Below are 72,089 nucleotides of genomic sequence, written 5' to 3'. Positions count from 1 at the left end.
GCCATCCAGCCATCTCATCCTCTGTCGTCCCCTTCTCCTCCTGCCCCCAATCCCTCCCAGCATCAGAGTCTTTTCCAATGAGTCAACTCTTTGCATGAGGTGGACAAAGCACTGGAGTTTCAGCTTTAGCATCATTCCTTCCAAAGAAATCCCAGGGCTGATCTCCTTCAGAATGGACTGGCTAGATCTCCTTGCAGTCCAAGGGACTCTCAAGAGTCTTCTCCAACACCACAGTTCAAAAGCATCAATTCTTCGGTGCTCAGCTTTCTTCACAATCCAACTCTCACATCCATACATGACCACTGGAAAAACCCTAGCCTTGACTAGACAGACCTTTGTTGGCAAAGTAATGTCTCTGATTTTCAATATACTATATTTGTTGGTCATAACTTTTCTCCCCAGAGTCATAGTAGCAGATAAAATGCACATGAGGAAAAGTGGTTTCATAGAAGAAGGTCCATCAGAAAGTATTTCCACATTTCTATCCACATTGCCCCTAGCAATATGCTGTTACTGAAGACTTCAAGAGATTCCTTTACCTCACTTGGTAAAAATCTACAAGATATTTAACCTGTGTTTATCCCCCTTTCCTCTCCATTCTTTCTCAGTCCTGGACCCCTACTTTCACTGTGAAATAAATAGTGCTTAAAAATGTCAACAAAGGTGGAAGCGTTACTTCTCATCTAGGATTTCTGACAACCTGTTGGATGGCATGAGACGAGAGAATGCTGAAGGCTCTGATACTGAAAGGTTCATGTTCCACAAATAGAGGATCACACAACTTCCTTTACATGTGTGACATCCTGAGGTCTGATGGTCCTTCTGTGGGAGTGTGTGTGTTGGGGAGGCGGGGGCGGGGGTGGGAATTGCAACACGAGGCTGCCTGATGGAGTTATATTCTGCAGAGGAGCATGGTAGCTTCACTATTGAGGACTTGCTTCCCTGGTGGCTCAGCTGGTAAAGAATCTGCTGGCAGTGCAGGAGACCTGGGTTCAATCCCTGGGTCAGGAAGATCCCCTGGAGAAGGAAATGGCAACCCTCTCTTGTATCCTTGCCTGGAGAATTCCATGGACAGAGGAGCCTGGCAGACTACAGTCCACGGGGTCACAGAGTCAGACACGACTGAGTGAATAACGTCCAACACACTTACAAGGAGCGATGCTTGGAAGGAGGCTCAGAAGACCTCAGAAGACCCCCAGCCCTCAGCTGACAGAGTCCCGCAGGCTCACTGGAGACACTGAGCCCAGCATACCCCATGCCCCCTGCACACGGGCCCCCACTGGAGCTGCAGCTGCCACCTCTGCCACCTCTGCCACCTAAGTCTCCAGCCCCAGGCATCTGAAGGTCTTGGCCACACATCATTGGGCTTTGGACATCTCCGAGGTTTTTAGAGAAGGTGTTGCTCCTGAGACTCCTCTTAGAAGAATGAGCCTGGCTTGCTTGGCCGAGGCCAGCACCCCCTCCCAGAGAAGGCCTCTCCAACCCTTGGTCACTAATCTTTCTCTCCATCCATTCACTCCACCTGAGTTTCTACTTTGCAAAAGTTTTCAAGTCTGCAAAAGCTTTTAATGCTTTGTTGTCTGAAGCCTATTCTCAAAAAGTTCTGGCAGGAAGAAAGATGCCTTCCAGCTTTGAGACCTGTGTATAAACAGAGAATTTCAAAACAATTTTTTGTTAAATACACCCCCCCCAACCATGGTTGGCAAGGTGTGTTTCTTGTGTACAAATTATTTTATTTATGACTCTCTTGGTTAAGCCGCCTGGTTCTTCTAGGAACCAGTAATGAAGTAGAGTTTTGCACTACATCTCTTCCCATGTCGTGCCTGATATATGTTGTTCAGTCGTTAATTTGTGTCCAACTCTTCACGACCACATGGACTGCAACACGCCAGGCCTCCCTGTCCCTCACCATCCCCCAAAGTTTGCCCAAGTTCATGTCCATTGAGTTGGTGATGCCATCCAGCCATCTTGTCCTCTGTTGTCCCCTTCTCCTCCTGCCCTCAATCTTTCCCAGCATCAGGGTCTTTTCAAATGAGTCAGCTCTTCACATCAGGTGGCCAAAGTAGTGGAGTTTTAGCTTCAGCATCAATCCTTCCAATGAATATTCAGGACTGATTTCCTTTAAGATTGACTGGTCTGATCTCCTTGCAGTCAAGAAACTCTGAAGAGTCTTCTCCAACACCACAGTTTAGAGGCATCAATTCTTCTCCTCAGGTCTACATCCTTGAAAATAGAAAATCCAACTATTGCTGACCAATGCAAGCTGATCTTACAGAGAGAACAGAAGTGAGGTTTTCACCTCACACAGTGTAGAATTTTACCACCCAGATCCCCACTCCCCGCCCCTTCCTCCAGGACCCCACACCCCCCTGGACTGCGGTCCCCTGTCCCTGCAGCCTCCCTCGGGCCTCACTTTCTCCTCGATTTCTAATCGAGAACAATCTAGTGCCATCTTCCCTCCTCCTCCTCATAATACATACACGTGCATGCCCGTATGTGCATGCACACACAATGCATTGTGAACCTGTGTGCACCTCGGCACACACACACATATCCATGTCTCAATGCTGCACTGCACTTAAGCACACAAAAGGTCGGCAGAGGGGAGCTCCTCCAGTTCAAGAGCCATGCTCCATAAAAGTGGCGGTGAAAGTCAAAGTGCAGTCGCTCAGTCACGTCTGACTCTTTGTGACCCCGTGGACTGTATCTACCAGGCTCCTCCGTTCATGGGATTTTCCAGGCAAGAATACTGGAGTGGGTTGCCATTTCCTTCTCCAGGGGATCTTCCTGACCCAGGGATTAATTCCGGGTCTCCTGCATTGTGGGCAGACGCTTTACCATCTAAAAGTGGAAGAAGAATCACAAATATTTATTTTTCTTATGACATTACTTCTAATTATTTTACTGTATATGTATTATCTATCATGCTGTCAATGTGTGAGTGAGTGAAAGTCACTCAGTCATGTTCAACTCTATGTGACCCCATGGACTGTACAGTGTATGGAATTCTCCAGGCCAGAATACTGGAGTTGGTAGCCTTTCCCTTCTCCAGGGGATCTTTCCAACCCAGGGATCGAACCCAGGTCTCCCGTATTGCAGGCGGATTCTTTACCAGCTGAGCCACAGGGGAAGCCCATGCTGTCAATACAATAAAGTAAAATGAATGCCTTTTTTCCAAATGGGGGCGGGGGGGACTCAGGCACTAGAAATATTCAGTACATCCGATTTCCCACAGCAACGGTGGCAAAAAAGGATGTAAACGCAAGCTTTGTGGTCACGCCTCCACAGCATCCTGTGTGAGGATGGTGGCCTGGGGGCTGTCCTGCGACGCTGTCAACCCCTAGCCCCAACCCTGCCTTTTCTCCAAACTGCCGAGGTCTGTTTGAACTTGCGGTCTTCTATGCACCAAGAACAGGACTCGCTGGGGCGGGCTGCCAGCCTCCAGGGCAGGGGAGGTGGTACAGAATTTGAGAACATGCAGTGGGCCAGGCTTGGCCATTGCAGAGCCTGGCTCAGAGCAGAGATGCAACTAGAGCTCACATAGATATTGCTGAATAAATGACTGAATAAATGTATTTTAAAGTCAAATGCAATGAAACGAGTTCTAGGGAGAGACGTGGGGGACAGTTACACAACCATGTGGGTAGGCCTGATACCACTGAACTGTCAACAGTGATTAAAACGATACATTTCATGTGGATTTTATCACATTTTTTTTAATGTCAGATGTGCATTCTTTTCCATTTCCCACTGTTGCGTCATTCACTTTTCCCTTCTCAGTGGAAAACAGACACAAGACAGAACAGACACGGACAGTCTCACTTGAAAGGCCTTTAGGGCCTTAAACAAGACCGGGTCACCAGCATGAGTGGAATTTAAGGGCAGCAAATGTTGTGTTTAATCGTAATGGGTTCTGGAATTAGATTCTCTCGATTCAGAGCCTGGCTTTTGAACTCAGCAGCGTGAACTAGGGCAAGTTATTTAATCTCTTTAAATCTCCTTTCCCTCATCTGTAAATTGAGGATTATAATACTAGCTCTCACATGAGATTTTTGAAAGCTAATCTGTGTAAAAGAAATACTATCATGCTTAGAAAACAATCAAAAATATCAGTAACAACTAGTAAGATGTTATAGACCCCAAAAATGACTAAAAATGAATTGTTTCCAGTATTAGTCCAACTCACACCAGCCTGCGGCTCGCAGACAGCATGAATGATTCGGTTCATCATCTTCCCTTTCTTCCTCCCAGGGATCAGGACACCATCTGTGCTGCATTCTTGGACCATCCCCCCGAGAATTCTCGTGTGCCCTGATCATTCTGTGAAGTAATACTAGACAAACAAAGAACACGCTTTTTTGCCTTTGTTTCCAGGTCTAAAGAGCCCTTGCGTGCATGCTAAGTCACTTCAGTTGTGTCCGACTCGTTTCCACCCTATGGACTTTAGCCCACCAGGCTCCTCTGTCCATGGGTTTCTCCAGGAAAGAATACTAGCATGGGTTGCCATGCCCTCCTCCAGGGGATCTTCCTGACCCAGGGATCGAACCCGGGCCTTCTGCTTGGCAGGCGGATTCTTTACTGGTGAGCCACCAGGGAAGCGCATTGTGCAACCAGAAAAGGAGATAATGAATCCATTTCAGATGGACTTTTTTAGTTGTTTTACTTACCGACCACTCTGGAGCAGATTAACTACTACCAAGAGCACTTTCTTAGCTTATCTTAGCCTGCTATGATCTAAAAATAGAAATGCCAGCTTTGAGGTAAGAGGTATTTCCTATGCATCACGATGATTCATAGGGTTTTATAGAAACAAATGAAAAATAAAGTTTAGAGCAGGACGTAGAGCCTTTAGAGTCCAACTGAGAGATGCTGTTCAGGCTCTGTGACCTTGAACGAGTTGCTCAGTGACTCAAACCTGTTACTTCAAGTGTAGAATGATGATCACATGTATCAGGAGGTTGATGTCAGAAGTAAATGGAGTTTGTAAGAAGAGCAGGAGCATAGCCTGGCTTGTGGGGAGTGCTCAAGAGAGAGCCACTCTTACATGAATGCTCAATATGAGATCTGTTTCCCAGCAGACAAAACTAAGGCCATCTCTTTATTGAGGGTCCCGTCAGCCTCTGTTGCTTGAGGTAACACTGAGGGGAAAAGCATGAGGGCCTGGCTGCTCGGGGTGAACACAGGCTCTGCTATCACTCACCAGCAGATGAAAGGTCAGGTGTTTAATTCCTCAGAGCTCCATTTTCCTCACCTGTCCATGCAGAGAGCAAGCCTACCTACTTATTACTTAGAGATAATCTAGGTAAAACTCTAATCACCATCCCTTGCTGATGGCAAGTGCTCCATACATATTAGCCATGGTTAGTAAAAATTCATTGACTCAGCCACACAGATATCCATTGGATTTTTTTTTCCAGGCTTCTGGAAATGCATCACCATAGAGGTGACTACATGCTGTTCCAACAACCATGTTGGGGCTTTTCGTTTCAGAACACACGCGGATCATGCTGTGAGCTCCATGCAGCGTCTGAGTTTCCTGAGTGTGATGCGTGAAACACCCACCTCAACATCTCAAACAGTGGTGGCCATCCACAGATAAATGGTCCATTAACTGTGGAATAAAAGCGCATATATATTCTATAAAGAAAGCCGAGAGCCAAAGAATGGGTGCTTTTGAACTGTGTTGTTAGACAACACTCTTGAGAGTCCCTTGGACTGCAAGGAGATCCAACCAGTTCATCCTAAAGGAGATCAGTCCTGGGTGTTCATTGGAAGGACTGATGTTGAAGCTGAAACTCCAATACTTTGGCCACCTCATGCGAAGAGCTGACTCATTTGAAAAGACCCTGATGCTAGGAAAGATTGAGGGCAGGAGGAGAAGGGGACGACAGAGGATGAGATGGTTGGATGGCATCATCGACTCAATGAACATGAGCTTGAGTAAACTCTGGGAGTTGGTGATGGACAGGAAGGCCTGGCATGCTGCAGTCCATGAGGTCGCAGAATTGGACAACATGACTGAGTGACTGGACTGAACTGTGGAATGGACTAAGGGTGTGAAGTCACAGTATCTGGTGCCTCCCTTGGTGCAGACATAGAGCTGTCAGAGCTGACAGGCTCTTCTGTTTATTTTTTCAGCTGATCTTGTGGTGTTTAAGAAACAATTCTTCAGGCCACCCCCAAGCATTTTCACAGCCCTTTCCACTGTGCCAGTGAGCAAACCTTCCTGTTTTTGCCAAGTTTTCATTTACCTGTTTTTCACATAAATTTACTGAGTAATTACAAAATAGTTTTATAACCATAAGGTTACCATATGTATTTTGTAAAAAATGCCATTGTCCTTGAAATAATTTTGTATGTTATAAAAGACAGTAAATTGACTTTAAAGGTATACCAATAAGATTGCTATATCCAGATTTGCATGTGAGTCGGGAAACATTTATAATAATGTTTAAATCTTTGACGCTCTGATCTTACCTGATAGACTTGCAGAAGGTTTTATCTGTGTTGATAGATTCTTTCTTTCCAGATATTTCTTCAGATCATCTGTATTCTTCAGATGCCTACATTTATTCAAAAATTACTCCTTGGGCATTGCTTGCTGACAGGGCAGAAAATCCGACATTCCTTGTGGGCAAATTCCAAAGGTGACCCACCTCTGAAGTTTCTGCTTCTGTGTCTTTCCAGCGCTCCGGCTCCCAGAGAGGAACGGGGAGACCTGCCGTGGGAGCCGGGTTGGGGACCCCGCTTCCCTGGGGGACTGTCAGCTGGCCAGGCCTTTCGGCTTGAGCCCTGATGGTCCCCTGGTCTTAGTGCAGACCTCCTTCAACTCACATGGATGGTGATGCTCTTGGGAAAAAGGGGCATTAACCTTACTCCGGGCTGCCCCTCCTACTACAGAACTCTCTGTCTTCCCCCGCAACACTCCTCACATGTCTGTCTCCAAGAGGCTTCTGCAGCACCGGGCTGTTCGACCTTCGTGCTCTGGGCAGCCCAGGGCCCAGACTTCATCGGCCTTGCCCTGGTAGCGTTATCACTTCCATGGCCCATTCCGGTTTTAGTCACGTGTACACAGTTGGCTCAGGCGGTAATGCGTCTGCCTACAATGCGGGAGACGTGGGTTCGATCCCTGGGTCGGGAAGATCCTCTGGAGAAGGAAATGGCAACCCACTCTGGTATTCTTGCCTGGAAAATCCCATGGACGGAGGAGCCTGGTAAGCTACAGTCCATGGGGTCGCAAAGAGTTGGACACGACTGAGCGACTTCGCCTTATCTTACACAGTTTGCAGGTTTTTATCAACTTGAATCCCAAAGAGGTCAGTGTTCCCACGTCCTTTTCAAGGGCAGATTTTCAGCTCTTACGCACATTAACTCATCTCAGTGGGCATTCGGGGTGCTGTCCAGCTCTGCTCCTCCAGAGCTGCAAGCCCAGCCCTCCGACACACCCGGTGAATGAAGGGGACTCCTAAAGCAGTTTTCCAGCTCTGTTCGTTTGCTGGGGCTTCTGTTAACTCAGTCCCCATAAACTGAGTGGCTTCAGTAGCACTTGATTGTCTCACAGAGTCTTAGAGGCTGGAAGGCCCAAGGTCAGGGCCTCTGAAAGCACGAGGGGAAGATCTGTCCCACGTGCCTCTTGAAGCTGCTGGTGGTTCCTCGACCAGCGGCAGCTTAACTCTAACCCTGCTAGAGTTCCCCTGTGTGTCTGTGCCCAAGTTTCCCCTTTAAATAAGGGCGCCAGTCATGTTGGATTAGGGGCCCACCCTACTCCATTATGGGCTTCCCTGGTGGCTTAGCGGTAAAGAATCTGCCTGCAGTGCAGGAGATGCTGGTTGAATCCCTAGGTCAGGAAGATCCCTGGAGGAGGGAACAGCAATCCACTCCAGTATTCTTGCCTGGAGACTCCCATGCACAGAGCAGTCTGGCGGGCTGCAGTCCCTGGGGTCGCAGAGAGTGGGACTCAACTGAAGTGACTGGCAGGCACGCACTACCCCGTATGGCCTCATCTTAACCAGTCATGTCTGTAAACCACCTGATTTCCAAGGTCACATTCCGCGGCACTAGGGTTACGACTCTAGTATTTCTTTCTGAGGAGGCGGAGAGACACAATTTAACCCCTAAAACTACCAAATGTCCTTTTAAATAATATCTGTGTCAAATGACAAAAGTGAAACTATATTTTTCATAAATTTCTAAATATCTCGTAATTGGATGTACACTTCTTTATGTTACTTCTTTCTAAAGGAGTTACTGTAATATACATCACAAGTTTTAATCCCTGAAACAGAAATTTTCAAAAAATTAAAAAGAAGAGAGGAAAAAAGAAAGCACAATTTAGAGTTTCCACGTGTTTATACTGTATGTAAACTTTCCTCTTTCACAAGAGCCAGAGCTTTTTAAAGAATATTTGCTTATGTGCCAAAGTGAAAAAAATATAAACACTTATCAAGCTACACTCACGTCCCTAATGCCTTCAAATGCACTTTGTTAGAAACCTTCATTTTCTCAGGAAGCAGGTTATCTCTTGCCCATATTGTGTGTTTCACCAGCATCTTTGTTATTCCAGAGTTTTAGTTATAAAACATGTTCTTTTACAACTGGGGCAAAGCTATTTCTATATACATCAGAATACCACCTACTGCTACCAGTGTATTAAATTTCTGCACTCTTAGGTAAAATAAAGCTCTAATAGCTTTGTTAGTTGAAAAGATGCTTTTTGTATAAAGTAAGTAGTGCATGAATTTGATTTTGTGTCAACTCATTGAATCTTTAAGGAGAAACAATTCATTTTCAAACTTCTTTGTTAAGTGTCGAAACTTCGGGCACATCTAGATTTCAGATAAGATGCTTTTTAAAAAGACTTCTGAATCAATACTTCATATAATTTCCTTTGCTCTCCCAGGACAGGAAGCAAAACCTTAGACTTGTATTGAAATGACCTGGGCAGAAAATTAGCCAAACTCCATCCTGTTCTCACAAATTAAAGCAGATTATTAGGTGAAAGGTCACAGGAACATCACTCCTTTTTTTTTTTTTTTTTTAATACTTCCGTTAACTTCAAGGATGCCACGCTCACAGTTTTCCTCTAAGAGTACCTCCTGTCCCGTGTTAGCCTCAGCTGCTGGCTCTTTTCTTTCCCAGGCCGTACAAGGATGGAGTCCTCTGCAAATATCCTCTTGGTCCATTTTCCCTCTAGCTACACTTTCTAGTTTATTTCCTCCAGGATTTCAGCTTTAATGGCCACCTGCATATTGAAGATGCTCAATTTTTATTCCCCACTTGAGGCCTCTCCCCAGGACCACAGCCTTTCCTGCTCAGCCATCTTTGCAGCTTTGCCACGTGGATGTCTACTAGGCCCCTAAAACTTGAGTGTGATCAGAACGACCTGTCAGGCTCTGCAGGCCTCTCTATCGTTGACTTTCCCTGGCTCAGCAGACAGCATCGCCTCCTACCCAACCACTCACACCAAGGACTGAGACCTCACACCCGATTCTTCTTTCTCTAACACGTTTTCCGTACAACCCTGTCCAAGTCATCGGCATGTCGCCCCTGAACGACCACAGTAACATCTCAACATACCTTTCTGCCTCTGTTCTGGCCACTCTGCTCTTTGCTGTTCACACAGATGCCAGCCCTGTAGACCTAAAGCATAGATTAGATCATACTGCTCTCGTCCATGAAGCCCTCCCTCAGCACCGACAAGCAAACCCAGACCTGCCCTCAAGGCCCTACTCTCTTTGGCTTCAGCCCTCGCCTTTGAACTTGCTACCCTCTTTTCTGGTTTCACTGCATTCTGGTATTCGCCTATTTTTGGTGCCTCAAGGGCTTTGCACATTTTGCTTCTTCTTCTTGGAATGCTTTTCTCTGAGATTTTCAAATGGCCTTTTTCTCTCATTTGAGGTCTCAACTGAGACGATGCCGCCTTAAAAAGCCCTCACCTTGCTCTTGCAGTCCAAACAGCCCCACAGGGCCATATCTCTGTCACTTACAAATGTATCCCTTTGTTTTATTCTCTGCAAAGCACCTCCTCCTGTTTGAAAAAAATCTTATATAAGTTTTGGCTTCTGGTGTTTCTCTGGTCTAGAATGTGAGATCTTTTTGTGTCAGTAGCACCGAGCTCAGTGCCCAGCACACAGCAAGGACTTCTTCAATTAATTGTCAGCTTGGGGGCTAGAAACTTTAATTTCTCTGTTAGCTTGGGACAGAAACAAGAAATATTTTAGGATTGTTTATAAACTGCTCAGCTGGACTTGCAGAGAAGAGTTTAGTAAATGTTAGCCTTGTTTCTACAATATAATTTTGGCGGGTGCTGTGCTGCATGGCTTGTGGGACCTTAGTTCCCTGACCAAGGGTGGAACCTTGGCCCTTGGCAGTGAAGATGCGGAGTCCTAGCCACTGCACAGCCACGGAATTCCTTAAAATATCACTTTTGGTCTAGAAAATTTGCTATGTGTTAGCTATTACTCATGCTGAATAGATGTGTTAAAACAGACATTCTCAGACATTGAAACCTCTTTGAGACTTACTGGAGCAAGACCTCCAACAGTTATGGTCATACCCTTTGATTCATAATATCCAAAGAAAATTATATCTATATTTTCATAAAGTAAATTTAATTTAAAAATGGATCTACCATTGTTTGTAACAGTATGAATCTAGAAGCAACCTCAATAAGGTAATACTTAAATACAATATGGTTATAAAATTTATACAGTGAAATGGGAATTTTAATTTTTCATGTTCTTAAATTAAAAACTTACTCAAAGTTGTACTATGGTGAGTCTCCCCCTCAAATAAAAATCCATTGAAAAATGGATATGAAAATATATAAGCAGTGATTTTTCTCTAATTTCCAACTTTATTTCAATTTTTATTATGAGCATCTGATAAGTAAACAAAAGCACTTTCATAATAATTCTGATTAAAGCTGCATTTTTAGCACAACCTTATGTATTTAATAATCTAGCCTTCATTTGTCAATTACTTTTTAAATAGTGAAAAAATATAAAATACCAAAAATATTAAATGTCCATACTCTAATCATTGTCTAACAACTGTTAATATTTCATTGTTTTTGCTTTGTCTTTTCTCCTCAGTAACTAATTTAAAACATTATATGACAAATGTTTGCAAATACACAAGTCATATTTCTTTGTTGATATTGGAGAAAAGCAGAGAACTAGCTCTAGAAGGAATGAAGAGGCTGAGCCAAGGTGGAAACAACACCCCGTGGTGGATGTGCCTGGTGATGGAAGTAAAGTCCGATGCTGTAAAGAGCAACATTGCACAGGAACCTGGAATGTCAGGTCCATGAATCAAGGTAAACTGGAAGTGGTCAAACAGGAGATGGTAAGAGTGAATATCAACATTTTAGGAATCAGTGAACTAAAATGGACTGGAGTTGGTGAATTCAATTCAGATGACCAACGTATCTACTACTGTGGGCATCCTTTAGAAGAAATGGAGTTGCCCTCATAGTCAACAAAAGAGTCTGAAATGCAGTATTTGGGTGCAATCTCAAAAACAACAGAATGGTCTCTGTTCATTTCCAAGGCAAACCATTCAATATCACAGTAATCCAAGTCTATGCTCCAAACACTAACGCTGAAGAAGTTGAAGTTGAACGGTTCTATGAGGACCTACAAGACCTTCTAGAACTAACACCCAAAAAAGATGTCCTTTTCATTATAGGGGACTGGAATGCATAAGTAGGAAGTCAAGAGATACCTGGAGTAACAGGCAAGTTTGATCTTTGAGTACAAAATGAAGCAGTGCAAAGGCTAATGGAGTTTTGCCAAGAGAAGGCATTGGTCATAGCAAACACCCTCTTCCAACAACACAAGAGAAGACTCTACACATGGACATCACCAGATGGTCAGTACCGAAATCAGATTGATTATAATCTTTGCAGCCAAAGATGGAGAAGCTCTATACAGTCAGCAAAAACAAGACTGGGAGCTGCCTGGCTCAGATCATAAACTCCTTATTGCCAAATTCAGACTTAAATTGAAGAAAGTAGGGAAAACCACTAGGCAATTCAGGTATGACCTAAATCAAATCCCTTACAATTCATGCAGTGGAAGTGACAAATAGATTCAAGGAATTAGTTGTGATAGACAGAGTGCCTGAAAAACTACGGATGGAGGTTCATGACATTGTACAGGAGGCAGGGATCAAAACCATCTCCAAGAGAAAGGAATGAAAAAAGGCAAAATGGTTGCCTGAGGAGGACTTGCAAATAGCTGAGAAAAGAAGAAAAGTGAAAGGCAAAGGAGAAAAGGAAAGATATACCCATCTGATGGCAGAGTTCAAAAGAATAGCAAGGAGAGATAAGAAAGGCAGTGCCGAAGAACATTCAAATTACTGCAAATGCAAGGTGAATGCTTAGTCACTCAGCCATGTCCAACTCTTTGTGACCCCATGGACTGTAGCCCACCAGGCTCCTCTTTCCATGGGGATTCCTCAGGCAAGAATACTAGAGTGGATTGCCATGCCCTCCTTCAGGGGATCTTCCCAACCCAGGGATTGAACCCAGGTCTCCTGCATTGCAGGCAGACTTTTTATCATCTGAGCCAAAAGGGAAGCCCAATAATACTGAAGTGGGTAGTCTGTCCCTCCTTCAGGGAATCTTCTTGGCCCAGGAATTGAATCAGGGTTTCCTGCATTGCAGGTGGATTCTTTACCAGCTAAGCTACCAAGGAGGTCCTAACTACTGCACAATTGCACTCATTTCACACCCTAGCAAAGTAAAGCTCAAAATTCTCCAAACCAGGCTTCAACAGTGCATGAACCAAGAATTTCTGGATGTTCAAGTTGGATTTAGAAAAGGCAGAGGAACCAGAGATCAAATTGCCAACATCCACTGGATCAAAGAAAATGCAAGAGAATTCCAGAAAAACTTCTGCTTCATTGACTACACTAAAGCCTTTGACTGTGTGGATCACAATAAACTATGGAAAATTCTTTAAGAGTTGGGAATACCAGACAATCTCACCTGCCTGCTGAGAAACCTGTATGCAGGCCAAGAAACAACAGTTAGAACCAGACATGGAACAATGGACAGGTTCCAAATCAAGAAAGGAATACATCAAGGCTGTATATTGTCACCCTGCTTGTTTAACTTATATGCAGAGTACATCATGCAAAATGCAGGACTGGATGAAACACAAGCTGGAATCAAGATTGCCAGGAGAAATATCAATAACCTCAGAAATGCAGATGACACCACTCTTAAGGTATAAAACAAAGAGGAATCAAGAGTCTCTTGATGAAGGTGAAAGAGGAGAGTGAAAAAGCTGGCTTAAAACTCAGCATTCAAAAAGCTAAGATCACGGCATCTGGTCCCATCACTTCATGGCAAATAGATGGAGAAACAGTGGAAACAGTGACAGACTTTATTTTCTTGGGCTTCAAAATCACTGTAGATGGTGACTTCAGCCATGAAACTAGAAGATGCTTGCTCCTTGGAAGAAAAGCTATGACCAACCTAGACAGCATATTAAAAAGCAGAGACATTACTTTGCCAACAAAGATCCATATATTGCTATAGTCAAAGCTGTGGTTTTTCCAGTAGTCATGTATGGATGTGAGAGTTTGACCATAAAGAAGGCTGAGGACCAAAGAATTGATGCTTTTGAACTGAGTGTTGGAGAAGACTCTTGAGAATTCCTTGGACTGCAGGGAGATCCAACCAGTCCATCCTAAAGGAAATCAGTCCTGAATATTCATTGGAAGGACTAATGCTGAAGCTGAAACTCCAAAACTTTGGCCACATGATGCAAAGAACTGACAATGGAAAAGACCCTGATGCTGGGAAAGATTGAAGGAAGGAGGAGAAGGGGAAGAAAGAGGATGAGATGGTTGAATAGCATCACTGACTCGAAGGACATGACTTTGAGAAAGCTCCAGGAGATGGTGATGGACAGGGAGGCCTGGCTTGCTGCAGTCCATGAGGTCTCAAAGAGTCGGACACAACTAAGCATCTGAAGTGATTTATAAAGGAAAAATACCTATTTTTAGTGAAGAATGTGGCTATTAAATAGCATATCTGGGATCTGTCATAAAATAATTCAGAAACGAGAAAGGAAAAATATAATAACTATAACAGTGTAACTGACCATTGTTTACTTTGTATTTTGATGGTTCATTTTACTTCTTCCTACTTCTGTGTATTATAGAAAATTTTTCTTGAAAGTATTTTGTAAAACTACACAAACAACAGCAAATGACTTCTTTAACCTCTTTTCCTTTCAAGGTTTATTCTCATCTCTCTTTTCTCTTGATATTTTTAGAAATAGCTGTTTGACTAACCACCTCCACTTCCTTATTTACCTACCGCAGTTTGATTTTAAACCCACACAATCTCCTTGAAGCTGCTCTATCAAAAGATTGTTTGTATCTGTCATCTGCTAATTCATTCTCCACTGCACTGCGGAATAGGGAAGACCCAGCTTCACCGCAGAGGGAAGGAGACAGGATGTGCAGTGCGGGGACAGGGGAGTGCTACTCCAAAAACTGTTACAGGATTTCCTAACCTATGGTGATCTGTTCATAAACATAAGGTCACCGGGCAGATGTCATAGTAATCCTTCTGAAGAAGTAACTGTCGACTCTGCAAACCACAGGAGCCTTGACTGAGCAGAGGATAAATTCCTTCTCTGCTTGCCAAGTGATCTTCAGCAGAAGAATAAGGGTGTGCTTAGATGTCGTCATCTGCCTCCTGGGGATGGTTTGAGGATTCTTGTCATGGGAACAAAACATGCCCTTAAATAAAGAACAAATCCTTGCAGAGACGTCCCAGGCTGGGCTCCAGTGGCTCTCTCCAGGGCCCCCGTCTGCTGTGGTCCACATGGCCGCTGGGCCTTTGCCTCCCCTGCCATCTCTGCCCACCTTCCGCTCAACTGCCTTTGCCCCAAATCCTCTATCTCCCCAGAGCTTCTGAGCTCAGCACAATCAGCCTGATCATAATCTCCAACATTCCAGTTCTGATTTTTGCCAAGATGTGGGTGTTATCTTCAACTCTCTTCTTTCCTGACTGTTTTGTACAGTTTGACCATGTTGCCCAATTAGTTCTTGTGAAAACTCTTATCTGTCATGAAAATCATCTCTCTTGGTCATCCTTCTTTTCTCATTCCTTCTTGCATGAGCTTTTTTTCTGCTTCTCAAACTATTGCTTCTCCAATATCTGTCCTTGCCCACTGCTCTTTTCAATCAGTATGTCTTTCTGGGTGATTCACATGGTTTATGTAATTCCCAATTTAAATGGATTGGAAAAAGATGACCAGGCATGCCCTTCAACGTTCACTAGTTCAAATACCTACTAGCACTTTTTCACAGCTGTAATATACAAGCTAGAAAGGACACATTATTGCCCTCTCACTTTGCCAGAGTTATCATAATTGCTTCCTCTTCTCATAATTTGTGGGCTTTTCTGGTAGCTCAACTGATAAAGAATCTGCCTGCAGAGCAGGAGACCTGGGCTTGATCCCTGGGTTGGGAAGATGCCCTGGAGAAGGAAATGACAACCCACTCCAGTATTCTTGCCTGAAGAATCCCCTTGGATAGAGGAGCCTGGTGGGCTACAGTCCATGGGGTCGCAGAGTCATCCACAACAGAGCGACTAAATATGCACGCATGCTCACAAGTTATAAAGCAAGCTAAGTATTATAAGATATGCTGTGATGTCCCATCATCATTTTCCTCCTGATTTTGTGATCTATGAAAGGAACCTACGTGTGCGTGTGCTCAGTCACTCAGATGTGTCTGACTCTGTGTGACTCCATGGCCTATAGCTCACCAGGCTCCTCTGTCAGTGGGATTTCCCAGGCAAGAATCCTGGAGTGAGTGGCCATTTCCTCCTCTGGGTAATCTTACTGACCCAGAGATTGAACTTGTGTCTCCTGAGTCTCCTGCGCTGGCAGGCAGATTCTTTGCCACGGCACCACCGGGGAAGCCTAAATTGCTTCCTAAAGTCCAATCTGTTCTAATAGCCTGCAGATCTGTAACTCTATGAGTAGATGGATTAAGAGCACACAGCATCTAAAACAATAGATTTTCCCCTAATCCAGAAGGATATGAATTCTAAATACCTATTCTGAAACAGTGAAAGTGAAAGTGAAGTCGCTCAGTCATGTCCGACTCTTTGCGACCCTGTGGACTGTAGCCCACCAGGCTCCTCTGTCCATGGGATTCTCTAGGCAAGAATACTGGAGTGGGTTGCCATTTCCTTCTCCAGGGGATCTTCCTGACCCAGGGATCGAACCCAGGTCTCCTGCATTGCAAGCAGACACTTTAACCGCTGAGCCACCAGGAAAGCCCCATTCTGAAACAGTAGCCTTGCACAAAAGCACTACTTAGCTATCACATAATTATTTTCCAATTTCCAGAAAGCAGCATAGTTTCAGGTTAAAAAAGAAAATTAAAAATATGCTGGCTGTATTGGAATACTCTTTTACCTTTTAATCAATGCACCCCAGGGTCACACTTTATATTCCAAATGGGTTTTTTTTGGCCACATCTTCTGGCTTGTGGGATTGTTTCCAACCAGGGATCAGACCAGGGCTCTCAGTATGAAAGTTCAGAGTCCTAACCAGTGCAGTATGAGGGAGTTTCCTCCAATGATTTTTGAGTCTAGTTGGTCGCCTTAGAGAGAAGTGATTTATATTTGTGCAGGATTCTGCAAAGTTCTTTTCCAGTGGTATTGAAACATCTTCAACCCAGAGGGAAATAAATCAGTAGACCACTATGGAAACGTTTTCACCTGCAGAGTTTAAAACTGTTTCCTTCTCAGTTAGTAAGGTATTCCCTGAAAAGCCCCAAAGAACTCCAACTGCAGCATTTAGGAAGTCTTTATTATTTTTGCTTGAGTATATTTAGCACACAACTTCTGGGAAAGTAGCCAGGTTAGGAGTTGCCATAACTAACAACATATTTCCTTTAAATGTGAAAGTGGAAGTGATACAAGATTATTACTTGTGAGGCTCCAGACAGACAGTGGATACGGCTGCATAATAAAGTTGTCCCGTGAAATTTTCAGTTTCCTGACACGATCTTGTGAGGCAGCAGCTGACTGTTTTGTTCATGAATTAAATAAAGTTTTAGAACTACAAGCTGTTCTACTTCAAAGTGTGCTGCTTTGTACTAATTACCCCATTCACTCTTGGTAAACAGGACAGCAGCTATAAAACGCGTCAGTCACGTATTGGCTCTTACATGAGTTTTCTCATCAGGTTAATGTTTTAAAGTCATCAGTGGCAAATTTTCTCTCAATTAAAGAGAAAACCTTAGTGATCTGCAGACACCTTAGGAAAACTGGAAATCTACAGAACTGCAGGCAGTGATTGGTTCAGTGGCTTCAAGAATTCCTAAGCTTTCTACTATGTTAAGTTCCTGGGGAAACTGAGTTTAAATTACAAAAATGCAAAGACATTTCTTTGAATTAGAGCAATGGAAAAAATGTAAAATGCTACTCTCTGAATTCAACTTTTAAGTACATGGTCTAGTAGAATGGTCTATCTTCTGGATCTCTACCTTGCAGGGGAAATATCAGCATCAGAGGTTAAGCTTGCAAAGACTGCCTGATAGGGAATAAATACCAATAGAGAAGTAACTGTGCTATGTGTCTATTAGGATTGTTAACTTATTAGTGTTTTGCTTGAAAAAGTTCCCTAGCTTTTGAACAATCTTCTCTAATCCTACTCTTTTATAAGTTTTGTTATTTTTTAGTGTGTTATTTTGCAGAAAGTGAACATGCATTGTAATAGGTACACTTAAATCCATTCCATTTTATACACAGAAGAAATCTAAACCTATGAGAGATTAAAACCAAGTCACAACCAATTCAAAGACAGAGTTAAAATTAGGGTTTATGATTAGTAATTCTTGTAAAGCTGTTTTAAATGGTACTTGTTCATCTATACATTACCACTGGAGATGCGTCAATTCAGTCAGTTCAGTTGCTTAGTCATGTCCGACTCTTCGAGACCCCACAGACTGCAGCACACCAGGTCTCCCTGTCCATCACCAACTCCCAGAGCTTGCTCAAACTCATGTCCATTGAGTCAGTGATGTCATCCAACCATCTCATCCTCTTCATCCCCTTCTCCTTCTACCTTTAATCTTTTCCAGCATCAGGGTCTTTTCAAATGAGTCAGCTCTTCTCATTAGGTGGCCAAAGTATTGGAGTTTCAGCTTCAACATCAGTCCTTCCAATGAATATTCAGGACTAATTTCCATCATGATTGACTGGTTGGATCTCCTTGCAGTTCAAGGGACTCTCAAGAGTCTTCTCCAACACCACAGTTCAAAAGCATCAATTTCTTGGTGCTCAGTTTTCTTTATAGTCCGACTCTTACATTCATACATGACTACTGGAGAAACAATAGCCTTGACTAGATGGACCTTTGTTGGTAAAGTAATGTATCTACTTTTTAATATGCTGTCTAGGTTGGTCATAGCTTTTCTTCCAAGGAGTAAGCGTCTTTTAATTTCATGGCTGCAGTCCATCTGCAGTGATTTTGGAGCCCAACAAAATAAAGTCTGACACTGTTTCCACTGTTTCCCCATCTATTTGCCATGAAGTAATGGGACTGGATGCCATGATCTTAGTTTTTTGACTGTTGAGTTTTAAGCCAACTTTTTCACTCTCCTCTTTCACTTTCATCAAGAGGCTCCTTTAGTTCTTCTTCACTTTCTGCCATAAGGGTGGTGTCATCTGCATATCTGAGGTTATTGATATATCTCCCAGAAATCTTGATTCCAGCTTGTGCTTCACCCAGCCCAGCGTTTCTCATGATGTACTCTGCATATAAGTTAAATAAGCCGGGTGACAATATACAGCCTTGATGTACTCCTTTTCCTATTTGGAACCAGCCTGTTGTTCCATGGAGATGCATGGCTGCCTGAATATTGAAACTCTTCCAATTTTTAAATTTTCATTTTATTTTTACATATTTATTTCCAAAGACACTGATATATCACTCAATGCTTTTTGGCTTTTTCAGATCACACATGTTACACATTTTAAGACATGGTTAAAATGAAATGTGTGTAATTGAAAAATACCACACAGCTTTAGGATTGTGCTTTTTCAAAAGATAAAGCTCAACATTCCAAAAACTTTCCTACTAAGTCGTAAAAGACAGAGACATAGCTTTGGCATCTGATGGTAAGCTGGCTGGCAGAGGGTGGTACCTTCATGATGGATGAGGATGTCAAGGGTGGAGGTGGAAGCCATTGTCCTGCAGGACAGAGTGACGCATGGCCAGGCCACAGATGGACGTGATACCAAACATCAGCCCTGGGGCCATCTTGTTGTGTGTCACCAAGGATCTTTGCTTATGACATTTCTCTATATTAATTATGCATTTGACCCAAGAAACATGTATCGTCCACCTACTGTATTCCAAGAACTGCGCTTAGCGTGAGGGGTGGGAGAGAGATGAAAGAGTCTTTGCTCTCAAGTCCACAGCCAAACACGGTCCAGAGTGATAATGAGTATCTGGCTCTACGGGAGCAGAGGAGACACTTCTAACTTGGACCATGGTCAGGAAAGGCTAAAAAAGGTGAGGATAATGCTTGAGTTTAGACTCCAGGAAAACTTGTAAATAAAAGGGAATAGGAGAGCTTCACACAGAGAGAATGGCATGTGTAAAGTCATCAAATAAAAACAGCGTGGGAGTCTGTGGAGAATGCAAGTGGGTGTGAGCCAAGCCTAGCCTGTGTGTGTGTGTGTGTGTGTGTGTGTGTGCATGTGTGTGTGTGTGTGTGTGTGTGATATGTGGGCAGTGGGATAGTGGGGAGGGAATAAGAGGTTGGAGGTTGAAGTTGAAGTCAAACCAGGCAGGTAGAATGCAAGTCATAAAAGAGCCTGTTTATCAAGAGATCGAGCCCTGTACTTCCGGACAACCAGCTTATCCACCCAAAGCTGCCTGCAGTGTCTGCTTTCCCTTTACTAGACATTCAGCTGTATGAAGGTGGCGGGCATGAAGGTCTTACCCTTGACTGTATCTCTGGTGATAAGAAGAATAGCTAAAGCATGGGAGGAGTTTGACCATTACAGGTGGAATGGAGAAAGTATCTTTCTTCTCAAGCTTTCAGCTCCATCAGCTCCTCCCTCCCAGAAGATGGCTTTAACTTCTTACACAGGACCTCATCACAGTCAGACACTGTATTAATTTCCTAGGGTTGGCATCACAGAATATCACAAACTGAGTGGTTGAAATGGACAAAATTTTATTGCCTCATATTTCTGGAGGCTGGAAGTCCAAAATGAAGGTATCAGCAGAGTTGACTTATTCTCAGAACTGTGGGGAAGGATGTGTCCCATGTCTCCTTTCTAGCTTCCAGGGGTTTTGCTGGCCATCTTCAGTGCTCCTTAGCACGTAGGAGCATCGATCCAATCTCTGCCTTTACGGGGTGATCTCAGGTTGCGTGTGTGTGTGTTTACAATTCCCGGTTTTCCCAGGACATCTGTCATACTGGATTTGGTCCCATGGTAATAACCTTATTTTACCTGGATTACCTCTGTAATCTGTCTTACCTTCAAGTAAGATAATATTTTGAGGCAGTGGGACTTAGGCCTTGAACACATGACTATTTTGTGGGTAGACGGGCATAATTCAATCCATAATATGTATAAACTTCAAGAGCTACCTTTGTCACTTTCTAATTTACAAAGAATAGAATTCACTGTTGCCATTTTTAAAAGAAGAACACTGAGGCTTAATGACTTATATGAACAGATCAAATTCCCACAGTAAGCAAGTAATAGAGTTTGAACATGGTCTTAACTAGCCATATTGAATCCAACCCAAAGAAACATTACAGGGAGGAATTACTTGTTCAGTGAGTGTGTGGATTCAATATGGAAACTGTTTGTTCATCGTTTCATTTATCTGGTATTTACTGAAGATCTATGATACATTAGGTACTGTGCCAGGAGCTTGGGGGAAAAGATTAGTAAGACACGAAGATTGACTTTAAAGCAATTTACCATTTGCAATTCCAGACTTAACTATTAGGATAGGTAAGCATTGATTAAACATAGGAGATGCTTTTCTAGACTGACTGACAGAGTCTCTAACTACCCTGGCTGAAACAATTTCTCTTAGACACCTCAATAAAACAATAAAGGAAAGAGATGCATTGGGCTAATAATAAATATAACTTGGGAAGATTGGCTTCAAATGTGTTTAAAGAGTTTTTAAAAATGGTGGACAGTTTAAAATCCTGTTCAGATGAAATAGCAGATTACTTACAAAATTACATGCATAAATGAGTCAGAATGCTTGCTAAGCCTCGTGTTTACTCATTTAGTGTGGGGGGATTTGAGGGTGATGAAAAGAAACAGAATTCGCCTTAAAAGGCAGTGTATTTTCTGGTTTGGCAACCATTTACTGAATGCCTACCATGTGTCAGACTGCTTCACAGGTGTTTTCCATTTTGTTTGTGTAACTGCAATTTACTCAGTCCCCATGATTCTCAGTTCCTCACCACACTGTTACAAAGATCACATGAAATATTGTGAGAAAGCACTTGGAATATGTAGCTTTTCAATAGATGTTGTGTGTGAATCATATACTCTTCACTATTGTTCTTACAATAAGATTGGAGGACTTTTATCAAATCTTAAGTGCTTTAAAGCTGAAAGTTGTTCTATAACTTTATTAAAAGTACATATTATCAGAGAGACGCAAGCATCATTTTTGGCAGTAGAGCAAACATTAATATAATAAAGAAAATGATAGCAATGGTCTGAAAGTAAAACTAAAGTGTAGTCAGAATTATAATACTTTAGACGAATTATTTGTAAACGTATTTAAGAGAAGCTTTAAAAAGTGGCATTTAAAAAAAAATCTTTCCTCTACTATGTATTGCATTAAGATCAAAACTACTAATTTGTTTATTTTTCTTTTTTGTACGCAGCTTGTGGGATCTTAGTTTTCTGACTAAGGATTGAACCTGGGCCCTCAATATTGAAATTGCAGAGTCCTAACCACGGTACCACCAGAGGATTCCTGAGACCAGAGCTATTTAAATGAAGAAGTCAGTCACATTCTCTGTTTAGAGTAAGAAGGTTTAAATGTCTTATAAATAAAGCAATGAGTTCATGCTATAAGAAACAAAATTGATCAATTTAATCTCACAAATATGAAACAAATACACCAACATATTATGTGAATAAGTGTGGACCACTCTGTAGCTATTCTACACGGATGGAACTATACCTTAATTTATTTTAGATTTATGCCCCCTTTGTTTCTGAAAGGATGTGAGGCAGTGAACAGAATTCAAATGGTTTAAAGTTGCAAAAGGCACCTGAAATGTACCACCAACAAATCAATAAACTCCATCAAAACCTAAACAGCCTGTGCTTTTCAGTTTCTGGGCCACGTTTGCGGTTTCTTAAGGGAAAATGGACTCAGCTTCCTCTTCTCCATTCTCACAGGCGTCTCATAGGGAAGTGGGCGCTGTCTGGGTCGTCGTTAATAAGCACACTAACTTGCATGGGCTGGGCTTCTAACCCGCTCACAGCAGCGATGTGTCAGTGAACCTGCACGGAGCCCTGTTGTTGCTGTGGACTTGATACAATGAGTGATAATATTTGTAAGACTTTAGATCTGGAATATATCTATTTTAAAAAGTAGATAAGGTATTAAGAATATCACTATATATGTAAAAAATAGCTCTAGAACCTTTTTTTTGACTAGAAAGAACTTTCTACCACAACTTGTATTATAGTAAATGACACTCCAAATGATGACTATCTCCTTTTGTAAAATTTATAAAATTTTAATTTAGAAAATTAAATGAATTTAAAAAAAACAGTTATTTCCTTTTAGGGAGCAGAATTATTTTACGGGAAACAAACAAATAAGCCAGAATCGTGCATTTTTCCTTCATCCCCTTGGTCATTTCTCCCACACACCTTTATTGAGCACGAACTATGCGCTGAGCAACAGAGCACCGGCGGAGGATGCAGGGATGTGTACAGCGTGGTCCCTGCCTCGGAGCGTCTTCGTCCAGGTGGGAAGTGAGGATGTCAACAGGCTTTACAACAGAACCAGGCTGGTGTCCTGGGAGCAGAGGAGGGGCACTGCACAGCGAGGAGGCATCAGGACCCTGGGAGAGTGGATGATCTGAAGAGCAAGTTGAGGGCGTGGAGCCAGTTTTCACCCTGAAGGGACACCTCGGGGAGTCTTCCCAGTTCATGCAGCGCATTCAACACAACACTGCGGCAAAGAGGTAGGCGGGGGTCGGGTGTCACGTGTTCACCCGAGTCACACTGCAGAGACAGCCCCACCCCGAAGCCCGCGGGGAACCCCTGGAGAATGGCAACATGCTCCGCACTGAGCTTCAGAGACACTTCCCAGGCTGAGGGCGGTCGTGTGGGAAACGTGCTGGCTTGGGAGAGGCAGCAAGAGACCATCACAGAATATGTGGGGTGGAGGGAGAACAGAAACCTTCAGGAAGTAGGGATGAGAGTTTAAGACTGGCTGTTACTGAAGCAGAAACAAGTCCAAGAGGACTATGAACATAGATTCCATGGGAACTCACTGAGTATCATCAAGCAATAAAGTAGTTCTGTTCTGTCCCTTAGGCTACTGGAACTGAAGATGTGAGTCGTTCAGTCGTGTCTGACTCTTCCTGACCACATGGAGTGTAGACCATCAGGCTCCTCTGTCCATGGAATTCCCCAGGCAAGAGTGGAATTCCCCAGGCAAGAGTACTGGAGTGGCTAGACACTCACTTCTCCAAGGGATCTTCCAGACCCAAGGATCGAACCCAGGTCTCCCACATTGCAGGCAGACTCTTTACATCTGAGCCATTCTCCTTTGCTCACTTACCAAGCTCCCCTCTTACAACTAAGGTTCTGAAACAGGAAAGCTGCAACATCAAAACAGTACTTCTCTCTTTTTGAATTCCCAAAAAGCACTGAGAAATGCGAAAAAAAAAAAAAAGAAAAAGATGAGTCACTCACTATATCCTAAGAAATCTAGACAAATATTTGTGATTAAAAATAATAAAATTATTTAAAAAATAGTGTTAGGAAAGATAGAGACCTTGCAATTAACTTCAAAATAACTGAGTTTATTGCATATATATTTTTTCAGCTCTTAAATTTCTTATCAGAAATTGGGTGGAAAAATAAACCAAAATGTACAAAATACTGAAAATTATTGAAGCTAGATGGTGTCTATACTATTTTCTCTATGTGTTTGAAGTTTTTCCATAATATAAAGTTTTTTGAAAGCATTATGGAAATATTATATGTGATGAATATCCAAAACTGGAAAGTGCTATAACAATTGTATTAAATTGTATTAAATTACTTGGTCAATTTATTTGGCCTCTGAATTTGTGGGTCTATTGAATTCACACAGTAAGCTTATATTATATTGCTCTAACATCTAAGAAAATGGTCCCCCAATTCCTTCCCCTAGAAAATAATTTACAATAAGGATTCAAATTCAACAAAAGATAATGGTAAAATATTATCATTTTCTATCTGAATAATTTGAATGAAAAATAAATCTTCTGTGCATGGATAGGAATTAACTTCTTGAAGAACAACAATTTACATATATTTACATCCCAGCTTGTTTCAAATTACCTGATGTGGCCTATGACATATACCAGAGTGATTTCTTACCCTAGAAAATGGAATATATGTCTCAAAATAATTGAATCTTGGAGAATAATTTTCACAAATAATATATAATTGTATTTCATGTTTTGCTTACTAATGCTGTTTTCAAACTGGTGATAATTTATTACTATTACTTTTTAAATAAAAAAGTTTTATGAAAAAATTCAAAGTGGAAGTTGTCTTAATTAAAACTGAAGAGAAGACAGTGTGAATTAATTTTTCCTTCTTTGTCAAAAAACATTTTAAAACAAATTAAACAAGACTTAAGAATTATAGACCTGGTACTATAGACGACTCTCCAGTGCTAAGGTTTCATATGTAGTGGTAAATCGAGAAATGATAAGCCAGAATCTCCTTGAAGCCTAGAAGATTCAAGTAGTCTGCAATTATCCATTTTCCAAATTTGACTTCAAGAATAAAGGTCAACAGTGATGCAGTATTGAGACACTATATCGAATATCTAATATCTAATATCGAAGCCATATTAGAGGAAGAGTCCCCATCCAGGTTGCAAATCAATCAGGTCTGAAGAGACTGTGCTAGTATCTTGTCTGGACTTCACAGAACATTTTCTCATGGAAGTAATCTTTCTTATCACGGCTTGGATCCCAGAAGAGTCCACAGATTTCTTGAACATGTAATGGGTTTGCAATATGTACTGATAAGGCTGGCAGCTGATGAATGCTGAAAACACTGGTGAACTCGAGTTCTCTAACTCAGTGACATCCCTGTACCCCAGGAGTTTCCCACAGTGCCTTTCGCGCGGCCCCCTTTGCTCCTCTGGTCCTTATCTCACACTGCTCTCCCCTCCCCCTCTGTGCTCCGGTCACACGGCTCTGCTTGAGATCCTTGAGTACGTCATCTTAGGATGCTGGCACGACCTGTTTTCTCACTTAGATGCTATTCTCTCTGATTTTCACCAAGGCTGGCTCCTTCTTGTCCTTCAACCACCCAGGAAAATGGCCCTGGATATAACTGCCTAGTAGACTAACCTTAACTGTTAGATCTTCTCTGATACCTGGTATAAATTAGCCACGTATACTGTTTTCCTGTTTTCATTCTTTGTCTAGCTCAAAAAAAATCTACCACCTGAAACTTTCCTGCTAATTTCTTTGTACATTACGTATGCGCTCTGCTACTATGTAAGCTCTATAAGAAAAACCTTGTTCATCATCACCTCCAGTAGCCTAGACTATTCACGGACAATAGCAGAGCCTCAGTGCCCGAGGGAGGGAACTCCATAAACAACTCTGTAGAACTACCGTATGTAGTAATCGAGACCCTAACTGCCACCAGACAATTTAGTCTGAGTCACATGTTAGGGAATCAGGAATGCATCTTCCGTTTCATCCCTGATGGTATCAAGGCATTAGAGTTGTCTTCCAGCACCCTGGGATGAGGGAAGCAGTGCTAGAGATGAGCCACTGAACACAGGCGTGGGGGTGGCTGGTGTGAGGATGAAGGATGGCCCTGAGACTGATGGAGGGGAGGCTGTGGAGATCTGTGGGGCAGAGCGTTCTCTCCTCATTTTGTCTCTGCCTTCCCTCCTTTCCCTCCCCTCCATGCTCACTAAACAAGATCAGGGCCAGGACAGAAGCCAGCCGACCGCACTGACTGAACAACAATAGACAAATATATCTTCCTTTTCTCCCGTCTTTCCTTTCGTCTTCTGTTCTTTCTTCCTTCTTCCCTCTCTAATTTTTCTAGTTCCTCCCATTCCTCACCCTCTTCTCTTACAACATTCAGTCGGTACTGCTGGGAGTGAAGTTGGAAATGTGGCCAGTGATAAGCACTGTGCCGGCATGCAGTACATGCAAAAGGAACGCCTTCCAAGTAGGACAGAGTCTACAGCTTTGCCTAAGTCAAGACAGATTACTTCTCTGACTGGCTCTCGGCACTCACAGACTTGTCACTTGGCTACTTAAAGAATTTTGATTAGTGGGGTATGATGTTCTTCTGTGAAGCTAACACGATTTATTAGACTCTCAACTTTAAAATGAATAGGTTCAAATAGAAAACACTGTAAACTGTGTCATATTAAAACAGTAACTTATACTGAATAGATAATGACCACTTATATACCTAAATTCCTAAAGGTACTATTTTAGTTAGGTTAAGAAGTCTTTTTTTCTCTCAGGAGAGGTACTAGAATACCTTTCATGGATCCATAGATTCTGTTAAGGTCTTTTCTAACAGTTATGGACTTCCCCGGTGGCTCAGCCTGAAATGCAGGAGAACAAGGTTTGATCCCTAGGTGGGGAAGATCCCCTGGAGAAGGGCAACCCACTCAAGTATTCTTGCCTGGAGAATTCCATGGGCAGAGGAGCCTGACGGGCTACGGTTCACGGGGTCGCAAAGAGTCGGACACAACTGAGCAACTAACAACGAGAAGATGGACAGTTCAGTAATAGTGGTACAACCAGCTCTGCTCCAGTGTCAGAAATAACCCCCATGGACTCGGAGGCCGGACTTACTGACTCGTTTGGCCGCCTTCTTCAGTGTATCTGTTTCTTACTTCCCAGGACCGAGGAAGATGAGCAGTTGCTGCTTTAGTAGGTCTCTCTGTCTCCATGCTGGTGACAACGAACCTGACCGTCCCAGAGAGAAGCCTCCAGCCCGCTGAGCTGCTGCTTTGCCCTTGGATTCTTGCACAGTGACACCGCCGAGAGGCAGCTGGCTCACGGGGCTCAGCAAAGGAGGCGGGGACCCTTGAGTCTGCTGACTTTTCTGGAATGACAGGCAGCCTAAGAGCCAGAGGCTGGTAAACTCTTGAAAGCAAAGTTGCTTATAAACAGCGAAACAGAAAAATTCTGTAAAACAATTACCCTTCAACAAAAAATAAGTTAATTTTTTAAAAAACCAGAGCGAGAACATACTATAAAAAGCCACGTTTATTTTTTGATCTATAACTCAGATTTCAGCGTTTGAGTCTTCAGTAAAACTTCAGATATGGGAAGTTGGAACTCACTATAAGTTTTAGGTTTTTATCCACAACAATTATTTATAACTGCTGTAGAGTATGATTGGGTTTCACGTTATGCACCCCCCCCACCCCCCCGCCCCCTGGTTCTCTGTGAATACAGTTCAACAGCAGCAACAACAAAGCCTGAAAAAAGTTGAGTAACTGAAGAGCTCACTCAGCAGCCTCGCTAGCATCTGTTCCTCTTATATCCGGTGTGGCCTCCTGCGGTCTGGGTGAGATTTGCCCCGCTACTAGGTCCGGAGGGGAGCTGCGATTGGTCCTGAACAGTCACGCATCCTGTCCTCTGGCCATGGTGATTGGCTAAGGCACTCAGACACCAGCCAATCAGGGCACTTTTCTCACCACAGGAATTGATTCTGCATGTGGCCAGGTTCTAACCAATTCAGTAAAACTGTTTGTTGAAAAGGAATTTGCTTGCTTTTCAGAGAGCCTTCCCAGGTGGCTCAGTGATAAAGAATCTGCCTGCCGATGTAGGAGCTGCAGGAGACTCAGGTTGGATTCCTGGGTTGGAAAGATCCCCTGGAGGAGGAAATGGCAACCAATTTCATGGACAGAGGAGCCTGGTGGTCTACAGTCCATGGGGTCGCACAGAGTCGAACAGGACTGAGCGCTCTCATGCAGAGAGAGTAACTCAGATCAGCGATGTTTTCTGAGACATTTTGGTGTACCAGTGTGACACCTGGAATTTATGAGCCTCCTTGAGAAGAAAAGCTGTAACCAACCTAAACAGATTGTTAAAAAGCAGAGACATTTACTTTGGTAGCAAAGGTCCGTCTAGTCAAAGCTATGGTTTTTCCAGTAGTCATGTATAGATGTGAGTTGGACCATAAAGAAGGCTGAGCTCCGAAGAATTGATGCTTTTGAACTGTGGTGTTGGAGAAGATTGTTGAGAGTCCCTTGGACTGCAAGGAGATCCAACCAGTCCATCCTAAAGGAAATCACTCCTGAATATTCATTGGAAGGACTGATGCTGAAGCTAAAACTCCAATATTTTGGCCACCTGATGAGAAGAATTGACTCCTTGGAAAAGACCCTGATGCTGGGAAAGATTGAAGACCAGAGGAGAAGAGGAGGACAGAGGATGAGATGGTTGGATGGCATCACTGACTCATGGACATGAGTTTGAGCAAGTTCTGGGAATTGATGATGAACAGGGAGGCCTGGCGTGCTGCAGTCCATGGGATCGCAAAGGGTCTGATACGACTGAGTGACTGAACTGAACTGAGGAGGCAGTCTAGTGGAGAGCACAGCTGAAGGAGAACAGGAAAATGGAATGGAAATGTTGAAGCCACTTGCACTGGGGACCCAGTGAATCAATCAACTTCTTGTTACTACTTAAGCCTGTTTGTGAAGGGGTGTCAGTGACTTACAACAAAAAAAGAAATTCTAAATGGCACACATATTAGCTGTGATTATAATACTTCTTACAATTTTCATTTGTCATTAACATTGATCAGAAAGAGTTGCACAAATGATTCATGCAAAGAAATCCTTTGGTTTGAAAGGTCAGCTTTACCTTGAGTAGAACCTAAGGAGGGTTGTAATTTAATATTTGACTACTTTGATAACAGTAGAAAGATTTTAATTTGGTTCCTCAAGTATATCTCAGGTTTCTTATTAGTATATAAACATGGAATTTAATTTTGAAATCATCATATCAGGCAACCAGAGTTATAGTCAGGACATTTTTTAAATGATTGAAAATATACTCACAGATTGACAGTTCTAAATACTAGCTTCTAATTTCTGTTGTACTTTTTCTTCTTGACTGTGTGGCATGACACTCAGGGCAGGGAGCCCGGTGAATAGGGATTGAACTCAAGCCACCAAAGTGAAAGCACTGAATCATAACCAGTGGACCAGCAGGGATTTCCCATCCATTGTCCTTTCCTGAAGCATTTTAAGAACTTCGTTTTTCCCTGACAGAATTCAGTATCAATCCTTTCTAGAATAACTCTGAAAAATCAATAAACCTATTAATTGGAGGGGTCTCTATTCATGGAAAAACAGTGGGTAATAGTGAGCACCGAAGAATTGATGCTTTTGAACCGTGGTGTTGGAGAAGACTCTTGAGAGTCCCTTGGACTGCAAGGAGATCCAACCAGTCAATTCTAAAGGAGATCAGCCCTGGGATTTCTTTGGAAGGAATGATGCTAAAGCTGAAACTCCAGTACTTTGGCCACCTCATGAAAGAGTTGACTCATTGGAAAAGACTCTGATGCTGGGAGGGATTGGGGGCAGGAGGAGAAGGGGACGACAGAGGATGAGATGGCTGGCTGGCATCACTGACTCGATGGATGTGAGTCTGAGTGAAGTCCGGGAGTTGGTGATGGACAGGGAGGCCTGGCGTGCTGCAATTCATGGGGTCTTAAAGAATCGGACGTGACTGAGTAACTGAACTGAACTGAATAGTTGCTGTAGTGTAAAAAACATTACAATGCATGTTATAAATAATCAAAAAGTTTAAAACATTTATCCTCTCTCTTTTGTAGAAAATTAAAGTTAGTTGGGGAAACGAATCCTAAATTCCTAAATTAGCTGAAATAGTCAATAACTGAAAATCAACTGAAATTTTAATTGCATCTTATTCTGTGACTTCATTCGTTTGCACCATTGCTCTTAGGGTGGGAAGAAAGAGCTGACAAGCAGCTTTCTAGAAATTGTTTAATAAGTAATTCTTCTTTTCAAAAGTAGCCAGAGCATCAGTGAGTGAGATAAATTCTTAGGATAGCAAAACTGAATTATAGATGTCTGCAGTGGGTAATCTTGACTTAGCTGCTTTCTTTTTCTCTGTGTAGAATTGGATTTTAGTCACAGCGGGCAACTCTGACTTGCCTTTGGCTCTGTTATTGCAATTCATTTTTGAAGGGGGTTATATAAAGTATAATTTATTCCCTGGCCTGGAATGATTGGGATATAATGCAGACAAGAAAAAATAGTTTTGAGGATTGATTAATGTCTCTAAAGATACTGAAGAATATCTCATGGTGCTTTGTGTTATTATAGTTGTATTCGTGAATGTGTTTTGGTTGTAATTGATCTGCATGTCTCATGCATAAAACGGTTCAAACTGACAATACTCATGCACACTAAGTCTCTTCAGTCGTGTCTGACTCTTTGCGACCCCATGGATTGTAGCCCACCAGGCTCCTCTGTCCTTGGGATTCTCCAGGCAAGAATACTAGAGTGGGTTGCCATTTCCTTCTCCAGTTATAGTTAAAAAAATAGATTACAAGGCCATTGTGTGTTGTATTAATAGCTTAACTAAAATAAGGATATCACCCCCTCCCCCCAGTTACCACTATTATATTCTCTACTTTTATGAGTTTGTCTAACTGAGGCACCTCGTATAAGTAGAACCATGCAGTATTTGTTCAATGACTGGCATATTTCACTTAGCATAAAGTCTTCTTAGTTTGTTCATGATGTTGCAAGTGGCATGCTTTCCTTCTTTTTAAATGCGGAATAATATTCCATTGTAGAATATGTGTATGGCACAATTTCTTTATCTGCTTATCTGTCAAAGGGCATTTGATTTATTTCTGTAACTCAGCTACTGAATAGTGTTGCAAAAAACACAGAAGTATAGATATCTTTTGAAATTCTGATTTCAATTATTTTAGCTATATACCCAGAAGTAGGCTTGCTAGATCCTGTGATAGTTCTATTTTTAACTTGTTGTATACACATCATATTGTTTTCCATAGCAACTTCACCGTCTTACATTTCCACCAACAGTGTAGAAGGATTCCAATTTCTCCACGTCCTCCTCAACACTTGCTGCCTTTTGTTCTCTTTTGTTTTTTTTTTTTGATAAAATAGCCATCCTGACAGATGTGAGATGATCTTGCACTATGGTTTCCATTGGCATTTCCCTGATGATTGGTTATGTTCATACCTGTTGGCCATTTGTATATCTTCCTTGGAGGAATGTTGTTTCAAGTCCTTTGTCCATTTCTTAAAATTGGGTTATCTGATTTTTGCTACTGAGTTGCAGGAGGTTCTTATATATTTTGGAAATTAACCCCTTATCATTACATTCCTTTGGCTGCCCTGTTTTTTCCTGTTGCTTGTTGCCTTTGCTGAACAGAAGTTTTTAAATTCGATCTCATCTCACGTGTTTACTTTGTCTTTCGTTGTCTGTGCTTTCGGTGTCACAACAAAGAAGTCCTTCCCAACCCAATGTTTTCTTCTAGTAGATTACTACTAGAAGTATACAACTTCTAGTAGTAATCTAGTAGTTGAAATACACAACTACTAGTTGTATATTTCAGGTCTTATGTTTAGGTCTTTAATTCATTTGGAGTTTATTTTATGTGGGCTTAATTCTGGCTTTTCTATTTTGTTTCATTGGTCTATATATGTTTATGCCAATACCATATTGTTATAGTTATTATGACTTTGCAATGTATTTTGAAATCTGAAAGTGTGATGTCTTCAGTTTTGTTCTTTCTCAAGTCACTTTGGCTATTCTGAAGTTTTTGTTATTCCATATGAATTTTAGGGCTATTTTTTTTTTTTCCTATTTCTGTTTTTAAAAAAAGCACCTTTGGGATTTTATTGGGGCTACTATTGAATTAGTAGATTGGTTTAGACTATAAAAACATTTTAACAAGATTAAGTCATCTAATGGGCATCCCTGGTGGCTCAGATGGTAAAGTTTGCCTGCAATGCAGGAGACACGGATTCAATCCCTGAGTCGCGAAGATCCCCTGGAGAAGGGAAAGGCTACACACACCATTATTCTTGCCTGGAGAATTCAATGGACAGAGGAGCCTAGTCACAAAGAGTCAGATGTTACTCAGCAGTTAACACATACACACAAGTCTTTTAATAAACAAATACAAAATGTCTTTCCATTTATTTGTTTTTTCTTTAATTTATTTTTTTCCTTTAAGTTTTTTCTTTAATCTTTCATCAGTGTTTCGTAGTTTTCTGTCTATAAGAGTTTCCCCTTTTTTTGATGCTATTGTGAATAAGATTGTTTTCTTTCTTTTTTTTTCTATACAGTCAGTTGTTAATGTAGAGAAATACAATTGATTTTTGTATATTGATTTTGTGTTCTGGAGCATTTCTGAATTCACTTATTAGTTCTAACAGATTTTTGTTTGATGGCTTTAGGATTTTCTACATATAATGCTACACCATTTGCAAAGAACTGGCATAGTTCAGATGCCTAAGATCCTGGGGGAGAGGACACTTCCCTGCAGGCACTTTGGCTTTTGGAGGCTTGGAGAAGGTGTAGCCTTACCATAAAATAATTAAGAGTAGGAGGGGCTCAGTAACTTGACTAAGTGAGAAAGGTGCAGATACAATGAATTCAGCTGAACTCGCTCTCCGATTGGACTAATTTCACCTGTAAACTTGGCTGGCCCCACTTTGGTAGGTTGCAAGAATGTAAACATTCTATAACCTTTATCTAGTTTGTCTCAATGTCTTGATGAAAAGTATATACTTCAAAATTCATTGACAAAACCTTTCTAACCTAGCATGCTGCCTTCCTTCAATTGGATGTTTCTCTTTTGAGCAGCACTACTCAAAATTCTTGCATTGATTTATTGCCTTTCTAAATTTCTTATCCCCCTATAAAAAATTCATTACTGCGTCTCCCCATATCTTTCTCTCTGACCCTCTTCTTCTGCCAAGCCTCTTTGATTCAGCTGTTAAGACCAGTATTTTCCAGTTCAAAAACAGGTATGTTACAAAAGGTTATTTTAAAGTTTGTTACTTGGAATCATAATGTACAGGGTCTAATAAAATTAATGGTTGCTTTTCCAAAGTAGCAAGCAAATGTGTACTTAATCTCTAACATAGTTGTAGCACTGTTCATTTGCAATGACATGGAGAATAAGGCAATGTTATTACAATATTAAACTATAGGAATAACTAAGCAGGAGAAAAAAACTGATGATATTGAATAATAAATAGTGACATATGCATTAACATTTAGTTTCATTAAAGAAGCATCACGAAACATCTTTTGTGGAGATCATAATAAGGTTAAATTTTATTATTATGAATAATTTTATCTAAAAATAATTAGTTCTCTTTTCTTGATATAAATTGACCCAAGTCCCACTTTATATCACTCAGTTCCTTTTATTTTGGGGGGCTGTACATGGGCTTGGAAATAAAATAAGCCTTCTCCCATAATTGTGGATTTCTAATATTATTTTCTCTCTGTATTCCTGCACCCAAACCTGCTGTCTCAGCGCAGCCTGAATCTGGTTTCCATGAAAAAGACAAAGTGAAAAAGACACTCTGGGCAAGCATCTCTCGGGGTTCCTGAGTTTCCTGAAGATCTAGAGGCATCACTGGAGCGTGAATCACACACTCTCACCGCCCCAGCTCACTCTTCACAGTCTGCTCCCCCGCAGAGCTGTCTCTCTGCATAGGCGGATCCCAGGAAGTACCACGACCACGACCGGTCAGGCGGTGGCGAAACAGACCCCCCCGGCCCCCCCCACCCCCCACCCCGTGCGCGTCAACTTCCAGAACAGCTCCCTCCTCCTCCCACCCGCTCCTGCCAGGTGGTCCCCCCCATGCAGCCCCCTCTCTCTCTGGGATCGCACCACTGCTTGGGCTCCTTGCCCTGCAAGCCCAGGCTTGGTAAGAGCCCCTTGCTCCTTCTGGCTCTGGGATGTTACCCTCCCCGCGGACAGTCCACAGCTCACCCGCACTTTCTGGAGAGTCCCTTTGTTAAACTCTCATCAGATTACTCAGTTGGCACATGACTCTGTCTCCAGCCATGACTCTGGCAGAAGTGGGATTATACTTACCGAGTAGCCTTTGGGTCAGAATTAGAGCAAGTCACATCAGGCTAATGTGAAAAGACTTTTTTTTTCTGTGATAAATATCTAACAAATAGTTTTTCTCAGGCTATTGAGCTTGATCTTCTCAGTTTAGCAACTTGGCAATGAAAAGGAATGAGGTAATGATACTGAGAATAAGGTACCGTACAAGTGAACCTTGAAAACATGATGCTCAGTGGGAGAAGCCAATCACCAAAGATCCATGGATTGTATGACTGCCTTTACATGCAAAGTCCAGAAGAGGCCAATCTGCAGAGACAGAAAGTAGGTAAGTGCTTGCCAGGGTTTTGGGGGATGGAAGAATGGGGAGTAATTGCTAAAGAGTACAGGGGTTTTTTGAGCTTTCCTGGTGGCTCAGATGGTGAAGACTCTGCCTGCGATGCAGGAGACCTGGGTTTGATCCCTGGGTCAGGAAGATCCCCTGGAGAAGGAAATGGCAACCCACTCCAGTATCCTTGCCTGGAGAATCCCATGGATAAAGGAGTCTGGTAGGCTACAGTCCATGGGGTCTCAAAGAGTTGGACATGACCGAAGAAACTTAGCATACACACACACACACACACACACACACACACACACACACACACAGCGAGCTGAACACCAATTAGTGACCAACACTTTCACGTTCACAGGGTTTTCCTCAGGGCTAGTAAAAATGTTCTAAAACTAGATAATGTTGATAGTGACAAAAACATTTGAATATACAAAAACCCACTGAGTTGTACACTTTTCAAGAGTGAATTTTATGTTACATGAATTATATCTAAATAGAGCTGTTATTTATAACTGTGTCTCAGCAGAGATCAAAAATCCATTTATTTCACTTCTGTCATAATATAACTGGAAAATTTTTGGTTCTCTTAAATTATATTCTAACACGGGCTGGGTGAAAATCAGTATTCATTTGTTTGATATTTGTTGTTCTTATGGCCAGTCTATAAAGGGCTTGAAGGTAGAGGCACTTATAAAGGAAGAATAAGTGGGAAAAATATTTTATTCTAGTTTTCAGTCAACTCTACCCTCATGTCCAGGCAACTGTTGGAATAAAACTTTAGACCCCTGGAGAAGATCTTTGACTTTCCTCCTGGCAGTCACCGTTCCCAGGCCTCTGCTTAATTTGTGCAGTCTTTCCAAGACCATGCCTCTAAGGTCTGCTTCTGGGGAAAACCAACATTTTGAACTGTGATAGGAATTTCAGATTCCAGCTTTAATCCTCACTTGGGCAGATGAATGTAAGCAAGTGTTACACATAGTCTCAGGCCAGGGCCAGGGCAGGCAATTCTTTCATAGCAAACTTTCTGAAAATCAATTGAGAGAGAACTCATTGAGTCCAGAATGTTGGTTTCTGCAGGAGCAAGGCAAGTACTCATCTAACCCAGAGGGAGACTCAATTTGAATGAACGTGTAAACAGTCCTGGGGGCTTTGCTGTTAGCTCACTTGGTAAAGCATCCTCCTGCAATGCGGGAGACCTGGGTACGATCCCTGGGATCCTCTCAACCCAAACAGTCTTGGAATGGAACATATCTGAGTTACCTGCCATTAACTGACTTTAAAAGTCATGATGAAAGCTGAGCGCTGAAAAATTGATGCTTCTGAACTGTGGTGTTGGAGAGGACTCTTGAGAGTCCCTTGGACTGCAAGGAGATCCAACCAGTCCATCCTAAAGGAGATCATTCCTGAATATTCATTGGAAGGACTGATGCTGAAGCTGAAACTCCAATACTTAGGCCACCTGATGCAAAGAACTGACTCCTTTGAAAAGACCCTGATGCTGGGAAAGATTGAAGGCAGGAGAAGGGGATGACAGAGGATGAGATGGTTGGATGGCATCACTGATTGGATGGACATGAGTTTGAGTAAGCTCCAGGAGTTGGTGATGGACAGGGAGGCCTGGCATGCTGCAGTCCATTGGGTCACAAAGAGTCGGACAGGACTGAGCGACTGAACTGAACTGAAATATCATGAAAATAAAAGCCCATCTGACGGCCTTTAAAAATTCAAGTCACTGACTTTGAAAGTGTTCTCTGTATTTTTATGGCACAGGTAACCCAGTGCTCAAATTGGGGGAGAGGGCTCTCTCAGGAAGGTTTTTTTCATCTTTTGCAAAACAGCTGAAAATTAACAAGCTGATTTCATCCAAGATTCAAGCCTGTGCACAGCTCTCGCAACATTCATTGAAAGGCATTTGTAGCACAGAAGGACCATCTGCAGACTAACTGATAAGAAGAAAGCAAAAGCCGTCACACCCCCTTCACCTGCATTACTGTCGCCTTTAGCGGAGCAGCTGTAAGAGACACCGGGTGGAGCGGCCGCACAAAACCTCAGTCCCTAAGCAAGAGCTTTGAAGAAGAGCTTTTTGGGAATAAGAGGGCAGTTTTGGATCACGAAGACTGCAACAGTGCCTGTTAAAATTTTATGGAATATTTTGTTCCCCTTTAGCCACATCTAAGACTCCTAGGTGACTTTCCGTCACGAGGGATTTGCGGAGCAAAGGCAAATATGTTAATGGAGAAAAGATTTGGGGTCAAAGATAACAGTGAGCAAAAAAAGTACTGGAGAGCTTTTAGGCAAAAAATAAAACAGAAAATGAAAGCTCTCATTTCCTGAACAGTGAGTAGTGACAAGTCCCAGGAGAACCCAAAAGGGCTCTGGGTAGAGAAGATCATAGTCTGCTACTTTTTGTTTTGTTCAGGATTAAAATGCGAACTAAGTTTTGTTTAGCATTTTATTAAATCCCTTAGAGAGTTATTCCTTACAATGTTTTTGATTCACTCAAAAAAGTCAAATAATGTTTTTTTTTTTTTTTTTAAGAGAGAACTAAAAAGCAGAGGCTTTATTCCATCAGCTACTAAATAAAGACTCCCCTTAGGGTACTTTTCAGGAAGTCTGATCAAACTGTCATCTTAACAAATATTTGAATGATAGTATTTCCTTTAAAAGAAGAAACTGGTGGTCAGTTCATCCTTGGTATTACGAAGAGGTGAGTGTATGAATCAATAGATCGTGATACATATACTGGGAAAATTGGTTATCTTTGGGTTAAGGTGAAACGTTACATTTTGAGTGTGTTTGAAGTTATACAAAGCTTGATTGTGATTTGCAACAATATGTCTCAGATTTTGTGTTTGTTTTGGAGGATCAAAATGTTTAATGAGTTCTGAGTTGATTTTTGAGACTTTAACAGCCTTTGAGAGTTAGGGTACAAACACCTGAAAAAGAAAAGCATTTTATTTTGTCTACACGTTTTTCAATTCACAAACTATTTTACCTCCAGTGGGCCAAGACGTGGCTGCATTCAGGATTCGGGAACACGGGAACTGCCTACATGATTACGATCTTTTCTTTGCCTGTAACAGTTACGCAAGTTTGAAACAATCCCTAACCATTGCAGTACTTATCAACTTTCTCCCTTGGAAAAGTGGGAATAGCCCTTGAGATCCTGCATTATTTTTGTGTGATCACATTCCAGTGGGAAACAGACACTTAGCCAAACTTACATCAGCACTTCCTATGATAGTTATTAGAAATTAAGTACAGGAAAAAATGTTGCCATCTCTTGCATTTTCGTGGCTCTGTAAAAAAAAAAGAAAAGATATATTTTGACTCTTCCTTTCCACACTTTCCTCCCATTGCAAATATTTTGAGCAAATAACGACATGTTGGCATTTGATCATTCTTAAGACTCTACAAAATAAAAGAAATTGTACCATGCTATATTCATCTCCTAGGGCTGCCATAGCCAAGTGCCACAAACTGGAAGGCTTTACACAACAGATGTGGATTGTCTCACGGTGCTGGATCGTGCTCTCTCTGACACCCAGAAGGGGGACTCCTTCTTGCCTCTTCCTGGCTTCCGGGGGTTGGCCAGCCACCTCTAGCTTTCCTTGGCTGTAGGTGTATCCCTCAGGCCCTCTGTGGTCATGTGACGTTCTCCTTGTATGTCTCATCGTCATCCTTCCTGTGTATCTATTTCAGTGTTGAGATTTCCCCCTTTTATACACCAGTCAAGTTTGATCAGGGCCGCATCCTAATGGCCTCATTTAAACTTAATATTCTGTGGAAAGATCCTACTTCCCGTTAAGGCCATATTGTGGGGCTAAAACGTCCACATATCTTTTTGATGGGGACACAATTCAACCTATAAGACACATCTATACACATGTACAAATAACCACAGCACACAAGGTATTATGCTCAGATTTAAGGAAGACAACGTTTGGTTTATAGCATCAAAATGTTCTATACGTATGGGAGCAGGATGTGAGTCTTGAGATCAGTGAAGACGAATCTGATCTCGTAAGTATCTAGTGCCCCCTGACTGGTGGCATCACTAATGGTTCACCAGTCAACTTTCCATCCCCCCCGAGAGTTAAGTAATTGGCCTCAGCTTGGAACTGGTCAGCGGAGTCAGGATTCCGATTCGGACAGTCAGTCTGAGTCTTGGTGCTTGCTCACTCCAGAGTCCAGCTTTTCATTTCACAACTTAAGAAACTACAGCTCAAAGAAGAAGCCTTTGGAGGAGAGTTACCAAACCTTCTGAGGAGCATTGGTCTTCATTTCCAGGCTTTAGGTGTTAGCAGATCTCTGTGAATGTTTCTTCATTCTATGTTTTTCTGTTCTGCCCCCTGATGACACAATGAACTGGCTTCAGTAACTATTTCACACACACACATCCCCACACACTCACATACACGCAAATGCACACTTTCACTGCCGCACTTACACATACTTACAAACATATAGATGCACACACACACACACACACACACACACACACACACACACAGACCCCTTTCCTTCTTCAAAGCCTCTGCCCATAACATCTCTATCATCAAGAATGTGCCTCATCGAGTCCTGGTCCGCCACTGTCTCAGTTCAGTTCAGTCGCTCAGTCGTGTCCAACTCTTTGCGATCCCATGAACTGCAGCACGCCAGGCCTCTCTGTCCATCACCAATTCCCAGAGTCCACCCAAACCCATGTCCATTGAGTCTGTGATGCCATCCAACCATCTCATCCTCTGTCATCCCCTTCTCCTCCTGCCTTCAATCTTTCCCAGTATAAGGGTCTTTTCCAATGAGTCAGCTCTTCGCATCAGGTGGCCAAAGTATTGGAGTTTCAGCTTCAACATCAGTCCTTCCAATGAATATTCAGGACTGATCTCCTTTAGGATGGACTGGTTGGATCTCCTTGCAGTCCAAGGGACTCTCACCTCAGTCCAATTCCTCAGAAGCATTTTACCAGGATGAACTAAGTGGTGACCTCTCCCTGAATCTCTGCGAGCCTGGGGCTGGGAGAGGGGCACCTCCTCTGTGCTTGCCCCCCACCCCCAAGGGCCCTGGACAGGCTCTGTTCCTAGAGCTATCAGCCTGCTTCTGTGAACCATTTCTTGGTCAGCTTCTTGAGGGCAGACAGTAGGTACTAAATCACTCCTAGTGCTTAACAGAGTACTTGGTGCACAGTTCCCCTTAAACAGCATGTACTGAATAAATGAGTGAGTGAATAAATAAAGGAAGGGAAATGGAAAATGGGATGAAGCTGGGAACTGACTGTAACCACTAAGCAACCTTATCACACCTAGATTTTATTAAATGGGTCAGAAGCAATTGGTCATATATTTTAAGGGTATTTTTCCATCTGCTCAGCCAACAGACTCCATGGATGAGCAGAGACGGAGGGACTAGGGTGAGGACGGGGAGCAGGGGCTGTCAGGAGAGAAGCTCGTTCCCCTTTTTGGCGACAGCGTCCCGAGTCAGGTTGAGGTAAGAGTTAGATGGAGCCCTGAGACAGACAGCTGGCGTTGGTCAAGTGGAGTAAAATTAAAGCTTTGCTTCCCTCCATTCTCAGAACAAAGCTAGTGGCAGAAGCTAAGGTCTGCTGAAGTAAAGAGGTAAGATGATCACTGCTGGGGTCAAGGAGAGCTTCCCTGGCTGTACTCGAACAGGAAGGCTCCTTGGGGGTCAAAAAGGGAGGAGGCACCACCCCAGACTAAGTGTGGACATACCCCCACAGGGCTTCCCTGGAGGCTCAGGCAGTGAAGAGTACACCTGCAGTGCCGGAGACCCGGGTTCGATCCCTGGGTAGGGGAAATCCCCTGGAGAAGGGAATGGCAACCCAGCCCAGTACTCTTGCCCAGGAGTCCCATGGACAGAGGAGCCTGGTGGGCTACAGTCGATGGGGTCCCATGGAGTCAGATATGACAGCCACTAACACCAACCCCACAGGCTTCTGCAGTGGAATCCATCTTAGCAAAAAGCTGCACACTCATGTTGGGGAGGGTCCTAGGCCCAGCCATGTGTGAAAAAAGAAAAGAATATAGTTGGTCAAAGGTAAAAAAATACCTGGAAGGACTGTCCTATATAAATGATTTATTTATGTAGGATGTTTTAAAAAATCAGAGTATGGGCTTCCCCAGTGGTTCAGCAGTAAAGACTCTGCCTGCAATGCAGGAGATGTAAGAGATGCGAGTTTGATCCCTGAGCTGGGAAGATGCCCCGGAGGACGGCATGGCAACCCACTGCAGTATTCTTGCCTGGAGAGTCCTGTGGACAGAGGAGCCTGGTGGGCTGCAGTCCCTGGGGTCAGAAAGAGTCGGACACGAGTGAAGCGCTTAACACGCACATGCTTGCTTTGCAGTGTGCCTCCTTGAGACATTTTTGCTTTCAAACCTGGGCAGGAGCCAGGGCCCTTTGCTTCTAGCCCTTGCTGGACCCGCAGCTGGATTCAACTCCTCGGCAGGAAAAGAAGAGACTGCTTCAGGACCGCCATCCTCTGAGAGCAAGGCGAGAGGGCACCCGACCCAAAATGCGGGGTCCCATGCAGCTGAGGAACACCTGGAGGGCTACCCGACAGTTTTTCTGTCTTACGGGGAACATTTCATCTCCACGTGTATGAAAATAAATGAAAAGAGAGAGAGAGAAAAAAAAAACATTATGTAGTGACGTTTGGAGCTGTGAAGTAGAACATTCTGAACTGTGGGAAGAAAGCTCATATAACCTTCAAACCAACCTCCTTTCCACTGCTTGGCAAAGTGTTAAAGACATTGTTTTTCTTTTCCAAGGACTTTTACAAGTGGATTGATGTTTGACTAAATCAGACTCTGGACTGTGCTGCCAGTTTCCGCTGCCTACTCATTGTAGGGGGTGTGCAGTGATTCTAATAAAAAAGACTGTCTATTGAGAAATAAGTTTACAAAAACCATTTTGAAAAATTGATCATGCATTAGAAAAAAGCCTAGTTTAATGTATTTTTTAACCACACAGAGAGAAAGGAGTCCCTTTTAGTCTAGTGAGGAGGAAACCACTCTGAGCATGGACTCAGAAGTCTGGACATGAACCTGAGTTTCTGCCTTTACTGGCCAGGACCTTGAATAAGTTATGAATGTCAGCTTCCTAATCAACAAAATGGTGAAATAATGCCTATTTCACAGGATTCTTATGAAAGAAAATAATTAACATAAGGAAAAAAGTAAGCACAAGTAGTATCTTCATTATTTATTGGAAATGAAAATTACCTACTTTAATTGCTTAAAAACTACAATGTTTACCAGAAACATTTCTCTTTTATTTTGTTGGTAATCTCAACCACAGTTTTAATCACCAATAAAATTAAATATTAATTTCCTAATATGTTTCTAGTGGAATTAAAAAAAAAAAATCTCGCAGCAGAAGGGGCTGAGGTTGGTGAGAAATCCATGAACTGAAGAGCAATGACATCAGTAAAACCCAAGATGGAGTCACCAGCAGGGTCATCGTTCAGCTGCAGCCTGATTTTCCCTGGTATTTTTCAAAATATAGCAGAGGAACAGGAGCAAAACACAGCTAAGTCACGTCCAACGCTTTAAATCAGGGACTTTCAGATTAAAAAAAAAAAAAAAAAACAAGACAACCAAACACCAAGTGCAAATACCTTGGTGGTCCCCTTCAGTTCTGAAGAATCCGAGTCTCTGGGATAAAGGCCAGGATCTATGTGGTTTACAGAAAGCTCCCAGGTGATTCAGCCAAACTGAGGAGCTACCGTCAGAGGCAACACTTTCATATTTATAGGGTTTTTTCTGACATCATTAATTGTGATTCCAAAGTGTAGAGTGTAGTGTGTGCTAAGTCGTGTGTTGTGTCTGACTCTTTGCACACCTGTGGACTGTAGCCCACCAGGCACCTCTGTCCATGGGATTCTCCAGGCAAGAATACAGGAGTGGGTTGCCCTTTGCTTTGCCAAGGGATCTTCCTGCCCCAGGGACTGGACCCACATCTCCTATGTCTCCTGCATTGGCAGCTGGGTTCTTCACCACTAGACCACCGGGAAGCCTAAGGTGTAGTAGAGGATAATATTTATCAAATACATAAAATCCTACTATAGCTAAATTGTGAAGAATGTTCATCTGTTACATAAGATGCCCTTCTTTTCTTTCATCAATAACATGTGATCTTCCTTTGACTCTGAATAGACCGTTAGTAATCTTGTGAACATTTTCTAATGTTGATGTGCTGCCTTCTTCATTCAAGAAATACATCTGTGAGTTGGATTCCTCATTAAACTGTTTGCAAACACCAGGCCCTGCTGAAGCTCTCCTGTTCTAGCATTTTTGTCTGTACAACAACACAGTGAAACAGGTACTAATGTTATTCTGAGCCAGCGGATACTAAGAGCTTCATGACTTGCCTACAGTCACACAGGAAGTATCAGTGCCAAGATATGAATCAAGGTAGTCTTGATTTTAGGGCCCTTCAGTATCATTGTCTTAGAGAAATTAATTGCACCATAATTAAGCATAACCAATTCGATGGACATGGATTTGGGTAGACTCTGGGAGTTGGCGATGGACAGGGAGGCCTGGCGTGCTGCTGTTCACGGGGTCGCAAAGAGTCAGACATGACTGAGCGACTGAACAGAACTGAACTGAACTAAGCCTAAGCCTTACAGCCAGGCCAGCTGTGGTCTCACCCACAGGACACACAGCACACCGTGCCTCAGTTTCTTCCATTCTAAAACGGGGTTAAGTCATAAAGTTGTTATGAGAATGGCATGTGATAGCACACGTACATTTCAAGGTATAGAGTGAGTGCTCAATACACACTGGCATCCAATCACCATTGAATGGTGTCTAAACTGAGGCCTGGAGATTGTCTAAGACAGAGCCCTGTGAACAGAAAGGATCATTTAGGTCTGCTCAATCTGGCAAATTTTTGTGTTATTAATACCCTTTTGAAATGCTAAGAGCTTCCCTCACTAGAACCACACACATAATCCAAACCCAGAAAAAAATTAAGTTACTAGTCTGCACGCAGAGCTGAAATAATCTCATCCCCTATTGATAGTAAACTGACAAAGTGAAATAAACAAGAATCAAAAGCTATTGAAGTTTTCTTATAGACTTTCCTTTTATTTATTTCTCGAGCCTTGCATTTTTTTTTTTTTCTCTCTGAGAATATTTGTGTGATACCTTTGCTAGACTTATTGATTTAGAGGAAGAGAGCACATCTTGTAAACCTGAAAGTCTCAGGGCTTCTATTGCAAAGCATTTTCCCCTCCTACCTCTCTTCCCCTCAAGGTCTATTACTCCACGTTTATATTTAGTTCCAAGCTTAAATCTCCAATTCACAGAAAAAATTATCTAGATTTTTAATATCTGTTTGAGAAAAGTCCTGGTCTGCATTCTCCTTGTTTTGTTACAGTCATTTGTTGGAGACTTTTAAATCTCAGTTTCCAGTGTGACTGAGCGGGCAAACAGTGTTCTAGTCACTTGGGCTGACCTGGATCAAAAAAGAAGTGAAAACTGAACATTTGGATGAAACATTGTGCTATTACTTAAATATTACCGACATCTAATAATGTAGCAGGCTTTATCTATTGAGTAAAATTAGGTAGAGCACTTGTCTGATAGATTTATTTCTCCAGAACCAACAGATTGGTGAACTGAAATCTGAGATGTAGTCAGTGATTTTCACAGATGAGACCTAATTGTCAAGTAACTAAGGTTCTGTAAACCTAAACTCTATCCTCTCTAATCTCAGGCAAACTGTGCCCCAGGCAAAATGAAGGAAGGGGGAGACTTTGTCATTGGTGTCCCTTCTTCCTTCTGGCCTCCTTACTCCTCTAGATGTCAGTTAAAACGGATGGTGTTTGTTCCTATCAATCGTCATGTAAATGATCAGTAATAACTACCAAAATTTAGTTGTGGTGACGGGTAGGGAAGGCAGCTATGTTACCTACTGAGAGCATTTATTAAAAATCCAAACCTCTCCAAGACTCCCAGCAAATATGTTGTAAAAATTACAGTTTGAGTGGTGATCAAAGTGATATTCTTCTACAGGAATCCCTGCCCCGCTTCCCACTCAAATTCCTACTCGAACTCCTGCAGTTGGCGCAGTCTGTTTCTGGCATTAGTTTTATTCAGAAAACAGGAAACTGTCTTGAAAAAAAGTGGCTCACGAGATTATCTCAAAGATAAACATTTTGAAAAGAGAGCACAGAGTTATTTGATACAACAACATAAATTGTTTGTTCAACAAATATTTATTGTGCAAATAACATGGAAAAAGCAAAATCCCTGCCTTTAAGAAATTCATTCTATTAATTCAATAAAGGTTGTTTGAGGCAAATGGTTGGGTGGGACAGCTCCTTGCAGAAAAGCACAAAGAATTATTTGAATTTTTGCCTCTAGGCACCCTTTTCACAGGGCTTCCCTGGTGGCTCAGCAGTAAAGAATCTGTATGCAATGCCGGAGACTCAGGTTCGATCCCTGGGTTGGGAAGATCCCGTGGAGAAGGGCGTGGCCACCCCCTCCACTGTTCTTGCCTGGAGAATCCCATGGACAGAGGAGCCTGGTGGACTACAGTCCAGGGGGTCTCCTCGCCACTCTGGGCAGCAGGAGGTCTGACAGGCTGCTTCAGGGCCCTCCCTGGAAACACCCTTGTGACCTTCCACCAACTGCTCCCACCTTTGCTGCGATAGGGACGAGAGCCATGAGAGGCCTACTGCCCGTCAGGGCCCCAGACAGGACGCGGGGAGTGAGTCGTCTCCACGCTCTGAGGACACAAAGCTTATCTGACGGTCTGCACGTCTACTGTTCTTCTCTGAGGCGGACGGTCTTTGCAGAAGATAGCCACAGGCCTGTCTCCCAACCCGCTTGCTTTTCTTACAGTGAGACTTTGACATTCCGCTCGCTGAGAGGTCTGCTGAGCCTGTGTATTCTCCCCTTGAACCTGGAAAGGACATAATGACAGCCTCCGCCAGTGGAGCGTGGTAGAAACAGCACCGTGAGACCTCCCAGCAAGGTGGTAAGAGGGTCGTGCACTCGGCCTTGTTCTCTGAGACACTTGCCTTTGAGTTCTGAGCTGGAATGTAAGGGGTCTGACAGGCCACTCTGCTGTGAGGAAGCCCAAACCAGCACGAGTGTGGCAGAGACCCCAGGGTGGCCCCGAGGCTTCCTGAAGACGGCCAGGTGCCCACCCTCCCCAGCTGCTTCAGCTTCTGTTCCCCTCAAGCCACTGTCCACCTGCGACTGGATGGGAGGATCCCGGGCCAGGACCAGCCAGACCTGTCTCAAATTTCTGACTTGAAGAAACTGTCAGAGATAACAGAAGAGCTGGTTTTGTTTGAAGCCATTAAAGTTTTGCAGTAACTTGTTATGAGAGAACAGTTCATCGGAAGGAAATGGCAATCCCCTCCAGGACTCTTGCCTGGAAAATCGCACTGATGAAGGAGCCTGGTGGGCTGCAATCCGTGGGGTCACAAAGAGTCCGACATGACTGAGCCACTTCATTTTCAACTTTCTTTTCCTACATTAATTGTCTAGCACCTGGTCAAAGTGTTCTATCCCCCAAGACCCTCAGGGGCATTTGACCTTTCAATCCCTTCCTTTCCCAGCAGTAACATTAACAGCTGTGCTGGTGGGGTTGGGGATGGAGGAGAATTAGTTATTCTGCCTCTTCAGGGGCTCTCTTTACAGCCTATTGTTGATGCATTTTTATTCTTTTCAGTTCAATTCGGTTCAGTCATTCAGTTGTGTCTGACTCTTTGCGACCCCATGAATCGCAGCACGCCAGGCCTCCCTGTCCATCACCAACTCCCGGAGTTCACTGAGACTCACGTCCATCGAGTCAGTGATGCCATCCAGCCATCTCATCCTCTGTCGTCCCCTTCTCCTCCTGCCCCCAATCCCTCCCAGCATCAGAGTCTTTTCCAATGAGTCAACTCTTTGCATGAGGTGGCCAAAGTACTGGAGTTTCAGCTTTAGCATCATTCCTTCCAAAGAAATCCCAGGACCCATAGCTCTGCCCAAATTTTATGTTTGAGTATCCGTGAAAGTAAAAGTGCTAGTTGCTGAGTCCTGTCTGATTCTTTGTGACCTCATGGACTGTATCCCGCCAGGCACCTCTGTCTATGGAATTTTCCTGGCAAGAATATTGGGGTGCATTGTCATTCCCTTCTCCAGGGGATCTTGCTGACCCAGGGATGGAACTTGTGTCTCCTGCGTTGCAGGCGGACTCTTTAGCATCTGAGCCACCAGGGAAGCCTTGAGTATCAAAACTAAACACAAAAGCAAAAGCCAACATTTTGTCAAAAGCAAAAACTGATTTTTAAGACTTTTTTGGCCAGGATTCCCCAAAGTTTTCTTAGAAACTTAAAAGTTAAGAAATTGACTAAGTCATTGGGTGTGTTAACAGTCCTCTGAGGCAAGGAATGCTGCTAACTAAACAGAAGCAAGGGTCAGGGGATAAATGTCTGTGGGGGAAATATGTTTATTACTATCTTAATATTTGATCTTTTTGCTGTTTAAAAAAATAAACTACAATGCACCTACTATAAACTAGTAGGCATCAGGTAAGAAGAGTGAGGTAATTCGATGTGAATCTTGGAAAAATTGTTAAGAAAGCATGTTGTGGAAAATAAGTACGGTACCATACTATTTAAATAAAAACACTTTTAAACAAAAAAACAAACAAATATATATATGTCTATAGTTATTCATGAATATGTGTAGGTAAACTCTAGAGAAATCAAGAGAGAACACCAGTTTGTGAAAAAGTTAGGAGCTGTATTTTGTCTGATTTGAATTCTTTTTTTTCACAATGAGAAAATATTAATTTTGTAATAATTTTTAAAAATTATATTAAATTTAAGGGTAAAAAGGCCTTGAGAGAATTGAGCTATCCATCTGAAATCTGTATTAATAAATATACCTTCATATCCACAGACATTCAGATATAGTTTATGGAGAGATAAAGCAAAGATTAAAGTTCAAATCAATTTTTGGAATAATATAAAAATCTTGTATATCTAAGTTCTAAGTTTTTGTTATAAGAAAAAATTATGACATATTTTCCAAAGTGTCATGTCTTTTAGATATCATCAGAGTTTATAAATATTAGTTGTTGTGTAGCCGGAATAATCATTTTTCTCCTGGAATTCTTAGGATAGTTGTAATATCTTATAAAACTAGCCATTGATTAAGTCAACATGTATTTAGTGACTGGCTACTATATGCCAGGAACAGAAGTTGGGCAGATTTTAGATTAGAGATGATCCTGCCCCAGCGGAATTTACTTTCTAGTGGAAGAGACAATATTAATAATCATGTTGGGGGTGGGGAAGGGAGTGTGTAATTTCCTCGGGTATGTCTCACCGCAGCAAAGATTTGAAATGGCAGACCAATGTTACAGCTCAGTTTGACTTGGCAAGCAAAGGATAGTATCTCCTCGAAGTGTGAGGGTGGGCCAACCCCAAAGGAGAGGCTCAATCTTGGCTCCTCTTTTTGTGTGTTGTTTCTCCTCCCCCTGAGCCTACCCTGGGTAAACTGGGCTAGCAGGAGGGCTGTTTGCTTCACCTGAGGTTCTCACTCCGATCCGTAGATTTTCTTTTGTTCCATTTTCGCAGGCTTTTTCCTTTCTTTGTCTTTTAGCCACCACCGTTTTGGACTCCTTTTTCCTATTCTAACTACCTAACCATCACATAAATAAACATTAATTATAAATTAATTGAGTTCTTTAGACAAATGGTTTACAATCTCAATCAGGGGTGATTGTATTGCCCAGAGGACATTTGGTAATGTCTGGAGACACTGTTGTCACAAATAACTAGGGTGCTCTTGGCATCTAGGATGGTTTCTCAGCACCCAAAAATATATAGGACAGTCCCTTCCCACACACTGAGTCCCCCAGTCGGAAATGTCAATAATGCCAAGGTTGAGGAACCCTACTAAAAAGAAAGACACAGAGGGTTTAGCAGTGAAATGATGACGGGGTTAAGAATTTAGGTAAGGCCTCTCTTCCATCCATATGGAAGTTCACACAGAGGTGACTTACCCCCCAAAGACAAAGGGCATATTTGTTTTATCCTGATTTCTTTACTTGTCAACATACACAGCAGTGTAGACTTCAGATAGGGATGGCGTGGCATTCCCTTCTCTAATGAGACAGTCGGAAAATGAGATGATTTTTGCAGAGCCGCATCTTGAGGAATGAAAGCAGAGGATGGAACAAGATCATCTTGATAATATAATCAGGGTAAGACATGTGATGTTAAGAAATTTGACTTTGCTTCATATTTATTTCTCTTGTCCCCAATTTTCTCAGGATTAGAAGCACAACGAAACAAAGCAAAGGTACGAGTCGCCTCTCTTCCTAAACAGTGACAACCCGAAAGAGCCTACATGGTGTGGCTGACGGGGAAAACAGCCCGGCACAGGGGAGCCAGGCAGGCTGAGCCCCGCTCTGCAGCCAGTGCTGGAGGAGACGTGGCAGCAAAGAGCAGTGCCACGGGCGTGTGACGGCTGACCAATGCCAGGAGTTTCTGGGACAGGAGAATGGGAACTCACCCAGGGCTAACTAGACAGACATCCACCCAGGGTTTGCCTGTGGAAAGCAGTGACGCCTTGTCTCTTTCTAGCTGGTTTGGTAAGTTTGCAGTGGTTAATGGTTGATGACTTCACCAACTCCCTTATGCAAGACTTCTCTGGTGCCTTTCTGGAATTATCCATCTGGACAGGAGGAGAAGTGTGGAGGAGGAGAGCCAGAAGAACATTCCTAACTGGAGAATAGGGTATAAACCTCTCCAGAGGTCATCGCCAATCCAGACATGAAAGGACAAGTGCTGTCTTTGTCCCTGTATGGTCAAAGTGCCAAATTCCATACCAAATTCCTGCCGTGAATCTATCTTGGATAAAGGAAACTGTAGACATGCCCCCCTTTCTTTGTACATGTAGTTCATCACCTCCTGGGCTCTCCATACATGGCTTCTTAACCTAAGGCATTAACATCCCTGGGAAGAAGCTACCTTAGGATAAAATCTAATGGTTGATTCTTTTTCACTGTGATGGAAAATTCTCCACAGGCATGAGCTATGTCATAACAATTTTTCATAATAACCATATTGCACCACACTTTGGTTAAAAATGGTTGCCAAAGTGCTTTCTTTCTAATTTGACCTTTAAAAAATGATGTATAGTGTAGGATTGTTTGTCATCACAAAAATGACATGAAAGAACTGTAGAAAATTTGGAAAGTTCCAAAAAACACAAAGAAGAAAATAAAAGCTCCTTTAATTTCATCCCAAGGCAATAACCACTGTTAGTATTTTGATTACATCTTTAGTTTGTGGATATATTAACATACATTTTAGAATGAGATGAAATAGATAAAAAGAATTCATGTTCCAAGAACATACGAAGGATTTCATTTTTGAAAGTTACAGTTTACCCTGGCATATTTCTTGTGCCCTAATACTTAAATAAGTAAAGAAGCTTAAGACCTGACCTAGAATAAAGAGTAGTGAAAGTCAGTCAGATGATTTCCAAAGTTCTAAAACTATGGCTAAAATTATTTTGTGTATGATTAATTTTGGATTCAGAGTTTTTAATATTTAACATATCTATAAATGGACTGTTATAGAAATAGAGAATTCTGTCTCCCTTTCAGAGAGAATTATTTATTGATTAGCCCTAGCTTTGCAACTAAGCACCTGGTACTTATTTGCAGCAAATGAGTCACTTAATAGAACCACCTACACATACTTCAGTTGTCTTTGTTTTCCACAGAGAAAAATCAGTGAAAAATGCATTTGTGCTAATCTATAACCTACTAAAATTTGTGTGAGTCTAAAAATATGCGTGAATAGAATGGCATTCTATTTCTCAATTATTTCACTTCCTGATGCTGGGTACCTTGGGTGCCTCTGGTGCCCAGATTCGTCCCTGCTCCCAGCTTCTTCGGTTTCCTCTGTGGCTGTCCCACAAGGTCTACGCAGGCTCTGACTCACAGAAGGGAAGGAGAAGCCCTTGACCAGGGGCTTTGTGTGTGTGCTGCCTGTTCCTGCCTCCTGCCCTGGGGCCCTGCCCAGGTGCTGGCAGGGCTTTGCTTGGTTATTACATATGTTACAGCTCAGAAACTTGGGGGCAATTAACATGCCTGAGGACAACTCCCAACCCATGGGGCCAGAAGCTAATGGAGAGTTTCTTCTGTCTTTGACCCCTCAGGTAGCAACTCTAGGAGGTACCCAGTTCCTGCTCCTGGGAGAGCTGAGCCTCGTTGTCATAGTATGGAGACTGTTCACGGATACTTCTGCTGGCTAGTCCTCCTTCTGCACCTTGCTCCCTGGGTTCACCTCCAAAGAAGTCGCCTGCACACAAATTCTTCATCAGGACTGTTTTCAGGTGAACCCAACTAAGATAACAGATAAGGGTGGTCTGGTAATTCATACACAAGTAATATTCTCATGGGACTGGCCCATCGCCTGTATATGAAATCACAGGTATGCTAAATGGAACCCTAGGATTTCCTCTCCCAAGGAAAACAAATTCAAACCAAATCAAATCTCTAAACACTTTATTCAGACTTCTAATGTGAATTCAGCTCCAACACCATTCATTCCTGACTCTGTGACCCAAAGCAGGGCTTCCTACCTCATGGAAATTTAATTTGATTATATAAAGTGTGATAAAATCTACCTTGGAGAGTAGAATTCAAGAGAAGAATCCATGGAAGAGATCATGAAGTATCTTGTAAATCAATATACTATCATCATGATTTACTATCTTTGAAGTGGAAGTGAAAGTTTGAGCAGCTCAGTCATGTCCAACTCTATGTGACCCCATGGACTGTAGCCCACCAGGCTCCTCTGTCCATGGAATTCTCCAGCCAAGGATATTGGAGTGGGTAGCCATTCCCTTCTCCAGGAGATCTTCCTGACCCAGGGATCGAACCTAAATTTTGCAGGTATATATTTTTACCGTCTGAGCCAGCAGGGAAGCCCCAAATCGTGATAAGAAAGTTGGGTTGGATCCTGAAGCAATGGAGACTAATGAAGGGCTTAAAACTTGAGAATAAATGACTAAAATCACGTGTAAGAAAGACGATGGCAGTAGAGAAGACGGATGTGAGGGAACCAAGGATGGGAGGTGATATGAGACTCGTTAAGCAAGTGAGAGAGGCTGGTGACATCATCCTGATGATGCCCAGCCGAAGCAGAAGGCTCGTGAGGGGCTGAGTGTGACTTAAACTCGGTGATCAAACTGATGTTGGGAACAGGAACAGCAGAGGCAGCAGTGGCACCCTCGTGTCTGCCTAGGGCCACGGCCCGCTGTGGAGTCACCAACTGAGGCGGGGAACACAGGACATCCATGAACGAGTTTTGCAGCCCATGGGGGCTTCTGATCTGTGTGTGTTGAGTCTGAACTACCTACAACACTTTGCAGTGGAGAAAGGCAGTTGGGAGAGGATGGAACCAGAAAGATGTTCTGTGGGAAGAGACAGCTAAGGCGAGACCTGTGGAATGAGTAGAGGCTATCCTGATGAACTGGAGAGAAGAAGTGGAAATTAGAAAAGAAAGATCTGGTAAGGACCATGCAGATGCATATGTTGTGAATAAGGAAAAGACTCGTTAGCAGTGCCAAGGAACCGAAGGCTGGCTGTCATCTAGAAGGGCTGAGAAATGTCCTTCTTTTTAATACTAAAGCAAGAGACCTACCTTTGTGATGTTGTCTAAGTTTTTTCAAGTAATGATTGCACCCTAGATACAGCCTGTTCTTTTTCATCACAGCTTCCTTAAAAACATGCTTCACTCCCCAAACAGCGGCATTGCAGTCCTCTTTCATGCCTTTGGCTTTGTCAACTGTGTGCTATTGAGCTGTCAAATGCAGGCTGCCAGGGTGGAAACCGTCTTCTGAGCACTTTCCAGAGACAAAGACAGCAATGTCCTTCACCTAGAAATTTCTTTAGGAATTACACACCAGCAAAAGTAGCAGAGGGGGAACCCTGAGTGGCACACTCTGAATTAAAATTAGAGTTTGGTTATGAAATGGCTCCCTTGTTTAAAAACCACATCCTCTCAGAAGCACTCAGAGAAAGCCAAGAGCTCCTACCATTTTCTTCATAAATTAAAAAAAAATTGACATTTGTCTTTTTGTCTTTTCTGGTGCCCCCTGCAGAGCTGGAACCTGCTGTCGATGTTAAAGCGTGTCTGACCCTTAGCTGTGTGAGGGACCGCAGAAGATGACACTGCAGTGAAGCATTTTGTTGCAAACAAATAATATGTGATTTCCAGGAAACAAATAATGCTGCAATGAATACCCTGGCAAATGTTACAAAATGGACTTTGAGAGCATTTCTCTGGGATTCACAGCCAACAGTGGGATTGCTGGATCTCTAGGCTTTTTGCTGATGGCTATCACTAAGTACTGGAGAAGTGACTTGACTCTTCTGCTCTCATCAATAATGCATGAGGTACGAGGCTTCCAGTTTATACATGCCCTCATCAGTATTGGGCAGTATCCACATTTTTAAATTTTCTCATTTGGTGGCTCTAAAGCGATGTCTCATTGTTTAATCTTCGTTTCTTTGGTTACAGTGAGTTTGAGGATTTCTTATCCACTCAGTTTCGTTTTTCGTGTGATTCTTGTTCTAGCGTTTGTCCATTTTCTTTTTGTTTGATTTGCAAAAGTTTCCTATTTTTGAGATATTAATCCTTTGGCAGTCTTAGATGTTACTGGCATGTTCTCCCATTCTGTCATATATTAACTTTGCCTGTAGTATCTTTGTAAAAGAGAAATCCTTAATTCTGATATAGTCAAATTTATAAATTTGATAGGCATATCTTATACGTCTTTATCTTGTTTAAATGTATATATTTTCTACCACAAGGCCATAAACATTACCCCCACACTTATTATATTGACTTTATAAGTCTATGTTTATAGCTTTGGTGGCTCGGAGGTTAAAGTGTCTGCCTGCAATGTGGCAGAACTGGGTTCAATCCCGGGGTCAGGAAGATCCCCTGGAGAAGGAAATGGCAACCCACTCCAGTATTCTTGCCTGGAGAATCCCATGGACGGAGGAGCCTGGTGGGCTACAGTCCATGGGGTCTCAAAGAGTTGGAGAGGACTGAGCGACTTCACTTTCTTTATATAGGATCCAGTTTATTAATCTGCACATTCTGATTGAAATTTCCCAACATAATCTCCTGAACAATGAATTGTTCCTCATTGGTTTTTATGAGTTTACATGCATGTAAAATTATATAGATATGAAATATATGCATATTAGCTTTCTTGACACATACAGTGGTTAATTTGTCTGTTTTCCACCACTACCGTTTTCTATTATTAAGGCATTGTAACTTTGATATCTAGCTGAAATGGCTCCTCTCTTTGCTCTTATTTTAGTCTTGCTGAGCTGTTTATGGATTTTACATCCCATATGAAATCTAGAGTAAGTGTTTATATATTTTGAAAAATATTGCTAAATTTTTTAATTGGTTTATAATAAATTCAGAGATTATTCTGGAGGCATACTGACAACCTTACTATGAAAGTTACCCATTTGTGACATGGTATATTTCTCCACTTACTCACATCTTTCTTAATGTTCTTAGGAGCATTTTAAAATGTTCTCTGTGAAGGTACTACACTGTATCATCTAAGTTAACGCCTAGATATTGTAGAGCTTTGCTGTTATTGTGAAAAGCACTGCATTTTCTGTGCCGTTTTCTGCTTGGTAGTTGTTGATGTAGCGCAGAGGTTGGCACACTGCGTAGGGGCCAAATCTGACCCACCACCTGATTTTGTAAGTGAAGTTTATTGGAATGCCGCCTTGTCCATTCATTTACATACTGCCTGTTCTTTCACACCACAAAGGCATACTGACATTAAGGCCTGCAGAGGTGAAAGCATTTACTAACTTGCTTTTTATAGAAAAAGTGTGCAAATTCACAGGGTAGAGAAAAACATTGATCTTGTATTCTGCAGTTATTCTAAAGCCTTATTAGTTCTAATGGATTATTTCTTACTTTCCCATTCGTACGCTATATATTCCTTTCTCTTATTTTATACTATTGGCTCTGATCTCTAATATTATGTAATAACTGACACTGCCCCACCCCCCCACCAAGGTCTGTGTCTGACCTCCCCAGTCCTCTTAGGTTCCATCTCTTTTCTCAGGCCATTTGCACTTGCCTTTCTTGCTGCATGAAGCACTCTCTTTTCCCAACAGCCACCTGGCTTTCAAGTCCCCCAGGTCTCTGCTCAAATGTCCCTCAGCCGTGAGGCCTTCCACCACGGCCGGCTCCCCTTTCTCCTGGGAGCATGCACCACTTTCTTGGTGCTTCTCACCACCTGACACAATGTATTTACATGTTCATTACCCATCATCTACAGTGAACTATACAAAACAGGATATTATGGACATGGGTCAGGGGAGGAGAGGGTGAGATGTATGGAAAGAGTCACATGGAAACTTACATTACCATATGTAAATAGATAGCCAACGGAAATTTGCTGTATGTCTCAGGAAACTCAAACAGGGGCTCTGGATCAACATAGAGGGGTGGGATGGTGGGGGAGATGGGAGGGAGGTTGACAAGGGAGGGGATATATGCATACCTATGGCTGATTCATGTTGAGGTTTGACAGAAAACAACAAAATTCTATAAAGCAATTATCCTTAAATAAAAAAAAATTAAAAAACAAACAGAATATATAACTTCCATAAAAGCAGGAAGGAATATTGAAAGACTTGGAAGAGAAAAAGGCGGTGGGCTTGGGACATGTGGAGTATGAAGGATGTGGTCAACAGTTAGGAGAGAACACCTCCTTGTCTCCATGTTGTACGCAGGTCTGAAGCTCAAGAGAGAACTAGGAGCTGAAAAGACTGATGTGACTGTCATTAGCCCATTATTTGGCATCAAGCATCAATAGGGTCTTGTCTCAACTGCTTGCTGTTTAAAATGTTTGCTAATAAAGCTTCATATTTTTCAGAACATTTTGCATTTTAATTCAGTTTTTTTAAAGACCCCCTCCACCCCCCAAAAAGTAAATAAACATTAGAGACCTAGAAGAGGATCTATTTTAGGAAAGTGAAGGTATAACTAAGTCAGACACTTAGTCATGTCCCACTCTTTATGACCCCGTGGACTGCAGCCCACCAGGCTCCTCTGTCCATGTAATTCTCCAGGCAGGAATACTGGAGTGGGTTGCCATTCCCTTCTTCAGGGGATCTTCCTGACCCAGGGATCAAACCTGGGTCTCCTGCACTGCAGGGAGATTCTTTACTGTCTGAACCTCCAGGGAAGCCTATTTTAGGAAAAAGATGGTCAACAAACTGGGAATTATTTTAAGGATAATATTCTCCAAAGAGGAATGTGTATGAGGAAAGTGCTCTAGAAAGTCCTTTATGTGATTAAGTCAAACCAGGGAGAAAGTCAAGGGTAGCCACGTGGTCGAAGCAAGAGGAGAATTCAGCCAAGGACAACCAGCCTTTCTACTAAAATATTTGTACTTATTGATGGAGGTATGTTTGGGGTAGGGTGGGTCAGATGAGAGGGTCAGGATGGAGGTAGCACATGAGCCAGGAAATCCAGTTTATGTCAGGGATAAAAATAGAGGAGACAGTTCAGAATAGCAAGTGGACTGCAGAGTGGACTGTTACTAAATAAAGATCGAACAGGTGCCCGCAGCTCTTGGGCTAGCTGGAATGAGTGACCTTGCTGGAAAGGTGAGCCTCCCCCGCCATGCTCCAAGGGGGATCTCAGTCTCGTCACATTTGCACAACAGGAAAACGTCCTCATCTGAGAGCCGGGCTGGCTGGGAATCCTGACTCCCCGTCAGGTGCCCTTCTCACTTTGAAAGGCCTGCTGACTAGCGTCTGACATGAGTGACCATCTGTCGCTGCCTAAGCTTTATCAGGGAAGTGCATGCCGTTCCCAGGCTCTGGCCTTCTTGCTGGATTCCTTAACTGATGAAGATCACATGGCATCTCAGCGGAGTCTCTGGAGGTCACCTGGATCCCTGTGAGTTTCATGCAAACAGCCACCAATTCTCTACACTCTCAGACAATTACCTAGAGACTTGCTGAAGGAGTCTTCAAAAGCATGCTTTTCACCAAGACCCTGCATTCCTCTCTAGGAATCCCTGGCTGGCAATGGTGGCTTTCCGGATGGTTTCATTTTATACCTGGAAACTGACCAATATTAAGAAGACTGAGAGAGGATTCTGATAAAACATTTAGGGTAATTGGGACCTGCTTTGTAAAGACTTTTTTCCCCCTTTTAGGCTAAAGATTGTGTTATCCTTAGCTCCTTCACCCCTTGGCTCTGTTTCATGTAGGTGAGAGGCAGTGAGTCACTCATCAGCTAGCAGGGAAAGTTAAGCTATAAACAGGAGCTCTGGTTTTCACTCTGTTTTATTTTGATTATGGACAGTTTTTCTCATTTGAAGTTTTCACAGGGGAAAATTTTGTAAGCCAAAAGTCAATGAAGAGAAATATATTAATAGAATATATAGATAGATATGAAAGCAGACAGACGGATGGATGGATGGAGTGATACATGGTAAAAGACAAAGGAAAGAGACACACAGAGAGAGTCAGAAAGACAGACTAGTGCTTCTTTTTAATCCTAGGAGGGACTTTTGTTAAGAAGTATTAGCTGATCCACAAGACTTTGTGCAAAATCACATTTTGTGATCTGAACAGTTCCAAATTTTTCTTATTGGTTACCAGTAGTTTGCACACTTGAATCCTTACTCTCAGTTACTCCTCAGTGAACCCAAGGGAAAAAAATTGTAATTCAAATAAAACTGGACCATTTCACGACCAGTACCAGTCTGATATGACATATGGGAGAAAGCAAGAAAGAAAGGAAAGGAAGAAAAATGAAAGAAAGAAAGGCAATTCCAACTCCAAAGTCACTGAAAAGTAATGCTGTCCCTTACTGAAAAGTATGTGAAGACACCCAAGTTGGAATTACACAGTGGAGTTTATATACTAGACTTATAAATACATTATAAACTAGACTTAATTCATTATTAGATATACTTTCCTGTCCTGCAAATTCTCTGTGGTTATTCAAATCTCTGTATACCCCCAACCCCACAATAAGCTTATCTTTTTAGATGACTTTTTTATATGTAAAGCAATGTATTTTCTCCCTAAAAAGACATAACAGCAAGTATGAGTTTAGGGAGGGGGTGTCCTGTGTTATTATTACTTATTTTTATTTTTATCATATAGAGATTGACCCTTTCTTTTTCATTAGGAACAAAAGTTAAGGATGTTTAAGTATACGAATTTGTCTTGTGACATTAAAGATTTCTTTCAAAAGTTGTCAGGTATATGCCTAGTTGGCTGTCCTCCCTGTAGTCCTGAAAGCTGGCATCTCCTTGGCAAGCTGGGAGGAAGGAAGTTAGGAATCCCTGGGGACTGCAGAGGAAGTGCATACCTTTCTCTCATGGGGCAATGGGAATGTCACAAGGTCAAGTCTGAAGACCTGCCTTCAGTCCCCAGCAGGCTACTCCTGCTGGGCATTCCTTGGACAGGTCACCTCAAGCCTTACCCTCCGTCAGGCATCAGGAATGTGGAGTACTGGTCTACCCATGCTCTTCAACCTTAGCTGTGGCCTCGTGACTGAATCAAGAGGCTTGGTGCCTATTTAATCTGCCATCTATCAAAACTAGGCTCTCCTCTCAGCCTCAATTCCATTAAATGGGACTGTTACGAGGCACACAGGAGATGGTAGACATGAAGATGCTTTGCAGATTATACGCACAATATGAATAGAATCCATGATTCCAAGAGAGAGTCAAGATTCTCCCGCCTTTGTATGAGCTTTGGGGGAAAATTTTTGGTGTGGGAGTGTATTCATTTGCTAATGTTGTCATAAAAAATACTACAGACAGAGGGACTTAACAGAAATGTATCTCTTCATGATTCTGGAGGCCAGAATCCCAAGATAAGGCATCAGCAGGGTTGGTTTCATCCTGTGACTTCTCTCCTTGGCTCGACGATGGTCACGTTCTCCCTTTGTCTTTGTACTATTGAAGAAGGAATTCATAGGGCCTGGACTCCATCTTAGGCCTGTTAGTGCTGATCATGCTCGGCCACCTTTCCAATGGACTCTGAACTCTGTTTAGTGCCTATGAAAACAACAACAGAAGGATAAGACCCCCTCCAGACAGGGGAACCTTGAAGACTGTATCTAGGTTACTCATCGCCTAAGAGAAAACATACACTAATCACCCCTTCCTCCAGACAGGCCATAAATTTTTCTGTCTCTATCAGAGTGTAACCTCGGGTTTATTGATTATTGGCTGATTGTTTGACTGTTTGGGCACATGAGCACATAGCACGTGGATGATGGGGTGACTGGGATTGTATTTTCCTTGGTTGATGTAAGTCTCAAGGAATTTGGAGTGGTGGGTTCAGACATGTACACGTGGGGTATAAAAGATTTTCACAAACGCTGGTTGGGGTCCTTGGCTAAGAGGAGACTCTGCCTTGAGCCCACCGGTGTAATAAACTGCACTCCACTATCTGCATTGTCCTTCTGAGTGAGTTCGTTTCCTGGAACTCGTGGCTACAACACTATCTTCCCTCTGTGCGTGTCTATGTGATATTCTCATTTTCTTCTACGAACACCACTCATATTGGATTTGGCCTCACCCCAGTGACCCCATTTACTTTGTGTGCTAAGTTGCTTCAGTTGTGTCTGACCAGGACCCCATGGACTGTAGCCCTCCAGGAGCCTCTGTCCATGGGATTCTCCAGGCAGGGATACTGGAATGGGTTATCATTCCCTCCTCCAGGGGTTCTTCCCGACCCAAGGCTCAAACCCACGTCTCTCGTGTCTCCTCCATTGGCAGGTGGGTTCTTTACCACTAGCACCACCTTAGCTCAATTACCTCTTTAAAGGATTAGCGTTTAGGTACAAATTCAGTCACATCCTGAGATATGGGTATCAGGATTTAACATGTGAATGGGGGGGGCAATTCAGTCCATAATAGGGACTGTCATCTCTCTTTTTTGAGATGTTAGTTTTGCTTTCAAGATTCGTTATATACTGACTGTCATTGCTTTAAGTTGTTTTGTGAGCAGTCAGGCTAAAGTCCTGATATCTTTCACGTTTGTCCACCTGCAATTTGAGGAAGCAGTGGAATTCTGAGTTGCATATTTTCAGGCTTTCAGTTGGCTAAAGTTTCAGGCAGGAGCAGTAATGTCCTTGAAACCTTATTCATCTGTCTCCTTTGAGATTTGTTTATGGTTTTCCTGTCAATTCACAAAGAAGTAAACATTACTAGTGACTCATCTTAGTTGATAAGCAGCTACCAAAAATGAAAGAGCAGTTTTCTTACATAAGATCTACTTTAAAGTAGCAACTCCTTGTTAATTGTAATTGCCTAAACCATTTTCTGGAGACGAACTAAACCTGGTACTTTCCTATACTTTTGTAGATCAAAGATAAAGAAATGGAAACTATAATTTTCATTAATCTAAGCCATAATTGTATAAAGTGATGAAACCCAGGGATCATTTCTTAGGGGTTGTTTACCTTCTGTATCTGTTAGGGTGGTGAATGTAAAACATATCTAATATGTATTTCTGGGATATATAAATACATCTGAATATATGTAATTAATTTTCCAAGTCTCACCATTTATGGTACAGATGGGATCATTTTAACAGAAGTAATTCAAGTTCCACTAGCTTTTTAAAGTTTGTCCTGATTAAGAAGAAACTTGTGAGAATGTTGTCTCCAATGGGGACCCAATAAGGGTCTATGCCTGATTAACTAGGAGAGAGGGAAATAAAAAAAAGTGAAGTCACTCAGTCGTGTCCGACTCTTTTCGACCCCATGGACTGTAGCCCACATGGCTCCTCCATCCATGGAATTTTCTAGGCAAGAGCACTGGAGTGGGTTGCCATTTCCTTCTCCAGGGGATCTTCCCAACTCAGGGACTGAACCGGGTCTCCCGCATTGTGGGCAGATGCTTTACTCTCTGAGCCACCAGGGAATCCCAAACCCTCCAGGAGAGGGGGAAATAGCAGAAGACAAATTCTAAGGAGGAGCTGAAGGGGTCCTTGGGAGGACTGATCCAACGTGAGAACTGGAGGGGAGGAGGAGACCTGGGTCTAGGGCGGGCTGTCAGTGGCCCCTCCGCCCCCGTCACAGCAGACAACCAGAAGTTCTACTCACACTGTGGGGATGAAGGTTTGGACTGGAGCTTAGTGAGCTCTCACAGTGGGGTCACACACGTCTCTGCCAACCCCAAACAGGAAGAGGCCGTGCCTCATCTTCCAAAGAGCCGTCAAGTGATGACCTGTGGTAAGCAGTATCACTCAAGAGCATGATGGTCCTGGGCACTGCAAGGCTCTCTGCTTATTTAAGTTGAGGCCTGGGCTGTTGTACTTCATGGGGATGATGCGTCTGGACCTGCTCATGAGCCCACAGGGATCATCCCTGGGGACACTCACAGGAAAGAGGGAGGGAGAGGGGACCCAGAATTTGTCTGAATGGTGTCCCTGAACGGAAAGGTGAGTCTAAGTAATACAGTGACCTCATTTGAATCCCTGGTTAATGAGGTCAGCAGACAGACATTATTTCTGGCTTTAGGAATAACAATTTGTTTGTTCCTGGTCAATGAGTCCAAGGATGAGGTTAGAATACACCTAGCATGCTAAATCCGGAGAAGGCAATGGCACCCCACTCCAGTAGTCTTGCCTGGAAAATCCCATGGATGGAGGAGCCTGGTGGGCTGCAGTCCATGGCGTCACTAAGAGTCGGACACGACTGAGCGACTTCACTTTCACTTCTCACTTTCATGTATTGGAGAAGGAAATGGCAACCCACTCCAGTGTTCTTGCCTGGAGAATCCCAGGGACGGGGGAACCTGGTGGACTACTGTCTGTGGGGTTGCACAGAGTCAGACATGACTGAAGCGACTTAGCAGCAGCAGCAGCAGCATTCTAAATCAGAGAAGGCAATGGCACCCCACTCCAGTATTCTTGCTTGGAAAATCCCATGGACGGAGGAGCCTGGTAGGCTGCAGTCCATGGGGTCTCGAAGAGTCAGACACGACTGAGCGACTTCACTTTCACTTCTCACTTTCACGTATTAGAGAAGGAAATGGCAACCCACTCCAGTGTTCTTGCCTGGAGAATCCCAGGGACGGGGAGGCCTGGTGGACTGTCTATAGGGTAGCACAGAGTTGGACACGACTGAAGTGACTTAGCAGCAGCAGCGTTCTAAATATTAATTTTGTTTTTTTTCCAAGTCTTAGCATGACTGATAGACTCTCTACTTGCATGCATACATTCTCTCTCTATTTAATTTTTCCCATGGTCTAGGCTGATCTGAACGCTTGGTCTAACAGTAAAATAATGTTTATTCAGAAATACACATTCGTGTATTTTTAGTTTCAGAAAGAGCATGTTTATGAATCCAAAATGTCCATTGGGAAGGGTTACACTTCAGATGGCATTTGAGATGTGTTGACATTTGCTTATTGAAGATTTAGGATCTGAGAATTTCAAGATTTTTCTTCTCTTAATGATTCAATATTGACGGAGACCCGAAGACCACCTGGGCCCAGAGCTCCAGAATTTACATCTGCGGGAAGCAGTTGCCTCCAGATTGCTGCCTCCGCTGGAGAGAGAGTCTAAGTATCACTCTGAGTTCTAGGCCCAGAACGTCTTTGAGCAAGCTCATTTCTTTAAGGAAAAAAATGAAAGCATCTCTTCCTCCTGTCGTCCGCCGCTGCAGGTACCCAGCACTGGGAGCAGTTAGATGGTGTTCAAGACGAATTTTCTTCACCGAAGTCCTGAACTATTTCAATGAGTTTCACGAGATAGTTCTGTTTTATTCTTGTCTAAGGGAGAAATAAAAGTTGTAATACAAGTATCACATATTCTGTGAATTTTTCTCCCCCAGGCAAAACCTAATCGTTGGGCCTCTAACTTAACTCACTTCCGCTTCTGGGAAGGGGAAGTTCAAGGACAGAATTAAGCAAACCTCTTCTCTGCCCTATTTGATAACAGAAGTGGAGAATGAATAACCAGGGAAAAAAAAATCTATTTGTATACAGAGCTTTCTTTGAATTTAGAAAAAAGATTTTGTTAAATTTTCAAGTGTCTTAAATTAAGAAAATCTTTAATTTAAAAAAATTGTTATTTGCCTTAAGAAAAGAACTAAAAGATCACAGACAAATTTTAGAAATCAAAAATTTTGCCATTTATGAGACTAATACTTCAAACAAGAAGGAGGAGAGAGCTCACTATTTAGAGGAGTTAGGACTCAATCCACCCTGGTCCTTAATACTTAAGGATTACGGACTTTCCTATGCCCTAGGATTCACATGTCCACCTCCCCTCCCCTTTTAACCAACACACATATTTATTACAGGAATTGCTTTATGAGAATTGCTTCATGATCTCCACAAGATGAAGGGTCTACTTGTGCTTGCAAGTAAATAGACTTTGAAAGTGAAAATGAATAATATACATTTGAAAATATGGCAAGTCATGTTTGTTTAAAAAAAAGAGAAGTTCTGCAGTGAGTTCCTGATGGTGTTTCAAAAGAGTATAACATGAAGGATATCTTTCATGGTTTGAATGTTTGTCAGAATATGTAACATAAATCTCTGCTGGTTATGGACGGACTTCCTCAATCACTTACTGAGTCTTTGTTATATATCAAACCAATCACTGACTCACCTTAATACCCTTAATGACCCAGTGAGGTAATACTGTTGTCATCCTGATTTAAAAATGAGGAAACTGAATCACAGGAAGATGAAGCACCACACTTAAAGGCACATAGCTTGTAAGATGGAGGAAAGATTTAGACAGGGGGCCAGAGTTGCTGGAATACCCCGCTTCAACATCAACCCAGAAAAAGCTCTCATCTTCCATGGTACTATTAAAACTCATACACATTTTCAATAGCAAATGGATTGAAATTGCATCAGTTAGTAGTAGAACTGTCTCAGAACTAGACAAATGTAAGAAATCATGCAGTATATTTAATGAAGAAACTTGTCTGTAACCACTTAATTATCAGTAACTTCACAAAAATTTGGAGAAGGCAATGGCACCCGACTCCAGTACTCTTGCCTGGAAAATCCCACGGGCAGAGGAGCCTGGTAGGCTGCAGTCCATAGGGTCTTGAAGAGTTGGACATGACTGAGCGACTTCACTTTCACTTTTCACTTTCATGCATTGGAGAAGGAAATGGCAACCCACTCGTGTTCTTGCCTGGAGAATCCCAGAAGGGGGAGCCTGGTGGGCTGTCTATGGAGTCGCACAGAGTCGGACACGACTGAAGCAACTTAGCAGCAGCAGCAGCAGCATAAAAATTTATAGTATCAAGTATATTGTTTTACTTTTATGTCAAAAATCAATACTAAATTATTCCAAGTACTTCAGATGTATCTCCTATCTACCTACCTACCTATCTATCCATACTTTACTCAAAATTTCAAAAAATATTAGATTGTAAGCTTTTATAAACTAAGCACTTTAAACGAGAACATTCTCAAGTGCTGGCAATTCCCTGGACTGAGAAGCCAATATTTTTATTGTTCACACAAATGATTTCATAAGCACAAGCAGCTCATGACTCATCATTCCAATTTCTCACATTTTATGCTCTATTTGCAGAGATTTTCAGAATTGTATCTACTTGCTTTTTTGGTAAAATAAATTATTTTTTTTTAATTTGTAAAATAAATTTTTTAAATGGAAACTTATGGTTTCAGAATTAGGAAGATACTAACTTGATCAACAGAAGGATTTTTAGAAGTAGAGGAATCAGTGAGTTTAATGAGTCAGATACAAATCAAAGGAAAGTACAAGTGGTTGCTACCTTATAACGTGAGATTCCAAGGAACAATTATTTCAAAGCATGTTCATCCCTGTGAAAAAACAGGACATAAAACACAGCTCCACGAATCAGGAAATTAAAGGTTATACTTTTAGTATGTAAGATTTTTTGAGAAAAGCAAAATTTGTTTTTATAAAGTATCAGTATAGACCAATTGATTCACCAAAGGCCAGTTTTGGGAAGGATAAAGAATGGTATTAAGAAAGAAAAAAAAAATCACATGCTAGAAAATATCAGAAAGAAAAGAAGTATTTGAATGGAAGAGATAAGTCTAAGAGCTGGGGTGCTGAGAATAGTACTAACAAAATACTCAGAATATGAGGAAAGGAGAAATGAGATTAAAGCCTTAAAAACTACAAACCCAGATTTCTTATGGTTTTGAAAGTGTACTTTTTAAAATTATTTAAGCAGTAGGATTTAGTTCTCTTTCTTAATACAAATATAAGGAGCTAAAAATAAAACTTTAATTGTAAAATAGATTTTTAGCACTAATCTACTTATTGAAAACTGTTATAGGAAGTATTTTAATGCAGAATTGCAATATTCCATTAATTCAAGAAGAGTATGGATGCAGTGACTTTGGCAAAGAGTCATCAATTGGCTCTCATCGCTAACCCTGAGAACACTACAACTTGGACACAACACAATTTCAGTTTCCTCAACAAAAAGGAAATTAGTCAGTAATGTTTAAGTCCCACTATGTGCCTAGAAGAGGCTTCCCAGGTGGCTCAATGGTAAAGAATCCACCTGCCAATGCAGGAGATGCAAGTTTGATTCCTGGGTTGGGAAGCTCCCCTGGAGTAGAAAATAGCAACCCACTCCCACATTCTTGCCTGTAGACTTCCATGGAGAGAGGAGCCTGGTGAGCTACCGTCCTCTGGGTTACAGCGACATGGACACAAACAAGCAAATGAGCACACACACACACGTGCCTAGCACTGAGGGAGACACGTAAGTATAAAAGAAAGGAGTAAAACACAAATTTTGTCTCACGGATCTTGCAAATATGGCAGTATTTTCTATGGATAATCACCTCTGTCTTATTTCCTCTAATGTGCTTTGAGAAAGACAGAAAAGATTCAGGTATTATGAAAGACAAAAGGAAAAAAATGGAAATAGTTGCAGTAAATTCTTCTTGCTTATAATTTCGAGCAGAAAATAGTTCTTATAATCTTTGTTATCATTATGAGGGCGCGTAAGATTTCTACTCATCTTTGGTCCATGCTAACCCAGGACCCCGGCACGGCTTCCCACACAGTTTGGGGGTGCTATAGAGTGAGGGGCGCTCAGAGCATCACTGGCCAGTTTGTCTCACCCACAGCCTATCGCATCATGTTCCGAGTGAGCTGAGCTCAGTCCCGCTCCAGGCAATCTGCTCCCCGGCTGGCTCAGCAGGGCCCTTGCTCTGTCATGGCCTCGTCTACCCCTCAGTCCACTCTCCCAGACGCTGTCTGCCTCGTCTCCTTTGCGGCTATTGCTTTTGTTTGTTTGTTTGTTTGTTTTGTTTTCTGTCTTGCTTTTGGTTTAGGGTTTTTCCCCCCCAGGTTTTCCTTCATCTTTACCTTGATTTTGATCCTCTGTTCTTGAAATCCTCGTAATTCAGTTGCTCCTGAATCAGAAGCAGAATTCTAGCTAGGTCCACTTCTGCAGATAACTTTATTCATCATAATCAGTTCAGTTCAGTCGCTCAGTTGTGTCTCTTTGAGACCCCATGGACCGCAAATAGCCCCTTTATTAAAAAAAAAAAAAATTGCCTGCCTATGATCTTACGTTTGCAACTAGTCTCAGTGTCTCTGCTTTCCTTTTTCTTCCTCCCCCCTTCCTCACATTGATACAGAGTTTATTTCCAGAACTCTGTAATCACCCTGTTGTGGGAGAAGGGACAGTTTTCTCATAGCAGATGACATTACATAGTCTGTGTGGGCAATGCTTAAGTAGAGCAGAGCCTTGTATAATTATCTAAAAGCACAGTCTATCTAAATAATTCCGCCCCAAATCTTTCATTTCCTGAATTAGTGGGTTCTCCATTTGGACTCTAATGCTTACCATTAAAAATGAAGAAACCAAATGCTGGGAAAGAGAATTCCAGCATCCAGCCTCCTGTCCTGTTCCCTGCCCCCCCCCCCACCCCACCCAAAAACAGTCACAAAGATTCTTGGTATTCAAGATAAATGAAATGCCTCAGAGTCTAAAATAATCTCTGTGATGGAAAGATTCGTGGAGACGAGGAGGAAGACCTTCAGCCCAGCCTGGCTTTTCTCTGCTCCCTCGTGGAAGGACAGATTGCCAGCTCCACACTGCCTCTTCCAGTCTTCTGTCCCCTGAGACCAATCCCTCTTCTCACTTAGAGGCCTTGAGACATCACGTCAAGTCTGCTCTGAGGTGCAGCTGCTAGGAGACTGGCTCCTGCTTGGCTGCACCTCACTGCCGGTGTGCAAATGCCTTGTTTGTCCAGGCCTGGGGCACTGGGTGGATTACCAAGCCGCAGATTAATCTTCTCTGTGATTAATGCCTTGCTGTACAGTTTAAAGAACGAAACAATCCTCTCAGGGACAGAAGTTCTGTTCCTAAAAGCTGAGTCTGAACGTCTTGCTCGTGTGCCCTGCCCATCTCAGCAGTAAGCCCAGAAACATTCATCTTCGTTTGGATTTCTGAAGCTCTGCTCCCCAGATGGCTTCATTTGTCCTTCTGTTGGACTCCTTGAGGCATCAGCTGCTTATCCGGACTTTCTGCTGCAGGGCTCTCTTAGCTCCGGTCTGACTTTCCTTGCTCTGTCCATTTTTGGGTCAGAAAGACCTCATTCAAGTACCCAGTGGTGGCTGTATCTATCATGCTCATGGTTCTATAAATCAGTAGAAATACAGTCACAAATTTTACAGGAAACTAAAAGTCGTAACGCATACACACTACCCTGACAAGTGATGCAGTGTTTCCTTCTGTACCCAAAGGGGATGGATATTATTTTCGATTGAATACCTTTAATGTGCTTGTGCTCATTTGTATGTTTTGTTTCATTTCCCTGGTTTAATGAAAGTAAGATTCATTTCTTTTTTTTTTTTCCCAATGAGCCTTTGTCTCCGCTAAGTCAGAATGTTAAAAAAAAAAAAACAAAAATGCATTATTTCAGGTAATTGGATTTCATAGTGAGAGGAGGGCTGAAAAAAGAAATCGCCCTTTTAGTTGTCCCCTTGTCGAAACATTTCTAAGGTATCATGGATATTTTTTGCCTCAGCAAACAGAACATAGTAGCCCCTCCTCACCTGCAGTTTCAGTTACTCTTAGTCACACGAAGCACAATGTAGTAAATGGAAAATTCCAGAAATAAACGGTTCATACGTTTTGAAGTGCATGCCTCCTGGCTGCTCTGAGTAATGCGATGAAATCCCATGCCCTCCTGTGCCCTCCTGCGGGGTCCTGCCAGGGATGCGAATCATCCTTTTGCCCCGTATATCTACCCTGTATATGCTACCTGCCCATTAGTATAGAAAAAAAAATTATATATATATATATAGGGTTAGGTATAACTGTGGTTTCAAGCATCTGCTGGGGATGTTGGAACATATTCTCATGAATAAGGAGGAACTACAGTATAATAGTACTTCCCTGATAGTTCAGATGATAAAGAATCTGCCTGCAATGCGGGAGACCCAGGTTTGATCCCTCGGTTGGGAAGATCCCTTGGCAGAGGAAATGGCAACCCACTTTAGCATTCTTGCCTGGAGAATCCCCTGGACAGAGGAGTCTGCTGGGCTACAAGTCCATGGGGTCACAAAGAGTCGGACAGGACTGAGTGACTAACACTTCCTCTTTCACAGAATAATGAATGGATCGACTCTTGTTTGGGGGATTTGGGTTCTCGCCATGTTTTAAGGCACTGGATCATAGAGGTTTAACATATTCTTTCAGTATTTACTAGACCATGCCCGTGATGATGAATAGGTTCTGCCTTAAGAAATCTTAGAGTCCATCAGGGGAACATAATCCTTGTATACAGTAACACTCGTGGGACAGAATGTACTAAGTGCCTTAGTAGAGAAATGAGATTGTCCTAAGCATAGGAACCTCAGAGGTTATAGGTTACTGAGATAACCAAAGAACCATGTCCATCCATTCGCTCAACAAACAATAACTGAGCATTTACTGTATGTCAGAACTTTCAAGCCCTGACATACAGCAGTGACAAAAATAGTGTTTCTGCTCTCAAGGGGATGACTTTCTAGAGAGGGGGTGGTTGGACCGTCAACAAATACACCTAAATGCACAGATGTTAAGTGAGCTCTGCAGATAAACAGAGCTGAGGAAGAGAAGTAGGGACTGTGGGGTGAGAGTGAGCTGGTTGCTGACACTAGATGGTCAAGGAAGACCTGGGGGGCGGTGTTGTTTGAGCAGAGAGCCGAAGTGAGAGGTGCGAGCCTGTGAGTAGGAGAGGGAAGAGCCATCCAGGAAGAGGGAAGAGGAGCAGAAGTCCTCGGCTGCTGCTGAGCTCCCTGGTGGTGCCTGGGGAGAACAAGGAGGCCGGGGGCGGGAGAGAGGAGGCCGGAAGCCTGGTGCAGGCAGGACGGACCCAGAAGGGTCGTGAGTGGTTTGTGCTATGCGAGCCCCAGACACCTTTTCTCTCTTCTTAACCCTCCCATTGTGTTCTCTTGTGGTCATTCTCCTATAGGAAGAAACTGGAAAGGGAAAACGCTAATTAAGGGTTCTGGTGAGCTACATTCCATTTATTTGAGGTGGAACTCTAATATATTGTCCTGTATTTCATTCTTAAGTCCTTTCACACGGGTTATTTTTCTTGACAATGTTCAGTTCAGTTCAGTTCAGTTGCTCAGTCATATCCGACTCTTTGCTACCCCATGAATCACAGCACTCCAGGCCTCCCTGTCCACCAGCAACTCCTGGAGTTCACTCAGACTCATGTCCATTGAGTTAGTGATGCCATCCAGCCATCTCGTCCTCTGTCATCCCCTTCTCCTCCTGCCCCCAATCCCTCCCAGCATCAGGGTCTTTTCCAATGAGTTAGGTTGGTGAAAAAGTAACCATGGTTTCAGACTGTGAGTTTTAAATCATTATAATTAGACTCAAACACATCTTTATTAATCAAGATAGGAACCATTACAATCAACACATATTTGTCAACGAGAAATGTTTATTCCTGTAGCATAAAAATCCATGGTTCAGGATTCGATGAACTTCTGGAAAGCATTTTCTGCCTCCTGTTGTTTGTGGAAGCATTTTCCCTGCAAAAATTGTGGAGATGCTTGAAGAAATGGTACTCAATTGGCCAGAGGTCAGGTGGATCAGTGGTAGAGTCTGCCTGCAGGGCAGGAGACCGTGTTCGATCCCTGGGTCAGAAAGATCCCCCAGAAAAGGAAATGGCAACCCACTCCATTATTCTTGCTTGGGAAATCCCATGGACAGTGGAGCCTGGCGGCTACAGTCCATGGGGTCACAAAGAGTCAGGCATGACTGAGAGATTAACGCTTTCACTTCAGGTGAATATGGTGGATGAGGCAAAACCTTGTAACCCAATTTGCTCACCTTTGAAGCGTTGGCTATGAGACATGCAGTTGGGTGTTGTCATGGAAAAGAACTGGTCCCTTTCTGTTGAGCAATACTGCCTGCAGACTTTGCAGTTTTTGATTCACCTCACTGATTTGCTGACCATTCTTCTCAGATGTAATGGTTTCACTGGGATTCAGAAAGTTGTAGTGGGTCAGACCAGCAGCAGACCACCAAACAGTGACCACGACATTTTTTGGTGTAAGCTTGGCTTTGGGAAGTGCTTTGGAGCTTCTTCTCAGTCCAACCACTGAGCTGGTTATTGCCAGTTGTGGTATAAAGTTCACTTTTTATCACATGCCACAATCTGTTGAGGAATGGTTCACTGTTGTTGCACAGACTAAGAGAAGACATCATTCAAAATGAGGACTTTTTTTATTTGCTTTTGACTCATGAAGCACCCTGGAGAAGGCAATGGCAACCCACTCCAGTACTCTTGCCTGGAAAATCCCATGGATGGAGGAGCCTGGTAAGCTGAGTGCGGTTCATGGGGTCGCGAAGAGTCAGACATGACTGAGCAACTTCACTTTCACTTTTCACTTTCATGCATTGGAGAAGGAAATGGCAACCCACTCGAGTGTTCTTGCCTAGAGAATCCCAGGGACGGGGGAGCCTGGTGGGCTGCCATCTATGGGGTCGCACAGAGTTGGACATGACTGAAGCAATTTAGCAGCAGTGGCAGCAGCAGCAGCATGAAGCGCCCGCTTACTGAGCTTTTTCACCTTTCCAATTTGTTTCAAATGCCAAATGACCATAGAATGGTTGACGTTAAGTTCTTGGGGCAACTTCTCCTGTACTTGTAAGATGATCAGCTTTGATGACCTGCTCAACTGGTCATTGTCAGCCTCCGATGGCAGGCCACCATGCTCCTCATTTCAAGGCTCTCGTCTCTTTTGCAAAACTTCTTGAAACACCACTGCACTGTACATTCATTAGCAGTTCCTGGGCTAAATGCGTTGTTGATGTTGCAAATTGTTTCCATTGCTTTATGACCCAGTTTGAACTTGAATAAGAAAATCATTCGAATTTGCTTTTTATCTAACATCATTTCCCTAGTCTAAAACAAATATAAAACAAACAGCAAGTAATGTCATTAGCAAAAAAAAAAAGAAAGAAAGAAATGTGCATTAAAATGATATATAACATAACCCACTTATTTAAGAACGTATTCTAATATGAAACAGCAAATTTCAACAATGCAAAACAGCAATTACTTTTGAACCAATCTAATATGTGATCAAAATCACAAAGAGTCTTCAGATTTTTTTCGTATTCTCTAGGAGCTTTTAGATTCTAGAAGGGTTCACAGTGCTAAAAGAGTCAACTTCTAATACTGTGTTTTACCCTAGACAATGACTCTGGAGACTTCACTTTTCTGTACCACCTGTGAATCTTATCCTTGGTCTCCAGGGCTGGCTCTTCTGTGTCATTGTAAGCTGGCCAGGGATTACAGTGAGATTGTAGACAGTTGTCATCTAAGAGTGAGAGAGAAATCTGGGGATATGGAAACAATACACATTAACAGTTTTTCTCTCTACATGAGTTTTTTGTCTTAGAAGTGTTTGTTTCTGAGTATATTTCCAGGTTCTGCTAGTTATTCGATAAAGCCTTCTAATACATCAAACATTACGTGAGGAAATGAACCAGAGTGCAGGAGTGGGCAGCCTTTCCCTTCTCCAGGGGATCGTCCAAACGCAGGGGTCAAACCCAGGTCTCCCACATTGCAGGTGGAGTCTTTACCTGCTGAGCCACCAGGGAAGCCCTTACTAAAGTTGAAGCATTTCTTTTCATAAATTGGTCTCAGCCTATTTGCCATAAAATAAGCAAAGTTGATTTTTCCCAGTGAGAGAAATAGCCAGGTTGCTCTGACAAATATTAAAGTGCTCCCCATTGTCCAAATCTAGGGTAAGATGGCATTCCCCAAGGGTTTTTTTTTAATTTGAAATAATTTT

General features: G+C 42.5%; 1 protein-coding gene and 1 long non-coding RNA gene across 2 annotated transcripts; one reads left to right on the top strand and one right to left on the bottom strand.

Moving 5' to 3' along the window:
* Window positions 1–22,776: 22,776 nt before the first annotated feature.
* LOC100196897 (uncharacterized) lies at window positions 22,777–27,846 on the bottom strand. The gene is given in 3 exon segments (NM_001143746.1): window positions 22,777–23,228; window positions 27,121–27,373; window positions 27,784–27,846. Coding segments are annotated over 3 exon segments (390 nt in total). The 5' UTR covers window positions 27,803–27,846; the 3' UTR covers window positions 22,777–23,110.
* Window positions 27,847–34,112: 6,266 nt separating this feature from the next.
* On the top strand, window positions 34,113–55,686 carry LOC104974137 (uncharacterized). Its single transcript, XR_001501882.3, has 4 exons — window positions 34,113–34,709; window positions 49,017–49,337; window positions 50,915–51,091; window positions 52,865–55,686. It is a non-coding gene; the product is annotated as an uncharacterized lncRNA (long non-coding RNA).
* The last annotated feature ends 16,403 nt before the right edge of the window (window positions 55,687–72,089 follow it).

The sequence above is a fragment of the Bos taurus genome, chromosome 14, assembly GCF_002263795.3.
Source record: "Bos taurus isolate L1 Dominette 01449 registration number 42190680 breed Hereford chromosome 14, ARS-UCD2.0, whole genome shotgun sequence".
In the NCBI taxonomy this organism is placed as follows: Eukaryota; Metazoa; Chordata; class Mammalia; order Artiodactyla; family Bovidae; genus Bos; species Bos taurus.
This window is presented reverse-complemented; position numbering and strand designations above follow the sequence as displayed.